We start from the raw sequence: 72,089 nt of genomic DNA on the forward strand, positions 1-72,089 counted from the left end.
CTATTGGTTGCTTATTTAAATTAATTTTTTAAAAAATTTGTTAACCAACTTTTTCTCCAACTATCTCACTAAAAGACAAATTGCCTATGCTAAATGGATAATGTGAGGATGGTTAACTAAGATAACAACAGGTAATAACAACAAGATATATAATATAAGCTAAATTAAGATACAAAACGAACCGCCAACACTTGCCTTCACAGTGAGGTCCGAGCTGGCGACTTCATGCAACCAACTCCTCGCTAGCTCATCCTGTCTGGTATAAGCTAAGTTGATGATGACTTCAATACTCCCTCTCAACATCGACTCCATCATCATCAAGCTAATATTTCTGTTAAAATCTAATTGAAGCAACGAATATCCCATGGCCATATGATGCGGTGCTTGCACCTACATATACCGGCATAGCTTCTTCTTCAGATATTTGCAATAATGCATGTGCTTCATTTTTTCTTTTTTTTCGGGTGGGTGGGGGGGGGGGGGGGGGGGTGGTTAAAACGCAATACGATAGCATTGCATAAAAAAAGATTGCAAAAATTGCTGTGCCCCACTTTCGAGATAACGCATGAAATTGAGGAGCGCACAGCAGATTACAACTAGTAACCCATATGAAAAAAGGTAATACGGAACTGAAGAGGTAAGTAATGCATAATGCACTCAACTGACTAACAACAGAAATAAAAATCCTACGGAAAAGATAGACAATATACAGCTATAATACATAATAAAAGGATCAACCTTCACAGTAAAGATCATCATAAGTTGGATATATCTTTATAATATATATTACCATAGACTCCTGATTTGAGTGTCAGAGAGATTAGAGTAGACTAAAGCTCGGCCAAGGCAACGACGGTCAAACTTACAAATGAAGTCTCTGATTGAGAGTAGTTCGGACAGAGATCTTCCGATGCTCAAGTTAGAAATCGAAAACAAACGGAAGAGAATTAGTGCTTTTTTATTATTCATATCTTTGGGATCTCTCATTTGCCTCTACTTATAGGTCAAAGTAAGGATCTCAGAAATATGGAGGTTGACATGGCCTGTGCGTAATCGAATACTCTCTCTTTATGGTTAGATTTGATCGGTGTGCAAGCGTCCTCGACTAACCTTTTTTAGTATGGTGGCCGAAACAAGAGTCGGCCAAGGTTTGAGATTGGTGACTAATGTCGGGGTTAAGAAGGATAAAGGCCGACAGTCGACGTACTGGTCGGCGGCTAGTATTTAGATTGGTAGTCAACCCTTATGTCAATCACTTCTGTAAACTGGGGCTCCACTCCTCTGTATGTCTGCTATCTAAGGGTAGGATTTCTGTCCATAACATATCCCCCCTGCACTTGAATCCAAACTAAAATTAGGTCAGGTGAAAGGAGTACATTAGTTTTTGGTAGTTGACGCTAACTTTTTAAATGATTTATCGAATATAGCACCTTCCACCCTGTCCTCGAGGTGGCCTTGAACATGTGGAATTAGTCTTTTGGTGGCTTTGACTTAGGTCGGCGTTGATGTTTTGAGCCTTCGAGAATTTTTTATTTTATCATTATTTAACTCAACTATTTTAACATTCCTTTTATCTGACTCTCAACAAAAGCACCAACTGATGCGAGGTCCGCCCAACTGATGTGGCCTTGAGACGCTCACCTCGCCCTTACAGAGGGGATAGCCAAGTCTCCCCCTGGCCTACAGGAGGCATTGCCCATTTTGGCCCTGCTTTTGGTAGTTGGGCCATACGGCTTTGTCCCTAGAAAAGGTGCCTCCTAAGTTAAGATGAGTGCTACCTCCTATAAGCGAGAGTATTCATAATCGACAGGGGATGGAGTGGGGGTTTCACCACAGCAGCCTAGAGGTATAGCTTGCCTCACCTAGGGGTGCAGTTTGCACCCGCAACTAAATTGAGGTGAGTTGAGATCGAGGGCGTAGCCTATGCTTGCTGCCAATTAGAGGTCAAGTTGAAGTCAAGATCATAGCTTATGCTTGCGGTCAAGTTAAAATCGAGATCGTAGCTTATGCTTGCAGCTGAATTGATGCGAAGGCTATAGCTTATGCTTGTGGTTGAGTTGAGATCAAAGCCGTAGCTATATGTTTGCGGCTGAATTGAAGTTATGATCGTAGCTTATGCTTGCAGCCATGTTGAAACTGAGGCCATAGCTTATACTTGCGGTCATATGTTATGGGCAGGAATCCTTCCTTTAGACAGCGGACGTATGGAGGAGCAGAGCTCCAGTCCATAGAAGTGACCAACCTAAGGGTCGACTATCAATCTGAATACTGGCCGCCAACCAACATATCGATTGTACGCCTTTGTCCTTCCTGACCACGGCATCAATCACCAATCTCAAACTTTGGCCGACCCTTGTTTCGGCCACCACATTGAAAAAAATTAGTCGGAGATGCCTGCACACTTAACAAATCTAACCATAAAGGAAAAGTATTCGGTTATGCATAGAGAGAGGCCATGTCAACCTTCATATTCCCGACAATCCTGCTCTTGGCCTATAAGTAGCGGCAAACGAGGGACCCCAAAGGTATGAATAACAAAAAAGTGCTTGCTCTCTTCCGTTTGTTTCCGATTTCTAACTTAAGCATTGGAGGGTTCTCGTTGGAGCTAATCCCAGTCAGGAACTTCATTTGTAGATCCAACCACTGTCGTCTTAGCCAAGCCTCGATCCACTCCACCCACTCCGACACTCAAGCTAGAAGTTTGTGGTAACAGATTGGTGCTAGAGAAAAGATCATTTTTAGTCCATTTCTTAGGAAAGTGCATTGTTTATCTCCATGCTGTCTAGAAAGACATCCTCGAGGAGATCAAGCGCCGTGGCTTTCCAGCTGGCCAAGAGCCCTGTCGAGAAACATGTGCCAATCCAGCAGTTAGGGTTGTCTATGCAGCCCCTCCACCGGTTGAACGAGGAAAAAATAATAGAAAAAGGGAATTGGATATGAATATACACCAAATCACAAATCAGATGGCTATAAGCCTATGGTTTGTGAGCAGACCATCAGTTTTTTCTTTTTTATTTGTCTATTCCCTTTGGCTAGCGCTGAAACCCACAGGCAGCAGAAAGGAACAAAGGGCAGTTTGTGATCTACTCGCCGACCCAGCCGTTCCCTTCGAAAAACCCCCACCAGGAGTTTGGTGAGGCGTGACAAGCCAATTGTCTTCTTTCCACTAAGAAACAGCCGTTTTGGCTTTTAGAGAAAAAATTATCTACACGTCAAGCACTATGTCACATATTATTTGTGCATACAATAAATCACAATCAATTATTTCTGTAGACTTCACTCATCATACGTTCATTTTATTGTACTACTATAGAACAAATGCCTATTATATATGATATGTACAGCTATATAGTACCTACAGCGTAGAAATAATTATTTTAGTTCTTATCCCAAAATTCTTATTTAAGTGTGTATCCGCGTGCACATTGTCATACATCATTTGTGTATGCAATCAATGGCTCCACTTATCGGACGCTTTTTTTTTTTTGTATTGCTACGGAAACAGACAGCTATATACTGTCAAATAATTGTTGCAGGGCAGGAAATATTTTTTTGTTTGGTTGTTATCGCAAAGCGATCTATTTAAGTTCGTGCCTGCCGGTGCCGCATGTCGGATGGCTTGCAAACGGCGGGTGCCGCCCCTCTGCCTCTGCCGACGCGATGTCTAATTCCACCTCCATCGCTGTCATAGTTCATCGAATGCTGACGTCCGGACAGACATAATAAGATTCCTTTAATTCTGTGTAAGAGAACGGTAGTGATGATTGGTACTTTATTCGGCCAGCCAGAGTCCACTAAGTGCGGGGACAAAACCACCAGAAGGGACAAAACCGTAGCACCCAGTTCCACCCATCTCAATCCTCAGATATCATGCGGGAGGGAAAAGACCAGCGCCTGTTCTTATGGCCACCGAAACAAATAAAAATAAAATAAAATTATTCATACTTTACGTTAAATCTGATCCAACCAATAATCTTCTCTTTCAAATCTTAAGATCGATAGAATATATATATATATATATATAGCGGGTTATTAAAGATTACCTAAAAAACATACTACATGTTACTTAAGGGTTACACTAAGATCACCTACGGATTAAGTTATTTGAGAGTTGCCTAAAGATCATATTTAAGATCATATCAAGGGTTACACTAAGATTACCTACAGGTTAAATTACTTAAGGATTGTCTAAAGATCACGCTATAGAATACCTAAAAGTTAAATTAAGGTTATTTATAGATTAAATTATTTATAAGTTATTTATTTTTTTTATTTTTTATTTATTTTTTAATATTTTTAGATCATTTCTTATCCTAAGGGTTATATTACTTAACCTATGTTAACTATTACCTATATGTAGGTTATCTATTTAACTATAATTTTTTATTGATTTTATCTTTTATTATGGTACTTAAATAGTATTTTGAAATAGTAAATGGCCAGGAGGATGATGACTTTTGAAAGAAGAAAATATGAAAACAAAATATCAACTATTTGAGAGGAAACAGTATTTTTGCGAAACAGTAATTCCGTAGGAACAGTAATAAATAGTAACTTTTGCAGGATGCATTCTCAGAGATGAGGAAGAACGAATTTAAATATTATTTTGAAAAGTAAATATTATTTAAAATATTTGAAACAATATTAAAACAGAATGTTATAGCCCAAGCCCAATCCAACAGACCCAAACCAAAAAAAAAAAAAACAGAAGAAAAACCGGGAAGAAGACTCCCGATAGGAATCTTCTTCTCCGGCGAGATCCGGGCGAGATCGGAATCCTAGGACCTCTCGGAGTCCTAGGGTTCTCTATAAAAGGACCTTTCCCTCTCTTGAAACCGATCATCGATTTTCTTTCCCTCTTTTCCTCTCCGATTTTTTCGAATTAGAGCCGCGGATCCTTGCTTTGTTCTCGCCGTGACTGCTCACCGACGAGGTCACCGGAGGTCGAGGTGAGTTTCCTTTCTCTTCCCCTCTTCCTTCTCCTTCCTCCCGTGCCCTTGTGCGCGGCTGCCGGCGACGGGAGTCGCCGATTTTCGGTCGGAAAAAGAGACCTCTGTTTTGGTCTCTTTTTTCCATGAATTTTCTGACGTCGGCGATCGCAATCGATCGCCGGCCATGCTCCTCCGTGACCGGAGGAGTGGCCCCCCTCTGCCGCCGGCCTCCACCGCGGCGGCCGTGGCCTGAATGGCCCGGCACAAGGAGGGGACCGTCGGTCCCCTGTTTGGCCTGGAAGGAGCCGAGAGAAGAAGAAGAGAAAGAAGAAAAAGAAGAAAAGAAAAAAAAAAGAAAAAGAAGAAAAAAAAGAAAAAAAAAAGAAAAGAAAAGAAGAAAAAGAAGAAAACGAAGAAAAAGAGAAAAGAAAAGAAAGAAGAAAAAAAGAAAAGAAAATAATAATAATAATAATAATAACAAAAAATATATATATATACTTATATATAAATAAATAAATAAATAAATAAATAAAAAATGATGAGAGAGAGAGTTTTTCTCTCTTCTTTCAGTCTGAACCCTGACTTTCTCTCTCTGAAATTGAACTTTCTCTCTCTAAAATTTTCTCTCTCTTGATGGATTTCTCTCTCTCTAAAATTATCCTTCTAAGATTAGCGTAGTGAGAGGCTTCATTTGATGATTTTGATCGAGTTTAGGGAAGAGTCTGATTTTAAGTGAGATTTTGATTTGGAATTTGTTTAGATTGAATTTTGAATTAAAATTAATATAAAAATATAATTTTGGATAATAGGCATGGAAGAATCTCCTAGAAGTTAGTCGATCTATTCATTCAGTGCTCCGTGAAAGGTAAGTAATGAATCATTTTCTCGAGATATTCCATATTTATTCTAAAAATAAATAATTATTCTCTGAAATTATACATGATTTATGAAATTATGTTTTGAAAGAAAAGTGCTTTTGAAATATTATGGTACGTCGATTTATGCACATGTTCAGTGAAAAATTATGATATATTATGGTACAAAGTATTTTGATACAGATCGGATTTATGCTCTCAGCCTAACTATATTTCAGTGGGCCCCGTCAATGGGGATTATACGTTGGTACTCAGTGGACCCTGCCAGTGGGGGTTGTGCGCTGGTGTTTGTGGACCCTGCCAGTGGGGGTTGTGCGCTGGTATTTGTGGACCCTGCTAGTGGGAGTTGTGCGCTGGTATTCTGTGGACCCCGCCAATGGGGGTTAAACGTTGGTCATAGTCGAGGCTGTTGAGTTACGAGTGTTTTGAATCGAATCGGATTTATGGTCATATTATATGTGAATATTTGAAAATATTGAATTTGTATTAAATCAGTATGAAATATATTTTGATATTTATTTGCAACATTGTTCTTGAAAATTATAAAATATCTAGTTGAGATATTTGTTACTTACTGGGCTGTCTAGCTCATTACCTTTCTTTCTATTTTTCAGATTCAGATAATTAATTACTAGTGTGGGAAGAAATATTGGGACAGAGCTTTTAGAGGCGAGATTTAGCATTGTCAACTTCAATAAACTTAGATCTATTATTTTATTTTTAGTAAAAATTTTATTGGATGTAAGACATTTGATTTAATTACTTGAATTAAAGTTGAATAATAATTATTTGAATTTATTCCGCTGTGATGCATTGATATCGTGATGAGATGCCTTGCATGCTTATGGAGAGAGTTCTTCATAAGTATGCGGCGGTTGCCGCGATCCTCGATTCACAATCTCGGGTCGGGGGTGTGACACAAAATAACTAGAACTAAAACTATATGATGAAAATTTACATGATATGAAAGAAGCAAGAACGAGATGAATATACAAGATAGAGATAGCTTCAGGAACTTGCTTCTCTCTGACTATGGCCTATTGGATACAGACTTCAAATTTAAAATAAAGCTTTGGATCCTAATCTATTTTTGGATACAAAGATACAAGATTTTAGATGGTATAAAGATATTTTTTTAACAAATTTAATATATATATATGGATAAATATTTTTCAGATAATATTTAAACAAAAAATTAAATTATTCATATTTTTTGGATAAATTATTAAAATCTATCCATATTTTGCATAACATTTTTACTATATAAATATAATATAATATAATATATATTATTATATTATTATTATTATAGTGATAGGAGTATTTTAAAAATAAAATCAAAAAATTATTTTTTGCCTAATGAAAAAAAATGACTTGTTTGTTTAACAGAAATATGAAAACATGAGCCAATTGGTCTATAGAAAAATTAAAAAATTATTTTCTAATGCTTATCCATCATAAAACAGATCCGAGTCCTAATGATTACCAAATCTTAAGCACTTGTCTCGTTCATCCCTCTAAGATGGATCATGAAAAAATGGTGATATAATAGATGTGGTGGGATGACTTTTATGATTAGAGGATCTGACTCTAGATTTGTTGTGGCCCAGAAAAATCTGATGTTTGATATTTTAGTTCCAGAGGTAGAAGTAAGAGCAGCATGGGAGGATATTAGGTATGCTCGATGGCTTCTCAAGATAGGATCCATTTTGTTGAAGAGGGAGTCAATGACTGTCGTTGGTTGAATGCAAAGTCAAATAATCTCAAACTAGAGTAAGGATACTGCATTCATAGCTAGACATATCTATTGGGATTGGGAGGCAAATGGAGTATCAAATTGGGTTGCCTACTTTATCACAGAGCATTCCATTGAAGCCTTATGAATTAATTGAATGTCAATCCCAAATTTATTGCAAAATATTTTATTTTCTGGTTTCCATGGGTGTCCTAAACATTGGTGACATAGGACAGCAGTGCGTGAAATATTTAATTGAATTATATAAAAGGTATCAAAATAATGACTTCATTCTCACGAAAATTCCAGTCTCACCACAAACCCTTAAAAAAAAAAAAAAAAAAAAAAAAAAAAAAACCTCCTTTACAAAAAGCTATTTATGATGTGTTTTTCAGTTGGGCCCCAGCAGCTCAAGAACATGACGGTCCGCAGCGACTCCTCAGCCCGCTTCCGCTTATCCTCACCGGCGGTGACAGCAGACTTGAGACCAGAAGAGGAGTCGAGGGCGCCGGAGAGCGGCCTCACCCGCCCGGACGAAGAGGAGGTAGCGGTGGCGGTCTCCTTAACCGACCTCGACGCGTGATCTCGCATCCCCTGCGCCGCTCTCGCGCCGCTCTGGGCCACGATCCTACCCATATACTGCAGGCTCATCGAACCGCCCAAACTCACTGCCAAGAAAAGCGTCTGTTCGAATCGAAACTCGGGAAGTGGAGCCACCAAAACTTCTCCAATGGAAGTAGATGGAGCAAAACTTTATGAGTTCTTTGAATCTTTAGGAAACGAGATTAAAAATAAGGGATCTTGGAACTTGGGAACTGGGATTTTGGATGGAAAGAGATTGAGGGGAGAGGAGTAGCGTCTTTATACGGAGAGAGAAGGGAAGGAAGTTGGGATTCTGGGGGGCGGATGCTGATGGTTTTGGAGAGGAAACGGTGGCTGGAGTTACGGAGGGAAGTGAAAACGGCGGGAACCAGCGAATGGATTTCGACGAGGACACTGGAATTTGGGATGGATTTGTTTGACGTGTGTCGATCGGTTCCCTGTTTCGTTGTTTGTTTGTACCGTCCGTTTTTACGGGTACGTTTGCACCCTATGGCTTTACCGGTGAAATTTGAGATTTGACGTGGTTGGTGCAATTCCTTGCATCAGCATCTGGACTTGATTTATTACCCGTCGCTGCGAGAGAAAAGATCGTTCTCTTATGATCCGGTTGGTTGGAATGCATCAAATTACGCAGTAATTTGATAATTTATAAAAATTATTTATTTGAAAAAATATTTATAAAAAAATAATTTTTAATATATTTAATTTGTAGAATAATTATTTCAGGAGATGATATTAAAAAAAATTATTATATTTAATCAGAGATAATTTTATATAAGAATATGATGAAATTTATAAATATATTTTTTTATATAAAATATTTTTTTAATACTACGACAGTATTATCATCTTCAATTAATTTTTATATAATGATTATAATCATATATCCTTTTGCGTAATACCATCTCTATCTTAATTTTTTTGTAAAAAAATTTTATTAAATGAATTTAAAAAAATAATCGATTAAATTCAATGATTACATATATACATTTTTATTAGGGATATTTTTATCAAGTATGGATTACCACCACTCAGAGATTTACTAAATACTAATCCTAATAATATTTATTTTATCTTCTTTTTTCAGAAAATAAACATGGGTCCACTAATTTTTTTATTATTACTTTCTTTTATTTTTCATACTAAATATAGTAATCTGATGTGGGATTTTTTTTCCATGCCAGATTATCTTCAACCAAACGGATCTTTAAGATAAAACCAAAAATGATGACTTTTTATAACATTGTAATAGTTAAAAAATTATTAAATAAAAATGATTTGGGCAACGTTATATTCTCTTAATTTCTTTTGTAATACTATTACAATGAACATCAAAACAGTTACCATTTTGTTATTAACTTATAATCATATGAGGTGAGGTACATACTTACAATGAGTTGTATAATTACTATAATGGTCGATAATATAATAAACGAATATAACTATAAAAAAAAATGCTACTTCATTTTCTTTTCATTTTTGCAAGAATTGTAAAATTACTCCCGGTAGAAACCTTGAAAGCCCTGCCTTGCTTTGTACCATCATTGGTAGGCAAGTCCTCTACTTTGGTACATGTTTCTTACTTAGCTGGCCAATTTTTATGTGCTTGATGCGCATCTTTTATGCGGTTGATGCACAGGTAGCGAGCACTCCACAGATCTTTTGGTTTTAGGGTCCCATTCCCATGCTTCCAACGTTGTTCGATTCAAAGGATTTGATGCCCAAATCTTGTAGGGTTGGTGAAAGGTTTAAAAAGCAACCAACAAGATTCTTAACAGTCAAGTCCAGTGTTTTATGCCCAATTTTTGTCAGATATGTGCACATTTTTTCACCATCCATTATGTGCCCATGGGGTCTCTACGCCAAGTTGTGAAGCAGTTATTTGGGTGGGGGAGGTCGGTTATGGACGTGTATCCAGTTCTCACAGCAATTACTCAATTAATAATGATTTCTTAAGTGTACTCTGCTAGTTTCAAATTGACAGCCCTTCACAGGAACTGTTATATCGCACGATGAAAAGTGGGCACCAAAACTTGGGCCATCCATAAAATTATAATGTACATGTTTCTACACAGGCAGTTCAAGTGAATCTTAGCTGAGATTAGCTATGTCTATTTCCTCGGGAAATTTAAATGTCTCTGCAGCACCAAACTTCCTCCTCTCACCTTCCCACTCGTCTTCAGACTCCCCACAGCTATCTTCATCATCATGTTGGCTGCTCGCCGACAAAGGTGTCGAAGGGTCGTGGATACTTTTGGATCTGCAGTGGTTGGTCGCGAGCATGTTGACCTGACCAAGATGGGAGATCTCCACAACAACAGTGTCATCATCCATGGGCAGAGGTTGCTTCCAGGGCTCCCCATCAATTCTCATGTATGTGTGGTCTGCTGCACCCCTGTGGAACTCGAAGCGAATTCGATGTGCCTATTAGCAGAAGAAGAGATTCAGGTTATGCATGAATTCTTCTCTCAAGTAGTGCATGGGTTTGGCCAATGATGACTTCCAGTACACTATAACAGCATTGAAAGGGATGTGCAATTTATAGATTGCAACAGTTAGTTGTCATGGCAATAGATTATTATTGATACAACAATTTGTTCACATGAGAGATGCCTAACGAGCAATTCTATAAATTTATGAGCGTGATATGCTCTTATAAGGTCGATAGGATACGAGCAAAATCATTTGTTGAAACAGAAGATTCATTATCCTTTTACCTGGGCAAGACGAGTTCCATGTCCATTAGGAGCAAGCAAAACAAGCCCATGCCAAGCATCTCGGAAGCCGACAACCTCAAGAAGGCCATCATCAACATATGGTGCAGTCAGATCCCTCTATAGCAGAGCACAAATGAAGTATTAAGGGACGTATTGATAAGATCCTATCCCGTATAAAATCATCTCATTATAAGAAGGGAGGTGTAGAATGGGAAAGCAAACTCACGTCTCGCACTTTACGCTGATTTGGTGTTCCCCAAGGATTTAATCCTCCAGAAAAGCTTGGCAAATTAAGACAAACAATTGATCTGATGCTGCAAAAAATTAAGCAGTTTAGTTAGTTGGATGACCCCCAGTGTTGCAAAATATATCTTGAAGAGAACTGAAGAATCTTCAGAATGAATCCAATCAGTATGGTGCATAGAATCAATCAATGTCTTTCAATTATCTTCCAATCTCACAACAACAGATGTGGCTTGTCTAGAGAAACATACAAGCCTAAAAGTATGGGGTACCTTTTTATTTTGTTTTTATTCCAATTTTCAACCGAATTAAGCCTGTACCAAAAGAGGTCCTGTTCTTTGGAAGTGTCTCAAACAACAAGAATTTGGCAGTTTCACAAATCATCAGTAGGATGTTCCTAAGCTACCAATTCTCAGAGGTTTACTATATAATTGTGTCAAGTAGAGGATGGCCAATTATAAGGGATAACAAGATTACAGTGAATCCCATCAAATTCTCTGGTAAAAATGCAATTCACAAAAAAATGAGACCTGCTAAATTGTGCAATATTGTTGTTTCATTATGAGAAAAATTTTAAACTAATACATTCTTTCAAAAACTTTCCACATCAAATAACCATGGATTTACCAAAAATCAGCGTGGCAGCACAAAACAAAATTAATGTACAAGGAGTGTCTGCGGAGAATGTGTTAAGGAAAACATGCACATTAAACCCCATCTATCTATTATATAATTGAAACACTTGCAGTTGGACATGCAAAACAGAACTCAAAGAATTCTCTGCAGAGGAGGTGCTTTGTTCTTGTTATTTTTTTCCCTCTTTTCCGGTCATTACTGGATCCCATGTTAGAACTAAGAGAAAGAATGGAGCAGCATAACGTGTGTGTGTGTGAGAGAGAGAGAGAGAGAGACTCCCCCTTTCTCAGCTCTCTCTCTTTCTTAGAATGGCTTGTGCAAAGAGATGCTAAGTACTAGCAAAGATAACGTGTACTAGTGAACTATGGGAACTTAGCTAGAAATCAAGGCATTCTCAGTCTATGCACAAATTTGTGAAATGATTATACCAGCAGAATCATACACGCTTGCAACTTGAAACTGAATGAAGGCAGATGTTAACCTATCAGTTTACCTGCGAGGAACACAGAGCTCTTCCCAATGGCCTGGTCTTTTCATGATCTTCAACTTTGCAACCTGAGCTATGTTCCTGTATAAACATTCTATTTAACTAAAATTAAAACTGCAAAGACCTGAGGCATTTTATCAGTGTATTGGTTTCCAATGCACTGTTAGCTGAAGGTGGATTTAGCATCAAGCATGAATTTAACAAAACGGTCTTGTCGATAGATTTAGCATCAAGCATGAACATAACCAAATAGTCTTGTCGAACTACATGCATAGTTTTTGTCCGCCCTTTCTTGTCATCCTCTGTGCAAGGCCAGATGCTTATGTAGGGGACAGAAATTCCATTTTAATAGTTAAGCATGGATAAGAATGGTATTTCAAAGATTTTCTTGACCAAAAAAAGGTGAAGATATTTGCTCAGGTAAAAGATCGAAATATTTCTTTTTATAATTATTCTGTAAAGCTGGAAATAAAGCAAATAAGAATACTGTCCTCCTGTTCAAGTGTAACACTGGATCCTTCAAAAAAGAAAAACTTTAGAATGTTGTCAGTGGTATTCTGAATTGCTATCATAGTCTAAATTGCAGGTGTACCAAATTATAATCCCCTAACCATTATGAATTTCAATGGGCTGAGTTACTAAAATCAGAGAATAGGACTAATATTTCAGTTATTATAGATTATATAAACCAGCAATGAATGTTTTACCTTGAAGAAGAATGAGAGAGAGAAGCAAAAAACCATCCCTGTGTCCATCCAAGCTTAGCATAGGTACCCTGCATTATAACAATTATGTTTAGTAACGTTCATTCGAAGGAGTTTGGTTTTGCATGATGCAACTCAGATCATTTATAATTGCAGCTAAAATTTTCGCTCTAATGCAGTGTTACCACAAAAACTTATCTGCATCTGTCAACAATGAAGTTTATTCAAAATATTATGAAGTCTTGATGAAAAAACTTAGGAAAAGCTATAATGAACAAGCATCTATACTTAAATGGTTATATTGTAAAAGAAAATAAACATAGATAAACCCACAGCATTCGATAGACCTCAAGGAAAGCTTGCAACAACACAAAATTGATTATGATATTGGGTTATTTTTTTTTTTTAAAAAAAGGGAATACAATTTCTCCTGATCAGAATATTCATCTTGTTGCATACAAGTTTTTCAATTTTCCATCGCACAATTTTTACGATACATATACTTGTTTCATATTCAAATCACAGATTTCATGCAACATATGCTTCTGTTATTAGCTCACATACAATCATCATAACTAGCTGATTGAGTACCCTATGTTATATAATGCTCTTGTGAACATCACTCATGTAATTATGTTGGCATTACAATTGCATGCTGCTATTATCACTCATATAAAAATTGAAGAGTTACATACATCTTTTGAGCAACAGCTCATAACAAAGAAATAAGAGAAAGCATCTTGTTTTCTGAACCCACACGAAGAAAATATGACCTGATTAACTAACTGGTTCTTGAACTTTTCCGGGTGCTGTTTCCTCTCAGTGTGAAATGCATATGATACTTGAGCATCCATTCCTGTAACATAAGAGAAAATTTATCAAGCACGTGACCATAAGATATAGATTTTAGCTAGCATAATCACCGAACAATGTTCTATCTGGTTGCAATATATTTTATTCCTACTCACGAATTCAGTAAATAATAAAATAAGGCATTGCATAGGTTTATTGAATGATACGCCATTTCATTTTCAGGTTTCAAGCTCAACCATGATAAGCTTGTATTTCAACAAGCAAACATATTTTTCAAAGTAGCAATGCTCAAGGCATTCTTAATACTGCTAATTTTGCTAAAGGCCCTGCAGTTCTAAAGTGTTTACAGGCTCAGATCTAGTTGTTGCACATTAAGGTAAATCTTTGATATCAACCCAAAATAGCCATTAACTAAAAGCTGCTTGTCACCACTACATTCAAATTCTTCCTACAGTAAGCTTTTAACATGAAAATGTACAATATGGTAACAGTTTAAATTTAAAGGTCAAGAGAAGGAATCATGGATGACTATGTGTGTTTTGCACTCTGTAAAAGCATCATCAGATAAGCTCAAGACAAGATGGCTTCATTTACCAAAAAGAATTAGTCATTAGATTTTTTTTATATAGAAAGATCAAATGGGTACCATGAGACCACACTCTGCTACGTTTTGACATAGCACTGGGACACAGAATACCCCTCGAGCTTTTTCTTTTATTTTTCCTTTTTTTTAGATGCACATTTGTGCAATGATTAACTAACTTGGCCTATATTGTGAGAATCAGACAAACAGGCAAAAACCCAAAGAGTCACCGGAATAATATGAAGGAAAATTATAAATTAAAAAAAAAAACACTCAGATTTTATATGCTGGTGAAAGCAAACACAGCTGATAAAAATGGTTCTTAAAATGATTTGAATAAGATACTACCAGCATTTGAATACACTTGATTATAAGGATAATTTAAATAAAAAGTAATCTGATATTTCCTTGCAATGAGAGAATAACTGCATATCAAAGAGAGATTCTTACCCATACTAAAATAGTTCCAAAATCCCCCACGAAATGTGTGATAACCTTCCTGAGAAGAGGCAAACAGGAATAAACTTAAATTATTTTCTTTCAAAAAAGAGACAGAGCACTGACCAATTTTATTTGAATCAAAAGTATGATGTTCAAAAAGACCTTGAATTACATATCACAGATTGTGAGATAATATGAATAATCAATAGAAAGGGTAAAAAGGAAAAAATCTGTAGTTAACCAGGTTGGCAAGCTACCATTACAGCTTGTTCATCAGTATTCCAATAATTGAATAGGTCACAAGGTAATTAACGTTTAGGATGGTTTCAAAATGGTAAAGCAGTTTATAAAGTTGTTACAAACAAACATACAAGCAGAGGAGGTTTCCTTACCACATTAAGTGAGTCTGAAGTTGAAACACGGTGAAATGCATGCAGAGCATGTGGAAGTTCTAAAGGAGCAACTGGATCACAGGTACCTTCCTTGGGAGCTCGCATCCTCATGATAATATGCCAACTGAGGTCAAGAAACAAAAGCAATTCAGACAAACATTGTGCTTCGGACATCTACATGTCATGCAGAAGCCTGCCTCTGTTCTTGCCAAATATTATTGTAAGATTACATAAAAGTCAATCTATGAAAAAGACAGAGCGAAGATCCTATGATAGGCAAAAAGAAAAGGACCAGATGCCTGAAATAGGTAAACTATAAAAGAATTGCAAATAGATCTAGTAATTAATCAAATGCCTATTATGGTATGCGGCATCTAAGGGGTGAAGCCTCTTTCATCAAGTCACCAATTAACTAAAAAAAATTAATATGTGCATGTGACCATATATATTTCATTATTGGGTCAAGTATGCTTGGACACATATATATAGTGCTAGCAAAATGGAATTTATACAGTATATTTTACATATTTAATAGCACCCATATGTTTTCAAAGTACACAAAGCATAATACAACAAAATCCACCATGTTATGAGTAAAAAAATAAAAGGGCGGCCTAGTGTATGAGACTCTTGCAATTGCAAGATCTAGGAGGGTCAAATATGTACAACCTTACCCCCATATGATGAGAAGTGGGAACTTGTTTTTGTGTTTCGAACTTGTGACCTCTAAGTCATAAAGGAGCAACCTTATCATTACACTAAGGCATAATAAGATCTACCCTAAGTTTGAAACATACAAAACAATCTCTTTGCATATGGGGTAAGGCTGCATACATCTAACCCTTCTCAGACCCCACAACAGTGAGAGCCTCATGCACTTGGACAACCTTTACATGAGCAAAAAATTAAAACAATATAGTCTCCTAAGAACATTTTCATCAACGCACCAGGTTAGATCTAAGTTTGGCATAAATAGAAACTCATAAATGTGTTGAATTTGAAATTGGACTCAAACTCTGAACTGGCAGGATTTTTCATCATGGCAGGTTGGGTTGGGCATGGTTTCATGGGTACCTGGGTTTGAATTGGAACTCTTATGGATTCCGGCATTTGGACCTGGAATTCAGTTAACTGATCTGGTTTTAAGTTTGGGATAGAAGGTCTATGCCTTCGTGGTGCATTTGCTACCCAGCTAGGGACTGCTGCATTTTTCCTAGATACAGGAAAGATATTATAACAATGATCTAGGAAAAATTTGGACAAGTTATGCACTTTTAATGAACAAAATCTAAATCACTTAAATAATGTAAAAATATTGATGACAGACAAGCAGATAATACAGGACTACTGCTAAATGCTGAACATTACATGCCAGCAGCATCATAATTTTAACAAAGCCATTAGCTGCAGAAAAAGAGCACTAATGCCTGCTGAGGAATGAAGGTTATCCACTATTGCATTCAAAGCAGATAAAAGTCTGTCATTGAGGCACAGTACCTATCAATTTGCATCTCTGTTGCCTTCATCACCTGATCAAGAAAATATTCCACGGATTGACGATCTGTGCCAGGATTCTTCTTTCCCTGCAGCGATAGTTGAATGCATGATACAGTATAAATCTTTATGTGAATCAAAGCAATCATTTATCTATGCTGCAATAAGCCAACCAATATATCCTGCAAGGCTCCAAATTCATATTTGTATTCATTAAAAATTAAGGAGAAGCCTTACTAGTTTGTGTACACACACAGGTACAAACACATTCAATCAATAAAAACATGTGTAGCAAGAAACATGAAGTAATTTGGTGAGCTTTCTCATATCCCACTCATTTGTATTTGTCCAGAATTCTTACTAATCTAGAGTTAATATATTAAATAACAGACAAAGATTAATGTGGTTTTTGCTTGTATCCTTGTAAAAGATCTTGGCTTTCACGTAGAAGCATGTATGGAAAAGTCCTCTTAAAGATTGAATCACAGAAGGACACATCCCTGCTTCCAGGCTTGCCCAAACTGCCAATCTTCATAAGCAGGGACATACTAATTATAGAATAACTTTTGAATCTTCAAAAAAGAAAATTTTACATGACTTACCCAACCAAATGAAAAGGGAAGGTTGTTCCCTGTTCCCAAAGGCACTGTGGCAACAGGTGGTGGCTGAGCAAGTTTAAGATCACTAACCACTCCAAGTAGCCAGCTTGCCGTGCCATCACCACCTGCAACCTAATGACATAATTGGATGTCTAAGATAAAATGTTGCATTTGATAAATTTGTAAAAAATTGTAAGGCTCTATATTTCTACTGAAGTCTGGAAAAGGAAGCTAAAAGAGCACCAGGATGGAATAAGCAAAAACAAAAAGATTAAAAAAATCTACCCTTTAGTGCCATTTCGGAGTCTTTCACTTACTATTAGTCTCAATCTCTTCTGAATTTCAGCAGCAAGAGTATCTCCATCGGACTTAAGTTTTTCAAAGTAGCCATAAAGTCTTTGCAGCACCTTGTCAGGAGCCTCCTCTCCCAAATCATAAACCTTAAACAAAAAATATAAATGATAAATAAATGTAGTGAACAGTTCCTTGACTATAACTATGAACAGCACAGATCCATGCAGTCTCCTTTTCCCCAAGTGATCAAGAAATACCTGAACTCTATTGAGGAGCTTGCGATATGTTTTAAGTAAATCACCTCCAAGCTGGCCACCACTTTTCGAGTTAATGAAGACTATTACAGGACAAGTGGGTGTATAACTAACTTCCTCGGGCTCTAAATCTGGTATTAATATGTGATCTGGGATATAGAAGTCCTTCAAGGGCTGACTCATCTGAGAAGAGCAGTCACCCATCCCTGAAATAAGCCTACATCAATTACATTATAACATGGATGAGGAATCATTATTTAACTCATCAATCTGTGGAAGCTGTCACTGGCATGTGATAAGTGCATAAGCAATATCAAAATTAAAGTTATGTGAAAAAAATGAACGATTGACTCAATCTAATAGTAGCTTACAGAACCAAAGTACTTGTTTAAACAATGGATTTGGGAATTATGCAATTTTTTCCAATTGGTAACAGGGGGACCAATGTGAAGGTAATGGGTGCTGGTTATTGTAGATTTAGAAAAACATCAGATGTACACTATATCATTTTGGGCATCCTAAGGAATATAATACATGATGTCCATGGTAGTTAAGAGCCTAAGACCTGGGACAGAACTGCAGCAATAACACCTCTAAATGCAAATGTAGTCCTCTCACTAAAAGGTTGTCATTGTCCTCACCAAGGAATATGCTGAATGTTGTAAAAGTCATCAACTCGCAACACAATTTCTCTGCTGAGTTGGCCGGTCGAGGGTCTTTATGTACCATTTTTTTTTCTAAAAAAGTATGCCAAGAGAGTTTAACACCAAAACCCAACTATCGTGAACGCAAGAGCTTAAATAAATAATTCTTGCATTATACCAATATGCTCAAGATATTCAAGAAACTTCCCATTCTCCAAAGATGTTAACAGAACTCAGCCAATATGATCCAAAAAAAAAAAAAGAGAAAAAAGATAACATAAAAAGAAAAACGCATTCAGTTCAGATACATTTCGAGTACCAGTAATCCAAACAAGACTCATTTTATCATGGAGATGTTATCAAATCAAGCTAAGAGTTTTCAGAAGTCCAAAGTTCGAAAAATTCTAAGAATTTTACAAAAGCTGTGCCAAATAATGTATGCGTTACTTAAAATTCCATACGAACATAAACATTTTGAAATATGAAGATCAACTAACCCACAACCAATATTTTATAGAATAACCAAGCTGTAAATGAATTTGGAGAAGATGGATCAGAGCATAGCTCCTAACCATTCGAAAGCTACAAAGTTTTAGATCGTGCATTTAGTAAATAACTCACAAGTGTGATGGATCACACTTCTCAAGGGATCTATTGGCGACGCGACAACCTGAGGCTACACCACCATTATAACCGCAGCTCGTTATAGTCCCCAACAGACACCATTTACGACGCACATACGCACTATCTCTACTCTTTATTAATCAATTCAAACAACAAAAAGCAATCAAAATACGGCTGGGTTTCAAGCTCCACGGAAGATCTCAATCCATCAAAAGAAACTAAAAATCACCGTCTTATTCCCTAATTCCATAAAATTCTCCAAAATTTTCAGCTCTAAACCCCAGGATTCTTGCATGAATTGGGAGCTCTAAAATTAAATTCGGTTGAGTTCGGATTGTAGAGACTTACCAGAGAAAGAATCAATTGGGGGATTCACGCGATCGCCGATTCTTTTTTCCGGTTTGAACCCACGACCCAATCACGAAGAGCAGGGGAGGAGAAAGTTTGACCGCTTCTGGCTTCCCAAAGCTAGATACGGGGCAATATGGGAATTGTGAGCCTTGCGAGATCCAGTGCTCGTTTCCTTAATAACTTCTAGAAGCGCGCGTATCGTACAAGCCCATTTGGCGGGCAAGATGTTCGATGGTAGGTTTCAATGCTGGATATAACATCCGCATATCAATTTTTATGGAATTTTGAGTTTCCTCGGCTTCCAGGAACCACATCTACCTCGCGGAACGCGTGTTTTTTTAAAAAAAAAATCCAAGTGCACTACGACTTGACGCCCAAGAACATGAGGAAACGGAAGTGTCCGACGTGGCACTTCTTTTAGCCTCAGGGAACTAGGTGGGCCCCGAAGGTCATCCAGGAAGTTGGGATTGGTGTCTCGATTCGGATTTCAATCAGGTTTTCTTGTGACGGCTGTGCAGAAACGGGAGCCAAACGTTCTCACCAGGCCTCTGTGACGCCTGAGTATTGAAAAGGCGAGATGAACATGATTGTAAGCTCCACGAAGGATTTGCTTGGTTCACAGAAAATAGTAGGAGGAGACAGTTACTGAGAAATAGAGTGGAGAATTTTTATTTAGTTAAAATTTTTAAATGAGGGAGAGTGAAATTTTTTTTTTTTTTATGTGAAGATGCACCTCATATTTTATAAAAAATAAAAATTCATAGATATGAATTTTGATATTTTTCATAAGATGAAAATTAGTAATACTTTTTCTTTTTAAAAATATTCTTTTAACATCCATGATTAAAATTTTATAAAATATTAAAAGATGTTTAAGATAAAATACTGAATAATGATAAATATTATATTAATATTATTTCAATATTTATATGAATATAATATAATACTTATATTAATATTAAAATTATAATATTTATATTAATATAATATTTATAGCCAATCAAACATATTAACATCTACTTTTTGAGAAGAAAAGTTATTCTTCCCGTGAACTAGACGAATCTAAAATTTTATGGTTGGCGCCCGACCTACGTGTCGAGAAATTATTGCCCACATTGTATGCACTAGTATGGCCATGCATGCAACTTATTCCTATGAATCTCATTTATCGAGTATATATTTTAATGCACCATTATATAAATCAGCGATCATAATCCACAGCATGCATGGCTGCACCGGTGCATACAGTTTAGGTAATAATTTCTCCTACGTGTTTGACCCCTCCATGAGTTCAAGTTTTTGCATGCTAAAACTAATTTTTCCAACTAATTTATCTTGCTCCTTTTTTTGGAAGGAAATTAAGGATGGGTTTCTTCATTGCTGTAATTCCTTCTATTGATCTTCAGCCCTTATTTGCTTCTACAATCATAGACCGGCAGGTTTTCTTATTATTGTGTTTACAGGCCATAATGAAGTTTGCGAGGAACTGTAACTACATAAAATGCATCAAGCTGGTTCTTTATCGTTCGAGTTGCTTTACTATTATCTACTGTATGGTTTTTCTTGCATCTTACACTGATTTCATAAGGTGGAAGTTGAAGCTGCTAGATGAATAGGTGGTTATATGGGTTCATATTCCAAGATTGATGACTTATCTGCAGCAACAAACCCAACTGGGATGGGAGAGGCCAGTTATTGGGAGATTAGAATATGGTTTTACTTTGACAACATAATTATACTTTTGCATCTCTCCACTGTTTTGCCTATCCATGCTCAATAGGGCCTATCCAAGTAATGGAAATATCTTCAACTCAAGTCATATTATGGAAACCTGATTGGACAGTCAATATGTTAGAGATGAGGTTGGTTATGTTTTAAAGGGGAGGATGAATGGCTATCTTATCCTGGAAACGTGTGATACACATATACATAGCATGCTAAGGCTTCACTTTGAGTGCTCAAAAAAAAATCCAGGCTAAATTAGTAAATACTGCTCTTTCAACAATATCTCCTTGGGCTATAATGTATTATTCTACTTTCCATGTCGAGGATTGTAGGTTGGGCCACTTCTGGGAGACTGTTTCAGGACCAAAATTAGCCAAATGGATTATTCAGACACTTGCTAAAGCTTGACATGCATCCAGCTACCTCGATTCCCTTTGACGGCTCATCTATTGATTATGATGTTGCTAGGCTATCGGTACGCTCAACGGGCATCAAAGAATGTTATTGGGTGGAAATCCTTTCATCCCAACTCTTATATTTTCTGCGATATCTGGATGGATATCTGCAACCTTTTAGAGTTCTGGTGTTCACTTTAGCAATATGTATGATGTATCTGTTGGAACTTCTAAGCCTGTATGTGGATACTCTACAGTAGGTGGGGTTTGTTCTATCATCAGGGAGAGCATATTATTAGCAAATAGTATATTTGTTGTATTCGTCTATGATTCAAAACCCAGGTTGAATGGAATGTGTTTTCGTGTAGTTGATCCAGCTACTATTCAATCTCACTTCCAACCTTTGGTCTGTATGTTTACTGGTAGACATCCACATGCAAGGGGCTGCGAGGGAGACGGGCCTTTGTTTCTGCACAATTGGGTTAAAATATTTGTGGAAGAAAAGAAAAAACAAGAGAGGAAGGATTTTATTATTTTTATTTCAATCTTATTCAACACATTTTAGAGATTATTTATATTAATATATGGACTCCATACAAGAAAAAAGATTATGAACTGATCTATAATCTCTAAAAAAATCATATAATCATACTAACAAAAAAAAAAAAAAAGTTGATGTCATTTCTAAAATCATGCTAATAAATTCACTTGCTCATCTATAGCTGGTGTTCTACAGACATCTACGTTTCCCAACTAGTCATATTTTTCGTATGGATCTTTTGGTTCACAAGTTTACTGTTTACATGACTGATGGCTATGTACTTGGTATTCTGCAGCATGGGTCTGTACCATATTTTCTGTGTGCTTTATCTAATTAATTAAAAAAAAATTATTTATAAAAATAATTTAATTTTTAATTTATTTATCAAAATGATACAAACAGGATAAAATATCATTCAAAATGATATTTTTTTGATGTCCACGTTACCACCCCATTCCACCTATTTTTCATGTGGATGAAAAAAAAAATTAAAATCATCAAATTAAATGACGTTTTCAAAAATATCATTTTAAATGATGTTTTAAAAAATACTATTTTATTTGATGATTTTAATTTTTTCTCCAAAAAAATAAGAGAAAAAATAAAAAAAAATAGAAAAAAATAAAAATTATAATTTTAAATTTATAAAAAAATAAAATTATAATTTTGATTAAAATAAAAATCATCATTTCAAATTAGTATCTCCATTTGAAATTATCTTTTTAAAAAAATATCTAAAAAAATTAGTGTAAAAAAATATAAAAATATCATTATAAAAAGAACTGAAAAAAATAGAAATTATAATTTTCAATTTTAAGAAAATAAAAATTTTAATTTTAATTCAAATAAAAATCATCATTTCAAATTACAATCTCCTTTTCAAATTAATTTTTTTAAAAAAAATATCATAAAAGAAGAAAAAAATGAGAAAAAATAAGAAAAAATAAAAATTATAATTTTGAATAAATTTTAAAAAAATAATAATTTTAATTTTAATTCAAAAAAAAATATCATTTTAAATTATTTTCTTCATTTAAAATTATTTTTAAAAAAAATATCTCAAAACAAATATTAAAAATTAAAAAAATAAAAAATACCATAAAAAAGAAAAAATGAGAAAAAAATAAAAATTATAATTTTGAATAAATTTTAAAAAATAATAATTTTAATTTTAATTCAAATAAAAAACATCATTTTAAATTATTTTCTCCATTTAAAAATAATTTTTTTAAAATAATATCTCAAAAATTTTTTAAAAATTTAAAAAAAATCATAAAAAAAGAAAAAATGAGAAAGAAATAAGAAAAAAATAAAAATTATAATTTTGAATTTTAAAAAAATAAAATTTAAATTTAATTAAAAAAAAAACATCATTTCAAATTACTTTTCCCATTTCAAATTAATTTTTTTAAAAAAATATGTCAAAAAAAATAAAAAATTAAAAAAAAGTGCCATAAAAAAGCAAAAAATTTAAAAAAAATGGGAAAAAAAATAAAAATTATAATTTTAAATTTAAAAAAATTAAAATTTTTTAATTTTAATTAAAATAAAAAATATCATTTCAAATTACTTTTCCCATTTTAAATTAATTTTTTTAAAAAATATTCCAAACAAAAAAGAAAAAAATGATAAAAAAATAAAAATTTTAATTTTAATTTTGAAAAATAAAAATTCAAATTTTAATTCAAATAAAAAATATAATTTCAAATTATTTTTCCCATTTAAAATTATTTTTTTAAAAAATATCCCAAAAAAATCTTAAAAAGTTAAAAAAATAAAAAATACCATAAAAAAAGGAAAAATGAGAAAGAAATGAGAAAAAATAAAAATTATAATTTTAAATTTAAAAATAAAAATTTTAATTTTAATTTAAATAAAAAATATCATTTCAAATTATTTTTTCTATTTCAAATTAATTAATTTTTTTTCATACCGTATCGTACGTAGCTGTTCGTGCTCATACCAGATCGAGATGTACCAGTGCGGTCCGATTCATCTCATATATCGACTTGAACTTTGATGGTTCTCTACCGACTTATTTGATTTAACTTATTTTTAGATATTTTAAAAAATATAATTAAATTATCTGATATATTATTATTATTTACGTTATAATTTTTATTGCCTTTTTAGTATAACTTTTTCTCTCCTAATGTTCTGAGACACATTAGAGTATGTACATCCATATCTATAAAGCATAATATTCGATCATTTAAAATTAAATAATATAAAATAAAATTAATAATTAATAATATTAAATAGAATAAAAATATCAAGTGTATAAAAAATAATATAATAAAAGTTTCAAAAATACTAAGTACAAATCTAAAAAAGACTAAGTTCTACAAGGACGTCGTGGTGCCCGTGGTCGCTTGGATCTTCTCAGAAAGGTCCTCAATGGCTGCTCCTGCTCCTGCTATGATGGCTCTTTCTCTATATCAGTGGAGGTCTGCTGGTCATACTGCTCAGGAATAACTGATGCTATCGGATCATCTACGGACTGAGCGACCCGCTCAACTCTCTCATTTGGATACACGGATGGGTCTGAAAAGAAAGTATCATACTCATGTGGGCAACTGGTACTCGGTGATGTCATCTGAGGGATGTAGGAAGAAGAAGGCGCTGCCATCTATGGATCAAAAGGCGGTGGCATCTGTGCAGCATCTAGTGATGATATCTGCGGAATATGCGGTGATGACATATGTGGAACATATGGTGACGGCATATATCTCATATCTGGCGCATCGACTGCTCCATACCAAGGTGCACAGCTATATGGATCAACACCAATCACCATCAATGTTTCGAAACTTGTTCTCTCTATCTCACGCAGTATCCGAATCCATTCGTCCTCATCAGTCGTAGATAAAGCACGACGAGCGTCCAATACAAGACCTGACATAGAATCAGTCTACAAAATAAAAATAAAACAGTCAATATACTGTAAAATATAAAATAAAAATACAACACAAATAACATAAATTAATTTTCATAGTCTTACCAAAACACGCACAGTAGAACTCTTGCCTTCGTATCCGAAAACTGCATATCGAAGTTGTCCAATGACTCGCACTGTAATGCTAAACAACCAAGCCATGTAGTCCTCGGTATATGAACGACCTCTCAAAATGAGATCACCATGAATAATGTGATCTCGACATGCATCCTAAATATCGATGTACTCTGCATGTCTGATACGTCAGTCAATACGAGCTCTTCCTCGTCGATCAATACGATGAAGTCCCTGGCTGGTATTAAACTGCTCTGGGATGTCCTGAATCTGACCAAATTGCCGCAGGACACGATCAAAAAGATGCCACTCTACCATATCAAAATAAATAAGTGGCATCCTAGTAGTCCATATGTCATGTCCAACTGTATACATCTGCGGCAATATAGCCAATATCTCATCTGTATATAGCTCCCACAAAAATTGATAGAGTTAAAATAAAAAAAATTAGTAAGTTAAAATTTTAATAGATTATGAATACTGTAAAATGATATTTGTAAAAAAATTAAATTTATCCATCTATATATATCAACTAATGTATCCAACTAGCACCTGTAAATTCGTGCCACTCTCGTCGATACGTGATGAACGTTGAATACAACGTTTCATCTATTTTACAATCTACTCATGTTAAATAAATTTTATCAGATTTAAAATAGTAAATTTCAAGTAAAAAAAGTAATATTTTTATACCTATATCTCAATGATCCGTCTAGTCTGAATGGAACATCAGGATCATGCTGCTCTGATGGCATCTCGAGCAATTATCGTCGTAATGGACTGATAGTCGGCATACGCTCTCATATCCAAGTCTGCAAATTTTAAAAAAATCATACATGATATACCCAATGTGAACTATAATTGAATATTACAAATTTAATTTTTTTTCTTTGTTTAGAATATTTTTTAAAAAATTAAATTTAAATTAATTTAGTAATTTGAAATGATATTTTTTATTTGAATTATAATTATAATTTTTATTTTTTTAAATTTAAAATTATAATTTTTATTTTTGAATTAAAATTAGAATTAGAATTTTTATTTTTTTCAATTCAATTCTTTTCCCTTTTTTTATGGTGTTTTATATTTCTTTTACACCAATTTTTTTCTTTTTTCAAATATTTTTTTAAAAAAATAATTTGAAATGAGAAAAGTAATTTGAAATGACATTTTTTATTTGAATTAAAGTTAAATTTTTATTTTTTTTAAATTTTAATTTAAAATTTTTATTTTTTTCCCATTTTTTCCATTTTTTCACTTTTTATGGCATTTTTTATTTCTTTTATTTTTTTGAATTCAAATTCAAAATTTAATTTTTTTATAATTTAAAATTATAATTATAATTTTTTTCTATTTTTATCATTTTTTTCTATTTTTATGACATTTTTTTTAGGTATTCTTTTCCTTTGTTTGAAATATTTTTTAAATAAATTAATTTGTAATGTGGAAAGTAATTTGAAATGATATTTTTTATTTTAATTAAAATTAAAAATTTATTTTTTTAATTAAAAATTATAATTTTTATTTTTTTCTCATTTTTTTCATTTTTTCCTTTTTTATGGCACTTTTTATTTTTTTAATTTTTAAAGATTTTTTTGGGATATTTTTAAAAAAAAATAAATTTTAAATGGAAAAAATTATTTGAAATGATGTTTTTTATTTGACTTAAAATTATATTTTTTATTTTTTAAATTTTATTCAAAATTATAATTTTTATTTTTTTTCATTTTTTTCTCATTTTTTTCTTCTTTTATGATATTTTTTTAAAAAAATTAATTTGAAAATGAGATTGTAATTTGAAATGATGATTTTTATTTAAATTAAAATTAAAATTATTATTTTTTTAAAATTTAGAATTATAATTTCTATTTTTTTCAATTCTTTTTTTATGGTATTTTTTTTTGCACCAACTTTTTTCAGATATTTTTTTTAAAATGATAATTTGAAATGGGGATACTAATTTGAAATGATGATTTTTATTTTAATTAAAATTATAATTTTTATTTTTTTATAAATTTAAAATTATAATTTTTATCTTTTTTCTATTTTTTTTTATTTTTTTTCTCTTTTTTTGAAAAAAATTAAAATCGTCAAATAAAATGATATTTTTTAAAACGACATTTGAAATGGCATTTTCAAAAACGCCATTTCAAATGGCATTTTAAGAAATACCATTTGATTTGGCGATTTTAATTTTTTTTTTCGTCCATGTGGAAAATAGGTGGAATGGGGTGGTGATGTGGACATCAAAAAATATTATTTTGAATGATATTTTATCTTATTTGTATCATTTTGATAAATAAATTAAAAATTAAATTATTTTTGTAAATAATTTTTTTTAAATTAATTAGGTAAAGCACTCTTATTACTCTATCCGGGGTTGGGAGGGTGGCTTTACTTTGCTCAATACTTGCTTGCATAACTCTCTTTTTTTAAAGCAAATGCTCCTCCTTCTACCCAAAAAAAAAAAAAAAATACTTTTACTAGAATTATTCATGTATTGGCACCTTATGTTTAGTCTTATCGTGGAGTTTTCTTTGGAAAGTTTCGTGGAGTTCTTTTTGACGAGTTGCATTGATATAATTAAAAAGAAGACATGCAACTTGTTGGGTGGATGTCTGGCCAGGACACCACCTCCCAAGATCTTTCCAGTACCACGCGATGCAGCAGGAAGAAAGAAGAAACAAAACAAAAGGAAAAATAATCAAAATACGTGGATCAGCCACAAAAGGGCTCGCCTCCACGGGATATGCAAACTTCACTATGAAAAGAAAATTTTACAAGAGGAGACCTCACCCTCAACCCTTGTACACCCAATTCTCTCTCATATAAAGTTCCCCTCACAAAAGCTCTCTCTCTTGGAGACCCCCCTGAACCCCTGAAGAGCCTGGCGACCGCTGTCCAGGAGCCTCCTGCTCCTCTCTCACAGCGCCTCACGCCTCTCTCTCTCTTCTGGTTCGTATGGCGGCGAGAAACCGAAAACCCGAGCCCCTCACCTCTTCTGTTCGTTCTCAGACTTTTTAAAGCCTTAAACATAGGTTAGAGAGTGATTAGGAATCCTAAACATAGCTAAAAAACCCTCCTGACCGTCGGATCAAGACCGGGAGCGTCCTTGACCCTTAGATCGTGTTCCGGTCCACGAAATAGGGCCGTGGACCGCGAGAAACGCGTGGGAAATGCCCACGCGGTCCACAGGCCGGGCCGTGGACCACCCGGTCCACGGTGGACCGGGGATGGGCTAGCAGGCCGCTGGGTCACGCGTCCCGCGCGGGCCTGGGTCCCGCGTCCCACGCGGGCCTGGGATGCGCGTTCCGCGCGCCGCCGCCTGCGGCCGCGCCGCTGCCGCCCGCCACCGGTCGCCGGCGGTCCTCCGCCGCCTCGATTCTCCTCCATCCGAGCTCCGTTTCAGGTGATCTTGGTCTCGTTGGACTCCATTTTTCGCCGCGAACCTCGCTGTGGGCTCAATGTGAGCTGAATCTCGAGGCATCAAATCCTAACAATCTCCACCTCGACTCGATATTCGACCTCCTCCAAACTCCGAGAGCTTCTGGATCTCCTCGCCCCCATGCCCTGGGGCAATCGCCTGCTGATCATGGATGGGCAAACATGGGAGTCGAGCCAGGCTGCTCGATCCCATCTCCGTCGTATGCTGTGCTCCTCCTGACCTGAGACCTGCTCGGGGCATCATCCTGCGGCAATAGAAATCTTACCTTGCGACGTCGCCTCTCGTCCTCCCGAGTCTCCTGTCTCGTGCCCGATCCGCCTCCTGGAGCTCCACCTCGCTCTGGGCTCCACCTGGCTCCCGATGCTCCACCTCGCATTGGGCTCCCTGCCAGGTAATAATGTCCTCTGCTCCCCTTCTTCCCCTCCAGCACAATCCTATCACCGCGTAGCACCCTCAGGATTCCTCCACCAGCTACCGTCCTGTAGCCTCTCGAATCCAGTCTGCTAAGTGAGATAAGATTCCGCCTGAAATCGGGTATGTATCGGACCTCCCCCAATCTCCTCACTGCACCGTCATGTGTCCTCCAGCTGACCGTCCCAATGCCTCTGATCGCACAGCTCGATCCATTCGGCAGATATACAGTGCTCTCACTGTTCTCCAGGAAGTCAAACTGCTCCTCTCTGCAACACACATGATAGGGGCATGCAGAATCTAATATCCACTGTTGGGAAGAAGTAGATACCTCGTCAGATATCTCGAAGACATCTCCATCTAAATCACTGCCGGCCGTCGCTACAGCAGCCACCGTCCGATTTTTCAGTTGAGGACAATCTCTGGCTAGATGCCCCAACTCCTCACACCGGTAACACCTGATTTTGCTCAAGTCCCTCCTGGACTTAGACCGCCCTCGATGCGATCTCCTGTCGCTCCGTCTACCACCTCCTGCACCTCCAGAAGTCATCAAAGCTGAGCTATCGACACCTGAGCTCGAAGCTGGGTTCTCCCTCCTGAGAACCTCATTCTGGAGTATCGCCGCGGTGACCTCGTCCATCTTGATAGTGCTCTTCCCCACTAGAAGAGCAGTCACCAAGGACTCGTACGAAGAAGGAAGCGACGCCAGCAAAACCAGCGCCCTGGTCTTCTCCTCAACGTTCTCGCCAACGCTGAGAAGGTCGGTGAGGATCTTCTGGAAGTAGCTCAGATGCTCCTGCACGCTCTGTCCCTCAGTCATCCGCAGTTGGTAAAACTGCCTCCAGAGGAAAAGAGTGTTGGTGAGAGACTTCGCCATGTACAACTCCTCGAGCTTCGACCACAGCACCGTCGGGGAAGTCTCGCTCAGCACATGGATCACCACCTCATCCGCCAGGTACATACGGATGGTACTCACCGCCTGCATCTGTAGCCGTTTCCAATCCCGCACCTCCATGGTGGTCGGTTTCTCATCGCACAAGAGAGCTTCGATCAACCCCTGTTGGATGAGCACGTCCTTCACCCTTGCCTGCCACAAGGAGAAATTGCTCTTACCATCAAACTTGTTGATCTCCATCCTGATTGTTCCTGTTTTCTCCATCTTCAGTCTTGCTCACCACCACTGCAATCTGCATCCTTGTACCGCCTTGCTCTGATACCACTTGTTGGGTGGATGTCTGGCCAGGACACCACCTCCCAAGATCTTTCCAGTACCATGCGATGCAGCAGGAAGAAAGAAGAAACAAAACAAAAGGAAAAACAATCAAAATATGTGGATCAGCCACAAAAGGGCTCGCCTCCACGGGGCATGCAAACTTCACTATGAAAAGAAAATTTTACAAGAGGAGACCTCACCCTCAACCCTTGTACACCCAATTCTCTCTCACATAAAGTTCCTCTCACAAAAGCTCTCTCTCTTGGAGACCCCCCTGAACCCCTGAAGAGCCTGGCGACCGCTGTCCAGGAGCCTCCTGCTCCTCTCTCACAGCGCCTCACGCCTCTCTCTCTCTTCTGGTTCGTACGGCGGCGAGAAACCGAAAACCCGAGCCCCTCACCTCTTCTGTTCGTTCTCAGGCTTTTTAAAACCTTAAACATAGGTTAGAGAGTGATTAGGAATCCTAAACATAGCCAAAAAACCCTCCTGACTGTCGGATCAAGACCGGGAGCGTCCTTGACCCTTAGATCGCGCTCCGGTCCACGAAATAAGGCCGTGGACCTCGAGAAACGCGTGGGAAACGCCCAAGCGGTCCACAGGCCGGGCCGTGGACCACCCGGTCCACGGTGGACCGGAGATGGGCCAGCAGGCCGCTGGGTCGCGCGTCCCGCGCGGGCCTGGGCCTGGGACGCGCGTCCCGCGCAGGCCTGGGTCGCGCGTCCCGCGCGGGCCTGGGTCCCGCATCCCGCGCGGGCCTGGGACGCGCGTCCCACGCGCCGCCGCCTGCGGCCGCGCCGCTGCCGCCCGCCGCCGGTCGCCGGCGGTCCTCCGCCGCCTCGATTCTCGTGCCAACTTCAAAAGCTCGTATCTCCTCCATCCGAGCTCCGTTTCAGGTGATCTTGGTCTCGTTGGACTCCGTTTTTTGCCGCGAACCTCGCTGTGGGCTCAATGTGGGCTGAATCTCGAGGCGTCAAATCCTAACACAACTACTGAAAGGGATGGATGAGTCACGCGAAGCATACTGCAACTACTGCAAGGGCCGTTACTATGTATGCATCATCATCCAACCTACCAACCTAGAAAAAAACCAAATAAATTAACGGATTATAGGTTTATTTAAATCGGATCAGTCATGGATCAAATTTAAACCAACCAACTAGAAATAAACAAATGAGCCAGCTAAGATGATCCGAGGAAGAACAAGCATTTTTTTTTTCTTTTTGGTTCTATATGATTTGGTAGAGGGAGGGGAGAGGTGTAGAGAATCACCGATAGACTACAAGATTTTGAGATATGCATTATATTTTAGATAATTATTTTTTTTTATCAGTATAAGACTACTGTCTATCTTAAATTTATAAATTTATTATGATTATCATAAAATATATATTTGAAATTAAATTTGATTTTATTATTTATAATTTTTAAACCATATTTTTGATAATATCTTTGGTTATAATAAAAACTAAAAATGGTTGGTGGGAGAATATGGATTTATGTAAAATAAATGGCTTGGGTATAGGTTTTATTTTTTCCAACCGGATTATAAATGGATTAGATATGAGTTGAAAATTTTTGATTCAAATCCAGTTCAACTCAAAATGACTATCCCTACTAAATCTCATGCACCTCACTTCCACTCCTTCAATTGTCCAAGAAAGATGGCACTAACTTGAGAATAACTATAACCATGTAACCTCTGGATATTTGATGAATGGTTTTATCCTAGATTTTCATATTGGCATAATATCTCAATTTTACTTAGGAATAGGCACTCACAAGTATGATTATTTATAGTTTTCTTCTTTTTGTTTTTAAGATGGAGGCAACGGAGGCCAAAGCTCCATTGGCCATCAAATTTTATTGATAAAGAGGATGCATGTTTACTTCGTCTCTTCTCTTTGAACTGAATCCGCATCCTCGTATATTCTCTTATTACATTTATATGTATGTATTTATGTATATATATGTATGGCTATATATATAATATTTAAAAAAAATTACATAAACAACTCCTAAATTTAGTTTAGTTTTACTTATACCTTCTTTATTTTAAAAAATGATAAACTAATTCTTCAAATTTTTAAAATATTTCAAAGTGATCCTGTCATCTCCGACTAGTAGACAACATTAGTCTGTCATTTCAATTAACAAAAATGCCCTCTCTCTCTTTTATCTTATTCCAACTTTAATGTTTATGCAGATGGATGAATAACCCAAATCATCCACATCACCACTTTGAGATCCATTCAAGCGAATGAATATTTAGGGCATTCATTGGCAGTTGCTTTAATATCTATGCAAGCAGATGAATAATTGGATCATCCATCGCATAGATCTCAAAGTGCCCCAAACTTTTTTATTGATCCACATGCACAAACCTTGATATTCTCTTTTTTAATCTCGATACGACAATCTCTTCTATAAAAAGGGCATCCTCTCTATCACCTCAAGCCTTCCCTCAATCCCTCAGCAATCTCCTCCAACCTCCATGCATCCGATCTTGCTTTATTTCTCCAAGATCATGGCCATGGCAATTCACATTACCATCTCCTACTCTAGCTGCTTGGCCCAATTCCTTGCCACTTGCACTAGCCTCTGTTGTGGCAATTGTTGACTCTTCTACAACTTCACTAGCTGTGAACACCTTGCCCTTTTAGCCGGCCACCACCGCTACTTATATGATCATCCCCCAGCACCAGCCTTGACCTCAACCCTGGCCTCGACCTTGGCTGTGGTTCTAATCGATCTAGGACTTTTGATTGGTCAAAGATCCTAGTTCTTCTCTTTATCATCCTTCTTCAAAGATCCATTGGTGAAGGATCATTGCATGCCAAATTTGACTCTTAGGTTGCTTTGTCCTGATTTTTGTCTCTGGCTCATCGATGTCTGATGTTGGAATTTTTGGGATCTCATTTTCCATGGCAATGGGGTTCAATCCCTCATCATCGCTCTCATTCTTGTAGGCAATGAAGTGGTTGCTTTGAGGTCTATATAGATGCATTAATGTTTAGATCATCCATGGTTTCTTTGAGATAGGTGTAGATGGATGAATAATCATGATTATCCACTAATCATTTTGAGATCTATGTAGAAAAATGAATAACCTAGATCATCCATGCGGTTGCTTTGATATTTGCATAGGTAGATCAATAATCTAGATCATTTATGATATGTGTCATAGTATACTAAAATTAATCATACTCACTACTATGTAGATAGGATAAGTCGAAATCGTATCCGCAGGGATCTTAATTGATTGTTTCAAAAATATAAAAAAAAAAAAATAATAGATTGTATGAAACTAAGAAAGAAGCATGAAAATTATAATAAAATTATTTTTTATTAATCAAATAAAGAAGCGTACATAAAGAAAAAGAAATAAAATTATGATATAAGACAACTAAAGCAAGTTGATCTTCTTGGTGCGTCCGATGGTGGATGTGTCTCCTTGAATATTTCGTCTTCCTCCGTGTAGACAGTGGCAGGATGGCTGGAAGGCTTGATCTAGGAACTTCAAAGAAGAAATATAGATGGAAGCAGATATGTAGAAGAGAAAGGATAGCGACACTAGGATTAGGACCTCTCCTAGATTTGATGGAATGTGAAAAAAGGATCTGTGAAGGAATATGGTGTTGTGCTAGGGTTAGTACCTCCTCTAGATTTATGGAGAAGAGGGAGAGAGAAAGAGAGAAGCTTGAAGAGAACTTAGAGTTGGCTTGCTTGGAGAAGATGGAGACCTTGAGGTTCTATTTATAGAGTGAGAAAACTAGAATTTCATGAAAAAAGAGGTGGGAGTATGAATAAGAACCCTTGGATCTTCATGAAGAGTGATCTTTTAATCTGAGCCATTGAGATTTAAGTCATGTTCACACTTGATTCTATTTATCTTCTAATCTGCATCCTTGATTGAAGAGGATGCTTCTTGATCCTTGATCTTTAAGTCCCGTTCACACTGAAATGGGAGCTGGTTGCCTAGTTCACTCAAATCTGATCCCATTTAAGTCCAATTTGAATCGTATGAATCCAAACTCTCCATCACCTGCAAAATAGATTAGAGAGCATCAAATTTTAATAAAATAATATCAATTATTATATTATTTAATACTCTAACAGCTTAAATTAAGTATTCATCATATTTTCTAACTTAAACTTTTACTCGTCCTCAAGTAAAATAGATACATTAGCATTATACACTAAATTATCTTTGAATCGAAAGTTATCCTAGACATTCCTAGCTATAGTAGATATCTGGCTAGACCATTAAAGAGGTACTTCATTGGATTATCAATTAGATCCAATTAGTGATTGAGTATTAGCCATAGAAATTTTTAGAAATCTTCTTTCATCGACTCTCTACTCTTTTCTTTAAATTCTCTAACTTAATATGGATTTGGTATAGCATCTTTTTGCAGTTTATTCTCCTTATTCTTTCTTTTCTTCTTTTTTTTTTCTTTAGAAGAATATTTACATGTACAATCGGTGCAATGTTCTAACCCTTTAAGCTTTCTAATTGACTTTTGTAGCGAGCTTTAAGCTAATGACTCTCAAACCAGTTGGCCTTAGGGCATTAGATGTAAAATACCTCTCAAACTTACTTACTCGAGTAAAAAAGGCTACGAATTAAAACTGACTATACAAGAGGTTTCTTCACATTCTCATCTTTTGATGTGAACAACAATGCTTACTTAGGCGAAGGGGCCCAGTTACTTAGTGAGAAATGCTAAACACTCTTTTTTTTTTAATCAATGATTAAGGTGAACTTGTTACAAACTTTGACATTTTTACCCATATCTGTATGAAGCAGATTCTTCATTGAGGTAGGTGGAAAGAGGATTCTAGAATCACTCCAAAATTGACTCTGGTCTAAATTTTACCATTAATTGGATGTTCTTAATAATTTTTTCTTTGATATCTCTAAAATTATATAGACCGTTAATCGCTTATTGATTAGGATGTCTAGTTAACTTCAAATCGAGACAAAATCTAGATACACAAAACTAATTATTTCTGACTATACTCGAGAACTTAATTAAATTAGTTATTCTCCCTCTCAATTTAATTTTCATTGTCCCTAATGGAAGAAAAGAAAAAAAAATGCAAAAAAGGGATACCTCCTGATTTGCTGTTGTTTGTAGGTTCTTTCATGTTTTCCAAGAGCTCTTGTCAGATGTTGATGATGTTCTCTCCTCAACTTAGCTAGTCATCCTTATTATATTCTTACAAAATAAAAAAATATCTAGATAACTGAAAAAAAATATTGGGTTGCCTCCTAACAAATGTTAAGTTTAAGATCTTCAGTCAGACCAAGTCAAAGTTCAATTGTAGATTGGATCTTGCAATTCAATTGAGTCAACTTGTTCGTCATCTTTGATTTCATCCACATAATATTTTAATCGTTGGTCATTTACTTTGAAGGTATTTTTCTTTTTAGGATCTTTGATTTCAATTGCTTCATGAGGGAATACCTGAGTTACGATATATGGTCCATCCCAACGTGAACGGAGTTTTCTAGAGAATGTCCCAACCTCAAATTATAAAGCCATACTTTTTGATTAGGTTCGAATATTTTTCGTGAAATATATTTATCATGATAAGCCTTAGTTTGAGCTTTATAAATTCATAAATTCTCGTATGCTTTATTGCATGGCTCTTCTAATTTGTTCAATTGTAGTCTCCTATTACTACTTGTATTTTTCATGTCAGAATTGAATTGCTTTATGGCTCAAAATGTGCGGTGTTCTAGTTCTACAGGTAGAAGACAGGCTTTTTCAAAAATGAGCCGGTAAGGAGACATTCCTATCAAAGTTTTGTATGCAGTGCGGTGGGCCCATAATGCTTCGTTTAATCGTCCAGACCAATCTTTTCGATCAGACTTAACCGTCTTCTCGAAAATTCATTTGATCTCCCTATTAGAGACTTCCACTTGGCCACTAGTTTGGGGGTGGTATGGTGTGGCAACTTTGTGAGTGATTTCATATTTCTTTATTAAACTTTCAAAATGCCTATTCGTGAAGTATGCACCTCCGTCGCTAATAATAGCTCTTGGACAACCAAATCGATTTAAGATGTTTTGTTGGATGAATTTGATTATCACTTTGTGATCATTCATTCTGGTTGCCATAGCCTCAACCCATTTAGATACGTAATCTACTGCAACCAAAATATATTCATATCTAGAGGATAGAGGAAAAGGGCTCATAAAATCGATTCCCCAAATATCAAAAACTTTCATGACCAAGATGGGGGATAGGGGCATCATATTTTTTTTAGAAATGTTCACCGTCTGCTGATAGTGCAAGCACCCAAGATAAAATTTATATACATCCTTAAACAATGTCGATCAGTAAAACCCATTTTGTAATACTTTCACGATCATTCTCTTCCCACGGAAATGTCCCCTGTATACATGAGAGTGACAAAAGATAAGTATACTTTGACACTCGCTCTCAGGGACACAGTGTTGAATTACTTGGTCAGGATAATGTTTGAACAATTCAAGTTTCTTCCAATAATAATGTTTGACCTATGAGAAGAATCGATCCTTCTTCTATTTTATCCAATGGAGAGGAACTTGTCCTGTTGCCAAATAGTTAATGATGTGGGCAAACTATGGGATTTGGTCAGAAGAGGTTGCAAAAAGTTATTCATCGAAAAATTTTTTCTTGACCTCATCTGTATCCATCATATGATCAACTAAAATTCTAGAAATATGATCAGCGACTATATTTTCAGAATCCTTCTTATCTCGGATTTTTAGGTCAAATTCTTAAAGCAGAAGGATCCATCTGATCAATCATGGTTTAGTATCTTTCTTTGAGAGTAGATATTTTAAAGCCGCATGATCAGAATACACTAGAACCTTAGACCCTAATAGATATGAATGAAATTTATCAAGGATGAATACCATCGCTAGTAGCTCTTTTTCTGTCATGATGTAGTTCAATTAGGCATCAGATAGAGTTTTGCTAGCGTAATAGATCATATGTGGCTCCTTGTTAATTCTTTGACCTAAGACGGCCCCTATTGCGAAATCAGAAGCATAACACATGATTTCAAATGGGATGGATCAATCAGGAGATTTTATTATGGATGCTATTGTTAGGACTGTTCATAATGTGTGAAAGGCTTGTAGACATTCTTCATTAAAGACAAATGGCATGTCCTTGACCAACAGATTGCATAAGGGTTTCGATATCTTGCTAAAATATTTGATGAAGTATCTGTAAAATCCAGTGTCATCTAAAAAAAATCATATTTATCGAATCAAAGTGAGGGATGGTAGTTTTGAAATGACTTCGATTTTGGCTTTGTCTATCTCAATCTTCCTTTCAGAAATAATATGTCTCAATACGATTCCTTTTCGAACCATGAAATATCTTTTTTTCCAACTTAAAATCAAATTTATCTCCGTACAGCATTTGAGGACTTTGAAGAGGTTATGGAGATAATTTTCAAAGATGGTTCCAAACATGAAAAAATCATCTATAAAAATTTCGAGATATTTGTCCACCATATCCGAGAAAATAGTCAAGATGCACTGTTGAAATGTAGCGAGTGCATTGCAGAGCCCGAACGGCATACGTCGAAAAGCGAAAGTGCTATCTGGGCAAGTGAAGGTGGTTCTCTTGGTTATCTGAGAATACAGGTATCTGATTGTACCCTGAATAACCATCTAAGAAACAAAAAAAAATATTGACCCGCTAGCCGTTCTAGGATTTGGTCGATGAAGGGTAATAGAAAATGATCCTTCCTAGTAATAGTGTTTAGTTTTCTATAGTCAATGCATACTCGCTAGCTAGATGGTGTGCGAGTAGGAAATAATTCACCTTCTTCATTCTCCACCACAGTAATACTTGATTTTTTAGGTACTATTTGGGTAGAGCTGACCCATTTACTGTCAGATATGGGGTAGATGATTCCAACATCTAATCATTTTACCACATCTTTCTTCACTACTTCTCGCATATTCGAGTTCAGTCTCCTCTGTATGTCTCCATGGGGTTTGGCATCTGCCTCGTAATGAATGTGGTGCATACAGATGGAGGGGTCAATTCTTTTTAGATTGACAATGAACTAGCCGATAGCCTCTTTGTTTTCCTTCAGAACACCAACCAATTGTGCTTCTTGATCCAGGATCAAATCTGATGCAATGATCATCGGGAGGGTGTCATTAGGTCCTAGGAATGCATACTTGAGTGCAGTCGGAAGTGGCTTTAATTCTAGTGCAGGTAGTGATTCTAATGATGGGGCTGTGGGTGTATTGGCTAATACAATCAATGGCTCGTATTTGATTGTCTAAGATAGAGTAGTTTCAGTATTTGATGTATTAATTAGAATATTTATTTCTTCGCTATCTCCCTTCATATTACAGTCATCCACTCCAAAGTACGTCAAGTGGGTGTCTCAAAAATCATATGCAAAAATCATTGATGTTGCTTCCTTTATGATGTCCTTGAATATATCTATCTCGAAGCAACTATCAGTTGATGGTCCCTGGGATGCACTGAACACATTTAGTCTCAATTTTTTATTCCCAAATGATACGTCTATGTCTCCTGTCCTACAATTGATGCATGCATTTGCCGTAGCTAGGAAGGATCTGCCTAAGATAATGAGAATTTACTTTGGATTGCCACTCAATTCTATGTTAAGGACTAAAAAATCAACTGAAAAATAGAACTCATCTATCTTGACCAAAACATCTTCGATCATCCCACGTGGTGTCTTAATTGATCTATCATCTAACTGTAAAGTGACTGATGTGGGTTTCAGTTCTTCGAATCCAAAAACTTCATAAATCGAGCTAGATAAAAGGTTCACACTGGCTCCTAGGTTCAGGAGAGCTTGTTCGATGTGAAAGTCTCCTATAATACAAAAAATGATAGGGGTACCTGAATCTTTAAGCTTTAGAGGGGTAGCGTGCTGGAATACAGAGCTAGCGTGTTCGATGAGGCATACTTTTTTTGGGAGTTGTGATTGAGATTTATGTTTCTAGGTGCATAATTTCTTCAAAAATTTTGCGTAAGCTGGGATCTGTTTGATTGCGTCTAGAAGGAGGAGATTAATTTAGACTTGCTTAAATAATTCTAACATCTCATTGAGTCTTCCTCCCTTCTTATTAGTAGGAGTAGGAATTTTTAGGGTACTCAAAAATGAGGCTTTAGGCAAGTAATGTGCTTCCGGTGCAATAGGTCCATTCTCTACTTTTGGGTCCTCTTTGTTCTTGGGTGATTCGGACTTGGTCAGAGGTCTAGGGTCAGTTCCATTGGTTTTACTCGTGTGTTCAATGATCTTCCCATTTTTGAGAGTCATGATTGATTTGGCGTGTTCAGAAAAGATTTCTGGAGCATTGGAGCTCTCAACCATGAATTGCCCTCTCAGATTGCTCTCAGATTGGCTAGGTAATTTTTCTCCTTCCCTCTTACTGAATGCGGTTGCTAGTTAACCTATTTGGATCTCTAGCTTAGCAATAGATTATGTGTGGGAGTTAAGAGTCTAGGTGTTGACTTCTAATCGTTCTAGCACTTTTAAAATCTTATCCTCAAAAGCTGAGCTATGACTAGTGGTAAACGGTTGAGGAGCATTTTGAAACTAGTGGTATGGTCTAAGCTTATATGTCGAGTCTTGATAGTTGGGTTTAGGTACAGTAGGACCAACCACTGACTGTGGTCTCTAGAAAAAATTTGGGTGGTTTCTCCAGTCGGGGTTATAAGTATTCGAGTATGGATCATTTCCTGATCTACGAGCTTGTTGGGTTTGAACTTGTTGGACCTGCTCATATACAAACTCAGAAAATTGAGGTGTGGTTGGGCATTCACTAACAAAATGGATCGGACTTGCACACAATGCACAAACATCTTGGACTGGGTTAGGTAGAATCGGAGAGTGTCCAGTATTCACAAAATGGTCTAATTTTTGAGACAACTCACCTACCTTATTGTGGATATCCATAACGTTTTCAATCTGATAAATTCTACCTATTTTCTGTTGAGACATGGGTTGTTCTCTAGAGATGGCAGACATGTGATGCAGGAAGTTCTCACTAAGTATTTCAAAGAGCTGCCAAGCCTCATCCTCACTCTTTAGCATAACTATCCCACCATATGATGCATCGATCATTTATCGATGTTTCTCTGATAGACCATCGTAGAAATACTGAACAAGTTGCCATTTGGGGACAGCATGATGGGGGCATTTACAAATAAGGTCCCTTAACCTTTCTCATATCTCATAAAAAAGTTTACCATCCAATTGAAAAAAATTAGTAATGGCTTTTCTAATTTAATTTTTTTTTTCAATTGAAAAGTATTTCTTGAGGAACTCTCTCTGAAGATGGTCCCAAGTTGAAATGGTTATGGAATCTAGGGAGTTTAACCAATGCTTAGCTTTGTCCTTAAGTGAAAAAAGAAATAGTTTCAACCTAAGGGCATCATCGGAGAAGTTTTGGATTTTTACTGTGGAGCATATCTCAAAAAATTCATCCAAATATTTGTACGGATTCACATTCGTCGGTCCATAGAATGATGGTAGCATTTGAATAATGCTGAACTTGATTTTGTATTGTGCCACCTCCATAAGAGAAGGCTGGATATATGGCGAGTAGGTGTAAGATGAGGGAGTAAAATACTCCCTCAATTATTGTGGTGGGTTAGTCTCCTATTTTGGATCCATAGTTTTGATTTAGTTTGTTCGAATCATTCTTTCTAGCTTTAGGTCTAATGGATGTAAATCAGGTTGTAATGATCGGCATCCTAGCATGCACCCAAAAGATCTCACTGAGTTTTAATTTCAGTAATTTTTTTTTTGAAAAAGAAGATGAGAAAAGGAGGGCGAGAGAAAAAAGTTCTGAAGAAAAGAACCTAAGGAGTTTTAAGGCTAAGAAGAGAGAGAAGAATTAATTAGGTTTGATATTTTTAGTTAACAAACAAGTGGTTCAATCAATCCTGACTATGGATTATCTTAGATCTAGACAGCTCCTAACTGCCAAGGTTATATTCAAGCACTCCAAGTAGCAGACTAGCCGTTCAACTGGTCAGGTAAGTGTAAGGTTGGTGGAGATCCTTCTGTTGCTTTTCTTAAACACCAACTGCGTTGGTCAGATAAGCGAACGAAATCAATTAATGAACCACTTTTCTTCGGGACGTAATCTCTGAACCACTTTTCTAGACATCAATTAGACTGACTAACCTGAACTCGATCCAATTTTTAGGATTCCTTATCTTACTGAGCTCGAGGATCCTTAGAAATCAATGTCCAATTGATTTTAAATGAGAGGATTAGGTCAATGCAATTGCAAGATGATAGTTTGTGGGCCAAAGAAGGGTGATGAAATCTTTACTTTATGTTGATTAGGATTTTGCCCCTAAGATTTTTTATGAAAATATGCAATGCAAAAAGAAAAAGTGTCCAAACATGTTAAGTAGCTCTTAAGATTTAATTAGTTTATTTATATTAGTCAGGTGTTATGTGGTGTCTTTATATTTTTTTTATATTATGTTATCTTTAAGCAAGAAGGAATAAGAGGTAAGTTTTAAATTAGGTTAATTAGGTATGAGAAGATCTAGTGAATCTAACTAAATGGAAAGTAAATAATGCTAAGATTAAAAAGTAAGTAGATAACTTACAAATAAAGTAATAAATAAAATCTACTTTTAGGATAATAAATTATTTTAAGCTATGGAAAGCAATAAATTACTAGGTTATAGAAAGTAAAAAATTTTTCTATGCATGCAAATAAAGTAATCTAGCTAGAGAGTAGCAAATCTACCATATATGAAAAGCAATATAAGATAAAATTTTTAAAAAAATAAATAGAAGATAATTAAGTAATTAAAGTAAATTAATAATAACAAGTAAGTTATCAATTAGCAAAATAAAGTATGAAAGCAAGAGTGCAAGAGAAGAAAATAATCAACTAGAAATATAAAGCAGTAGAGCATATAAGACAATCAAGCAATCTAAAATAAGAAATAAAAATTTAGAAAGCAGTAAAATATTTTTTTTATTATTTTATAGATTTTTTTTGATTTTTTTTTTCAAAACAATCACGCCAAGATCCCAAGCAACGACGTCAAAATTTAATGCATGTCGTAGTATACTAAAATTAATTCTACTCACCATTATGTAGATAGGGTTAGTCAAGATTGTATCCACAGAGATCTTAGTTAATTATTTTAAAAATATAAAAAAAAATAATAGATTATAAGAAACTAAGAAAGAAGTATGAAAATTATAATAAAATTATTTTTTATTAATCAAATAAAGAAGTGTATATAAAGAAAAAAAATAAAATTACGATACAAGATAACTAAATCAAGTTAATCTTCTTGCTACGCCTGATGGTGGATGTGTCTCTTTGAATCTTTCACCTTCCTCCGTGCAAACAGCGACAAGATGGCTGGAAGGCTTGGTCTAAGAACTCCAAGAAAGAAAGATAGATGGAAGCAGATATATGAAGAGAAAGAGTAGCGACACTAGGATTAGGACCTCTCCTAGATTTGATGAGATATGAAAAAGAGATCTGTGGAGGAATATGGTGTCATGCTAGGGTTAGTACCTCCTCTAGACTTATGGTGAAGAGGAAGAGGGAGAGAAAAAGAGAAAAGCTTGAAGAAAATTTAGGGTTGGCTTAATTGGAGAAGATGGAGGCCTTAGGGTTCTATTTATAGAGTGGGGAGGCTAGGGTTTCATAAAAATAGAGATGGGAGCGTGAATAAGAACCTTGGATCTTCATGAAGAGTGATCTTTTAATCTGAGCATTTGAGATTTAAGTCGTGTTCATACTTGGTTACATTTATCTTCTAATCTAGGCCCTTGATTGGAGAGACTGCTTCTTGATCCTTGATCTTTAAGTCTCATTCACACTAGAATGGACGTTGGTTGCTTGGTTCACTCAAATCTGATCCGATTTAAGTTCAATTTGAATCGCATGAATTCAAACTCTCCATCACCTGCAAAATAGACTAGAGAGCATCAAATTTCAATAAAATAACATCAATTATTATAATATTTAATGCTTCTAACGGCTTAAATTAAGTATTCATCAATTTACTAGTTGCTTTGAAATCTCCATAGGTGGATGGATAATCTAGTTATACTGTGGTTGCTTTGAGATTTGTGTAGATGGATGAAAAAGGAGTTTGGAGGAGTTTGAGATCTATACAATGGATGATCCTACAATGGATTTGCATAAAGGAAGGTTCACCACAGTAAACCAAAGCTTTGCTAATTCTTTTAAAGTCTCTTGCCGATGCTTATAAGCAATGCAGAAATTGACCACAACGCTTTAAAGAGCATCGAAAATGTGTTGGAAAAGTAAGAGTGGAAAAATATTTCCCAACTCTTTCATCTTGCATCGTATTGTTGAGCATGGCGACACTTTTATGCATTGCAAATTAATTGATGATGCGACTACAAAATATCATTAAGTGGTGCACTAGATAAAGAACTTTGACAATGCTTTAAAGCATCACTAAGTAATGACTCAACAAAGTGTCACTAAGTAACAATGCATGTAAAAAGCTTTGACAAGTTTGATCATTAATATTGGCACTATATAGAGTCATTAATATTTATATTAATGATGCATTAAAGCATCACCATATTGAATATTATTTATACAAATATAGACAACTAATTAATAAAATCTATACAAAAATTAAGAACACACAAACTTGTACAAAACTTGAACACAAACCAAACACATCAAGAAAATATCACATAATAACTTGTACACAATGCATCAGATACACACACACACATTATCTATCATATCCATTACAAATCTAACAAGTCAAAAGACATAAAAGTATACACATAAAACTTGAGAAAAAAAAAGAAGTCATTGAGCTATCAATGGTCCATGGAAGCATGATTGTTATCATGTCTATAACTGCTAGAATTATCGAGAATCTATAAAAAAATATAGAATCTTTAGGAGTTGAGAATACAAAAATCACAATGTATTCTAAATCATTAAGCTTATGCATCTTGTGCAAAAAATACTTGTTCAGCTTAAGATAAAAAAATGAATAGATTATCCTTCAATAACAACCAATATGTGTCAATATTGAAAAATTTACAAATATGAATCCATCTATGTCTTGCTTTAAATCTCTTAACGAGCTTATATCAACTCAATCACATTAAAATAATATTTTCTTTGTTTTTTTATAATAATCTAACTCATAAGTATCTGTAAGTACATCATAATAAGTTTTTTCATCCGCTTCTACCACAACTCCACTATTCTAGATTTTTCTAAATTTCTCACACTTTTAGTATGGAACCATTATCTCTATCGATAATATTATTAAGACCCTAAGCAATGGATACTAACTCATCGAAATAATTTCTATCCATCATCATTGGTACCTAAAAATAATGATAAAATTATTAATATATTATTCAGCATTAATAAATGTACTCAAAATCAATGTATCTTTTAGATATATGGCTAACATATTTGAAAATTCATTTAAGGACTAACTTAATCAACCATCATTGCTCAATACTTGGATCAGGAAGAATGATATGGTTAGCTCGTCGCTTAGCAACCAAAAATTCTCTACAAAAAAATTAAATCTTTGATTAAGAATATTGTATGTGATATGACATTTAACTTTATTATCATATAACTATACTAATCTACGATATTTAGATATTATGTCACTATGGAGTAATATATAATGATGTACTTATGCCAAAATTTTTTTATTAAAAATAATATTTTCAATCTTTTCCAAAACTCTTCCAACAAATGAAAACTTATAAAATTCTATATTCTCTACAAAATTACAATTTCTTTGAGGTTGATAAAAAGCACTTTCGAAATCTCTTGAGCAAAATATCAAATATTTTTCAACGATATATTTTTTGGCAATCAAGCCCTTGGGATGAGCTCTGTTTTGTATGTAATACTTTAAGCACATAAGATACCTTCAAAATTAAAAATTTATTGGGACATCAATATGAGTATGATACCACTTCTACTATAGATTTCTAAATAACACATCAATATGAGTATCATCTTGCTTCCCCTATAGATTTCTAAATTATAAATATATAACTTAGCAACATCATCTCTCAATAAGATACATCCATCTATAATATACCGGTCCATCAAGTTTAATCCAAACCTAAGTGAATGACTAGATGAACCAAAATAGTGAAAAATCTAGAAGAAAATTTTTTTCTATATGGCAAAGTATAACTACAACACTAAACTCCAATTGATCAAGCTCTCGTGAATCAAAGATATAGAAATACAATGCCTTAAAAATAATGACAATTGAGCAACAATGACAACTACTTATTTTGGCATTAACGACCTTCAAGCTAGTGAAAAAATATCTTACATGACCATCATAAGTTTCAAAATTTGAAAGTTTTCGCTCTTTGAGATCTATACATTTTAAAATATTTGATGCATAGAATGGAATGTTGTACCGGACCGAACCGTCCGATATGAGGCGTGCCGAACCATCCCGGCAGGGAACCGAGATAGTTCCGACATGCAAAACGGCACATGTTGGTATCGGAGAAGAAAAAGAGAGAAAGAGAGAGAAATAGAGAGAGAGAGGGAGGGAGGAAGAAAAAGAGGGAGGAGAATCCGCCGAAGGGCAGTCGTGGCCGTCAAGCGGCGGAAAGGGCTCCCGCGGCTCCGCACGGGGAACAGGGGCGATCCATCCATGTTTCTCGGAGCTTGTTTTAAAAAAAATCAGTGAAGCCGGCAAACCCCATGCCGACTTCAATTTGAAAAGATTTTTTAAAAAAAAAATCCCGAGAAACAGGGGCGGATCACCCCTGTTCTCTGTGCGGAGCCATGGGAGCTCTTTCCACCGTCCGACGGCCACAGCTGCCCTCCGACGACCCCTTCGGCAGATTTTCCTCCCTCTCTCTCTCTATTTCTCTCTTTTTCTTCTCTGGTTCGTCCGTGTTTTTCTTCGTCGGTTCGTCTCGGTTCGGAACGGAATGGAAGCGTGCCGTACTATACCGTCGGTCGACCGATCCGACCACCGGTACCAGTTCCGCCGACCTTGATGCATACTCATTTGGAATCGTCATATTTTGTAGAACTATCAAGAAAAGATCTTTCTCTCGAGTGAGTATTTTATAACATGCAGGAGATATATAAATTTTATCATTCACAAACTCTATCCATCTACATGGATAAATTGTACAACTCCATCCATCTAATTGTACAACTTTGTTGGAAAGCGTTTTGTACGTCTATATCGGTGACAGTCATAAGGTTGCTATTGAAAGCATGGTAGAAGTTTATCACCCTTTCACTGGATGTAGAAGAAAATGGTGAGATTAACAAAGTGTAAATAATGAACTTTTACAGATAAAAAACTGCAGCAACGGAGCATAGAGATTCATGTAGCATTCTGTCAAGATGGCAAAATCACGCAAGAAATATAAAAGAAGGTAGCTTAAAAGTAGATAAAACAAAAAGAGGCAAACAATACGTTTGATAGGGAAATAGGATTGTGAAGCAAAAGAACAGTTGTATGATTTTGAAGTAGTAACTCAGAAGCTCAGAGCAATGCTTCAATCAGCAGATACCCAGCTCAGAAGCTTAAACAAACAGAGCACTTTCCTAAGCCAATTGGCAGCAAAACAATTCCCATTGGGATCCACTGTAGCTATGCGCTTGAGCATAGCCTACCATCTCCTTCCTTCAGACAAAAGAAAGTTCCCAAGAATTGAGAAATTTCATCCACTGACAATGTTTTAGCTGCATCAGTCGTCGTGAACTCAACAATTAATCATGAATACCAAGGTATTGGGTTCCTTTCCCTTTCTCATCTCCTTTTCTTTTCTCTCCTCCTTTTGGTTTTCGTAATTTCTCTCCTCCTTTCCTTTCTTTTTTCTTTTGTATTGTTTTCAGCAGCCAGAGAAACATGTCTTCCATCTGGTTACTGATAAAATGAACTTTGGAGTCATGAACACGTGGTTTCTATCGAATCCACCTAGAAAAGCAACCATTCATGTTGAAATATGGATGGATTCAAATGGCTGAACTCATTTTATTGTCCAGTTTTGCAGCAGCTTAATTGAGTCTGCTGCGATGAAAGAATACGATTAAAGCTGGTCATCATACAACTCTCTCTGCAGGTTCTTCAAATTTAAAATACCGGAACCCAAAATATCTTTCAATGCTAAATCATCCGAGGTTCTATCCACCACAGGCTTATCTCAAATTGAATAAAATCTTGTTTCTGGATGATGATGACATTGTTGTTCAGAAGACTTGAAAGTGTTGTGGTCGTAGAGACTTGTGGCCAGAGTTTTCATCGGTTCGACAGATACCTCAATTTATCAAACCCTCACATTTCCAGGAACTTGGATCCAAAATGCATGTGTGGCTGGGCCTATGGAATGAATATGTTTAATATTAATGAATGGAAGAAGGAAGATAATACTAGGATTTATCACAAGTGGCAGTCAATGGTAAGTTAGACTTAAAAGCCTCACTTCAATGCTATTCTTCTTGGGGTATTGGTATTTCATATGGAACAGTGATGCTGTATTTGGGCCGGTTTGTGAGATAATATCTAAGACCTCTTAATCAATCAATTGAGCAGTAGCTGTCTTTACGCATTTTGTTATGTCTTTGTATTTTCTCAAAGCAGTATCCATTAGTGGAACCTATTTAGGCATTTATTAGATTTCTTTCCTATGCTAGAATGAGACACGGCTCCATGGAAACTTGGTACACTCCCTTCTGGGCTTCTGACATTCTACAATTTTGACACATCCACTGAACAAGACATGGCATGTTCTTGGCTTGGGGTATTAACCTATTTATTATAAATTTGTCATCTAGATTCGTCGGCCTTTTTTGACTCACGTAAATAAGGTCTTTCAGGCCTTCTTATGCATAGCTTCTGAAGTAACAACTCATTAACCTGGAGTCTCAACATGAATGCATATTTCCAAATAGATTAGTATGGTTTACTGACAATATGTGAAACAAGGAATAACTTCCATTTAAAATAGGAGATGGAAGTGCTTTAAATAAATGATTTATCTGTAAATGTTTTATAAACTACGGTAGCTGATTTCCTAAGCAAGACATTCCAGGGTGATATGGTTATGATTTGAATTCTAAGTTGGTGTCATATCCAATAGGGAGGAAAAGGATATGGGAGGAAAAGACAAGGAATCAGTTGTAAAAGAGGTATGACCTTGTTTCAGATAGACGCTATAGAATCTATATGACGCATATATTGCTACTTTAACTGTAGGCACTGAGAAGATTAGATTAGTAGTTTAGTGTTACAGATTGCTGTTAACAGGTTGGACTTTAAGCATATTATGATACATAATTGCTGGCAACAAGTACTAATTTTAAAATTAATTGCAGAATAGTTAAAAGGTGTTACCCACTTGTGACCGTTTCTACGGAAATCTTTTTTTTTTTTATTTATTTCTAAATACTGAATGCTAATAAACTAATTCGAGGTGCAATGGTAAAGTGTTACTAGGACAAACTTCCCAGAACAACGACACTTATTATTTTTGAATTGCCGGTGTTGTATGCATGCTCTTCAAAACTGCTACATTTTTAGTGACTATAGTTAACAATGCTAGTTCCTCCATAAAATATGTTAACAATCACCTAGAACTTGATGAAATGTGCTTGTAACTATAAGATTAAATAAAGATGAGAATAATCAAACAATGATTGCAGAGTGCTCCCATTCCTTTCATTGGATTATTTTCCAGCTAACACAAACTCCAACACGGCATTACTTCATTATTTTTTTTCATGACCAAGTGTGCAGGCCAGCCCATTGGAAGAGGGTAGGAATGGCAACAGGTTAGGTTGGCCCAGACCCGTACCCACTTCGGATTAGGTCGGATTGGGTTGGGTCAGATAGATAAGAAGAAGGTTGAGTCGAGTGGGTGCATATGAACAATATAAAATCATTATAATTTTGAAAGAAAGATATATATTAAGATTTTATTAGGTCGGATTCAAGATGGAGGATATTATTATCCGTATTCGATCCGAATCTACTTCGAATATTTTTTTTTTATAACCTGTATCCATTCTGAGTTCTAATTGAGTCAGATAAAACCTGCCTCATTTGGGTCGGGTCAGATCGAGTTGGATACCCAATGAGTATACTAAAATTACCATTCCTAGAAGAGAGATAGAAGAACCAACCGATTATCTATCAAACCCACCTAAGTTATACCTATGATACCTTGGGATATTCTAGAAGAACGAGTGAATCAAATATTAGGAAAGTTTTTTCCCACTACGAAGTAAATAGTTTTCTAATCACTTAGATCACTCAGATCGTGCCAAGACCCGAATTGAACATTGAAATCCTATTAAGTATCATGTGTCTAGATTTGTATCAAAAAAAAAAAAAAAAAGCCTACAAAATGCTTCCATGAAATAGAAATATGAGAGAGATACTGCAAGTTCGTTTTTCAATGTAGAAAAAATAGAGTTAATTAATAGTACAGTGGGCTTCCCAAGATCCCTTCCAAGCCGAACAACTCTATGATTTTTGGGTGATCTTCCCTAAATCATGCTCAAAAGAAAATTATAAGCAAAACAATTATCACTGGATCAAGCTCAGGAGATGCAATGGGTGATGGAAACATACCTCTTTGGAGGAGTGCAAGAGGGGAAGCCAAATGAGCTGGGATCGTCGGAGATCTAGGATCAAAGGAGTGGGGGATGCATAGAACAACAAGAGCTTGGATTAGGGTTTAGGAGAAGGAGGTGGAGTGGGGATGATATGAGGATGAGGAGTTTGGTTGGCAAAGAAAAAGATCGATGAGAGTGAGGAGGACTGTCCATCGTCAAAGAGTTGGGATCGATGAAGAGGGTTTTGTATTAGGACTGTTGATCACTTTTGGGGGTGGAATAGGGTGAGGGTTGAGGTTATTTGGCTCCCAATGATGCAAGTTAGCATCGCACATTAACAATGCTACCTTGCATCGTCTATGCTTTTAGATTCTGAATGCTTCGATGAATAGTATCGTAAAAAGTCCGATGAAAATATTCCAACACTTTTAAACATCATTAATTGGCGATGTTTATTAAAAGCATCATCGGTAAGTTTTAGCGTGCTACTCGTGTTATTGATTTTTTCTCCTCACATCGGCAAACCTAAGTTGGAATTTTCAATTTTCATGTAATAGTTAGTCCTAACACCACTATCCAATAGGATCCTTTTATGATATGAAGTGTAGTTTGGACATAATATAATTTTATAATACAATGTAATGGTCACATGACATCACTCTGTTAATTGAGATTAATGGCCAGATTAGTTTTGCAAACTTAAGGGATCTATTTGAAACTTTTAGGACCTGTGGAAATGATAACATTGGCCCATATCTTATAGGATTTGAAAATTCGATAGATTAAAATCCTATTTTCTTTCCTAGCCATAGTTTAGGGGATGGGATAAAAAATCAACAAGATACAGCTAATCCTATAGGAAAAAGATGATGATCTCCAAAGGACATTATTTTTTTTCTATGATTATTGGGCTTCCCACATCCATCATATCGATGTGCAATTTCCTCCTCCCCCACCCTCCCCCTCTTCTGCCTCCTCCTGTTTTCTAGCTGCCCCTCGGCTCCTTCCTTACCCTCTTCCATCTCTTCCTCTCCCTCCCCTACACCATTCGCCTCCTCACTGCTTTTGTTAGCCACTAGGAGTCCCTCTCAGTGCCCTTGCCCTTAACCTCCTCGTCACCATCCTCTATCGTTTAGACCACCATAACTCGCATAGAGTCCCATATGCTTGAGAAAAAAATCCCAATCAGAACCTAGGAAACCCTCCGATCTCCCTCATGTACTCTCCTTCCCCATGGATCTCAGGCAAACAGAATGAAATGAAAAGAAAAAGGATGTGAAAAGAAAAAAAATGATCAATCTTTGTGAGGAAAGGTCTTACCTTTTAATTTTTTTCTTTTTTTTGTTGATTTTTCCTATGATTTTTTCTTTATTTTTGTTGGATTTTTCAATGATTTCTCCTAGTTTTTCCTTTGTTTTTTACATCCTTAGAACTCTCGATCAAGCTTGGAGCAGTTGAATAGGGAAGTTTAGATGACAAATGTAAGAGTTTAAAGAATATAGTGTGTAGTGCTTCCAAGCCTTGGGAACAAATGAAGAAAGGCCAAGGGGTGAAGGAAGCATCAGGAGCATCAGTCAGTAGTCAAGCTGGCTCGAGCTCTGAGAGAGCTAGCTCGGACAGCAGACAGAGAGCTATATTTTTTGCACTAGTGGATGACACAGCTGTCAAGCTAGCTTGACTATAGATCGAGCTGGCTCAGATCCAAATCAAATCGACTGGAACCCTGATAGAGCCAGCTTGAACAGCAGAACAGAAGACAGCATTACTGGCGTACCATGCAAGAGCCGGCCCGGACCCCTGATAGAGCTAGCTCAAGTGCACGTACAGAGAGCTATTCAGAATTCTATTTTGGACTAGAATTGGGTTTAATTTTAGAGACTTAGAGCCTTGGTTTGGCTCGGACCCCTCTCTCATATTTTTTCTTGCCTCTTCCTCATGCCTAGGATTCTTCTAGACCGGATCTGATCTGCCATCAAAGTTTTTCTCCAATCTTTGCTGCTGATTCCATGATCTACGATCGACAAAAAAAGATTCGATCCTGGCAACAATTGGTATCAGAGCTCTGGAGCTAGATCTGGAAGAGGAAAGATCTTTGGACGTCTAATTTGGATAAGGATCTATCTTGATCTTAAGTAATCTGTCCTATTTTTTCTAGAATTGCATAGATTTGTAAGTATTCATGTTGAAATTGAAATCTGTGTGGAATGATGTCGAGTAACCTTAAAGCAGACTTTGAAAAGTTTGATGGTAAGAAAAATTTTATCCTTTGACAGTAAAGGATGAAGGATCTGTTAGTTCAGAATAAAATTTATAAGATCTTGATTAGGGATAGGCTTGAAAAGATTTCTGTTGAAGATTGAAAGGAATTGGAGGAAATAGCTTTTAACACAATTAGAATGTGCCTTGCTGATGAGGTTTTGTTTGAGATTAGCACAGAGACCACACCAAAAGAACTCTGAAAGAAGCTTGAAAATACATACATGGGCAAGAACATGACAAACAAGTTATAGTTAAAGAAGCAACTGTATAGTTTGAGGATATTCAAAGGAGAAAATCTGATTGCCTATATCCAGAAATTCAATGAAGTTTGCTCAGATGTCATAAGTCTTGATGTGAAGATTGATGAGGAGGATAGAGCTCTCCTATTGTTGTGTTGGTTGTCAGATTCTTATGATGGTCTCATCACTACTTTGGCATATAGGAAAAAGACTCTGAATTTTGAGGAAGTGATTGGAGTTCTTAGGTCAAATGAGCTGCGAGAGAAGCTATGTAAAGATAGCCCTAACTCAAAGGTGCTTACTGTGAATGAGAGGCAAAAAAAATCTAAGGAGAGAACTCGAGATAAGTTTAAAGGTAGATCAAAGTCTCAAAAAAATTAGAAGGCAGTGAAATGCTACGAGTATCATCAGCCTGGTCATCTAAGAAGGAATTGCCTACTTTTGAAGAATGAGAAGAGGAAGGGCGAGGTTGGATCGACCAGTGAGAATGATGCTCTATAATATGAAGACAGTGGAGATAATGTACTGATAGTTTCAAATAGAGCAGTAGAGTTTGATAGCTATTGGATACTTGATTCAGCATGTTTCCATCACTACACTGCACATCATGATTGGTTTGCCTCCTATGAGAAATTAGATGGTGGTAGTGTGAATCTTGGAGATGATCATCCAGAGTGGCTGGTGTTGGTTCTATTAGGATGAGGATGTATGATGGAATCATACGAATACTTACCAATGTAAAGCATGTGCCGGAATTGAAGAAAAATTTGATATCTTTGGGTTATTTGGAGAAGTACGAATATGCTTTCAGTTGTCAGTCGGGGAATGAGTGTTTGAAGATCTCCAAAGATACTTTGGTGGTGATGAATAGGAGAAGACTGAGCAATAACCTGTATAGGATGGAAGGCTCAATGGTTACCGATAGTGTGGAGGCTTCTGCAGCAGCACAGGAGGAGCAGCTCGCCTACCAGCTGTGGCACTATCATACGGATCATATGAGTGACCAGGAGCTCATGAAATTGAGTAGGAGAGGATTGATTCTAGCACTCAAGAAAGAGGGTGATGACTTTTGTGAGTCTTGTATCTACAGAAAATAGCACAGGATGAAGTTTGCTAGTAGTTTCAAGCAGAGTGAAGTTGTTTTAGAGCTTGTTCACTCGAACGTATGGAGACCGGCACCTGTTGTAGCTCGGAGTGGAGCTAGATACTTTATCATCTTTATAAATGACTTCTCCAGGAGAGTTTGGATGTATCTGATCAGAAAAAAATTAGAGGTGTTTGCTCGATTTAAGACTTGGAGAGCTGAGATGGAAAAGAAGACAGGACAGCCAATAAAATGTTTAAGGTCTGATAATAGAGGAGAGTACATAAGTCTGAAGTTCAAGAGGTACTGTGAGGAAAATGGCATCAAGCACCATTACATAGTGAAGATGATCCCTCAGCAGAATGGTATCATGGAGAGGATGAATCGGACACTGACTAAGAAGGCCAAAAGCTTGAGGCTGCAAGCATCACTATCCAAATTTTTTTGGGGTGATGCTTTAATATTTACTTATTTTCTTGTTAACAGGTCATCCCATAGATCACTCAATTGAAAAATTTTTGAGGTAGTCTGGAGTGGAAAGAATGTAGAGCTTGGCCATCTGAAAGTATTCGACTGTCCGATTTATACTTTGATGGAGAAAATTGAACAGAGCAAGCTGGAGCCGAAGTCACAGAAGATGATCTTTATGGGATATCTTGCAAGTGTGAAGGGTTACTTGCTGAGGGATCCATATTGTTAGAAGTGTGTCATCAGCAAGAATGTAATCTTTGATGAAAAGAGCATCTTGAGAAAGTCAAAAAGTATGAATAGAGTTGGAAAGACAGTTCAGGGCAACAGTGAATAGCACTCGCAGCCAGATGATTTGCCATCAACTTCAAGTTCGAAATGTTAGAAAATGTAGGCGATTTCATGCATGTATTTCAAAATTTTTTGAAATAAAATATAACGAAAGATAATTAAATTAATCATATTAATCTAACATGCATATGATCTAATCATCAAATCAACCTACTCTAGAATCTATGACATGATATGTTACATATAAAATCTAAAATAATCACATGATAAAATCTGTATGTATAGATGTAAGCAGTAAATCAAATCTATACCTATCTGAATTCAGAACTCGATACCTGAGCATGGGTTGACGATCGTCACTACTGAGAGATATGGTAAAAATGATCTTTACTAGTTGTTCGCAGCTGCACACGCGTCCGACCTCTACGGAAAGTCTACTTGAAGTCCCGATCTGATCAATCTTCTCGAAAATGTTAGTTCACGCGAAGACCTTCTTCTTGACTGATCTGAATCTTTTCTTCAAATCTTTGAAATCTTTCTAGAGTTTGAAGATGGACTTCTAGAGGAGATGATAATTTAGAAGAAAAATGGAGAAGAAACTATTTTCTCTTTTGTTTTTTTCTCTTCCCAAAATCCTAGAATTCTAGGTTTTGCACACACTCAAAGAGAGAGGACTCTCCTCTCCTTTTTCTCATGCCAAGAATCATGCCCCAAAGCCCCAAATGTGAAGAGCACTCTCTTTACTCTATTACATGCACAAAACAAAAAATAAAAACTTTTTATTTTGGTGTGTAAGAGGTGGGGTGAAGAGTCCAAAGGATCTTAGACTCTATCAAGATGTGTCGTCCTTCTCACCAATTCATGCCCAAAAGGAAACATGGGACACTCCCACATATTTTTTCATGGTAAAATAGATTTCTTTCTAATTTCCCATGTCCCATATCACTTTATTTATTGCACAAAATCAAGAGGATAAAAGGTGTGATGTGTGGACTTGTAGATAAGGTCAAACCTTATCTAATATGATATCCAACTTCAAATCAGATTTGAACATACCATAAAACCAAATTTTTATCCATTCTTGAATGTGAGAAAGGGAAGGGAAAGAGCTCTTTTGCATGGGGAAAAGTTCATGCAAAAAATCTTTTGGCGTGATGAAGAATGGCATCAAAAATTATGGCGCATGGGAGAAGGAGAGTCCAATCCTATATGGACTCTAGGTTTCCTTATTTGAATCCAAACTAAATCATATCTGGTTTAGCCCAAATAAATAGATAAAATTTTATCTAATTAGATTCATAATTTTTTAATCAAATTTTAATCAAATTAAGAATTGATTGAACTAAAGTTCTGATTAAATTAGGGATAATTCTTCCTTAACGATTAGGTCATTTCATAGCGTAATCGGGTCAAACCTAATTGAATCTAATTCAATTAGATTTTATTTAATCCTCTTTGCTCAATCAAATTAAGTTAATCAATAATCTAATTACTAATTAATTTTTCATTAATTTACTAACACTTGGTGAATAAATTTATTATAATTTTTGTATAAAATTAATCATTAATCGAATTGACAATTAAGCCCTTGAATGATTCTCAATCGTTGATCAGCCACATGATCAATCAGAAATTTCTTTTGAGTATGACCCTATAGGTTCGAACCTAAACTGATAGCATAGAAATAAATTTCTGAACCAATCGATGTAACCATCTAGTTATGGTGACCCGATGTCTGGATAGATCGAATGATGGTGAAGCAACATTCAAGAACCTACTGGCGTATGGTTACCATATAATTCATCCCTTTGATCCTAATGCTCAAGGAGATCTAGGGTTTAACTGTCAAACCCAGATATGTTATCCACATTGTATTTCAATCTTTCAAATCCATCACATGGATTATCCGAGTTCAGATTTTGCTAAATTAAAATATATTGATACATTAACTCTTACTAATTCAGAGAGGTCAATCCCATCTTGACTCACACACTGACTTGACAAGTATTTGACTACACCCAGCAACCTTTTGTCACTGAATTAAAAACTCAGATAGTTTGGTACTAAAGTACAGTGAGTTACTTGTAAGTCATCGTGGTGATCTTAGATTGGAGGGACACTTATATCCATACCTTTCGCGAGCTACTTTTGACAGTAGAATACTCTGTAATTGGTCACGTTCAGTGATGATGTACTCCTACATCTCAATTGCATACTATACTAGTGTCTCTACATCATTTGGTTACGAGAACAATCAACACATATGGTGCACAATGACCTACACTTGATATTGCTATCGTCCTAGTAATAGCGTATCATTTGGTTGCGAACCAATTTAAGGACTACGTGATAAATCCTCTTTTATCGATTAAAGTAATCCTAAGAACTTCATCACAACATAGGAGTTTGTTAAAAGATATAATCTTGTGATGAAAAAGGTCAAATAACTTTTATTATTGATCTATTCATATATATTTATAATTAGCACAATCATCAAACGATTGACTTTAGGATACAATTTTCAACAACTCCCACTTGGACTAAAGTCAATCAGTATAGTATCATATATCCATCTTCAATTTATTATTTCAGAACTCCTAGATATCGAGGCTTTAGTAAATGGGTTGGTCATATTCCTTTTTTCATTGATCTTCTAAAGTTCGACGTCACCTCAATAGTTTTTTCCGAATAAGGTGGTAGTGATGCAAAATACTTGTAAGCTAATGGGACTTTGGCTCCTTGGCATAAGCTATAGCTTCGATGCTGTACAATACAGTAAGACCATTATTAGAAGGTGCCATTCCTAGCTTGTCAATGAACCTGTACAATCACATAGCTTCCTTGCAAGCATTGAATGCTGCAATATATTCTGTTTCACAATTTAAATTTGGCTATATCTTTCTACTTGAAATTTTTCCAACAGATTGCTCCATTGTTTAGGGTAATGATGTATTCCGACACATTCTTGCTATTATTTTCAACTAAAAACTATAGTCATACTCTATAAGTTTTAAGTCAGATTCTCCATGATCAAGTCATCGATCTTTAGTATTTCTTAAATACTTAAGGATGACCTTCCAGTGATTGTCATCCAGATCTTGCAAGTATCCACTCACTATCCCTAGTGAGTATACCATATCTGATCTCGTATATGATGTACATGACAGAATAAATTTTACTCATAAACACTCTATATACGTTGGACTGGATAACCCAAGCAGCCTCTTAGATCTATCTCTATAGATCTTCATCCCTAGGATGAGGGATGTTTTTTCCAAGTTCTTTATGGAGAACAATGATAATAGTGAAATCTTTATTCACTGTAATGTAAAGAATATTATTCTGAATTAAGAAAATTTTATTCATATACAAAATAAGAAATACACTAACAGAACTATTAACCCATTTGTATTTACAGAATTTTTCTTCATTCTCAACAAAGCCATATATTTTGATCACTTATCAAAATACATGTTCCAACTCCGAAATATTTAGCATTGCCAAAGAAGAAAATATCTCATTATGGTCAATACCATAATGTTAACGATATCCTTAGATAACCAAATGAGCTTTGTAGGTCTCTACCTTCTCGTCTGCACCACTTTGATCTTATTGAAGATCCATTTACACTCTATGGGCTTTATCCTTTCGAGTGGATTAACAAGTGTCTATACACCGTTGACCTTTATGGACTCAATTTCAGACTATATGGCTCCAAGCCACTAATCAAAGTTGGACCTCTACATGGCATCCATGTAGGTGATCAGATCTTTATTATTCTCATCAAGTTCAACAAGATCACGTCTCAGAACTAGAAACCAAAGTATCTATCCAACGGATACGGTACTCTACTGGATCTCCTTAATGGTACCTTTACAATGTGTTTTGAATTTGATCTAATCAAATCTAGTTCTATGGGTTCACTAGATTGTGTTGGTTCTTCTATCTGTTGAACTTCACAAGTTTTACATTAAAGGCATCAGTTCCTTCACAAAGGTACTTCTTTTCTAAAAGAAATACCGAACAACTTTTATTCTTCAACAAGATAGAAGTAATATCCTTTAGATTTTTTAGGATTATCCTTTAAAATAATATATATAGGATCGAGATTCAAGCTAATCGGTCTACAAATGCTTGATATAAAATAAACACTCCCAACCCCAAGGTAAGAAAGTATCGACTTATGCCTAGTCCATATCTCATATGGAGTTATTGCGACTGATTAATTCAAAATTCAGTAAAGAATATGATAAATAATCTCAAGAGCATAATCCTAAAAAGAGATTGGCAGACTTGAAAACCTCATCATGGATTGAATTATGTCTAACAAAGTTGATTCCAATAAGAGAGAATCCTATTCTCTTATAGATATGTCGAAAAATTCATAAAAAAAATATTCTCCTCCCTGATCTGATCGAAGAGTTTCAATGCTCTTCCCAATTTATTTCTCTACCTTATTAAAAAATTATTTAAATATTTTAAATAATCTAAATTTATGATAAACATGTTCGTTGATCTAATACATCAGTATGTATCAGACTCAGAACATCATTGGCTTGTTCATCTTTTTCTAGTAAAAAGTGATTTGGTCATCTTACTAAAAAGATAGGATTGACAGATTAACAATGATTCACAATTATTAACTTCAAAAATTATCTTCTGTTGATCCTATTCTTGTTAAATGATCGAGCCTAAATTATCAAAAGTAGGAATCTATGATATAGTCTACTTTAGGATGTTTAATTTGGTGTGTACATTACACTTACAGGCTGTGACTATTTGTAAATGCCATTTCTTTAGTTGTCCATTATGATTTTGACATCATTCATAATGATATCATAAAAAATTATTAGACAATAGTAACAATCACTAAAATGATATTATTAGAATTAAAAATAGACTCGACGATTTCTAAAACCAAAATTGGAACATAACTTCCACTCCAACATTCAGAAATATCTTGTTGTTTTCAAACTTTGTACTAATCTAAAGTTATTGCTACAATTTGCATGGACTTCTGATTCCAATACCCAAGTAGTAGTATTATAGATAGAGAAATCATAAGGTGTTATCATATAAGTACCTTGTCCAGCAATCTTTTGTTGATTTCTCTTTCTTAGCCTATTCGGATCAATGGACTCTGCCAGACTAGGTTAATCTTCAACTCTTTTGTCAGTTCGGGCTCATCAGCCCAAGCACAACTCTCTTGTATTTTTTTTTCTCAAAGAATTATTACCCCACTGAAGACACATCTTAAGAGGTGCAAAAAGAATTCCTTCAATATTTGAAAAATTTTCTCCCACTGAGCATCATCGAATTTATAACTAAATTCATATTCTTTATTGCTCTCAAAAAAAAAAAACACAATGATATGATCATTTGGTCACTTCTGATAAGTGCCTTTGATCGCATCATGTGTGTTGGATGTGAAAACTTCAGGTGTTGGATCCATAATCATATATAGGATCCATTCATGCTCTAGAACTATTTACAACTTTTGATACCATCTATCAAAGTTGGGTTCTATAAACAAATCACTGTCAAACAGTGAATGGAGCAACGAATATCTAGCCATAACTGAAAGAAAAACACGACCTCTATGTTTATGAATTGATTAAGCCTAAAGATCTGAACTTTAGTCTAAAGATTCTCTCACTATTTTATATGAATTAGTAACCTCTACCTTCAATTTGAAGAATTATTTTAATTTTTTAGCAGGTACTAGAATCTTCACAAACTGCATACGACCCGAGGATGGCTCGATCAATCCATATGCACTTATGGATAAGTTCTCAATCAATTATTTTTTTAAATAATTTTTAATAGTTAATTTAGTCTCAGATTTTATTTCAGTAGGCGATGGGCCTCCACTGAAAGTTTCTGTTAGGTCAAATCATTAACATGAACTGACTTAATGATTCTAGTTAAAGAATGATCAAGCCCGAGGATGGTTCGATCAATCCAACTATTCATCAGATAGTACAACAGAGTCATCATACGATGAATGATATTTTCATTATTCAGAGAGAACACCAGATAGATGATGCCTGCAAAGTCAATCAGAAATAATGGACCCACTATCATTCACCTTAATAGGAGGCTATGATCTAGTTATCACCATAACCAGCTTATTTTAGGGACCTAATAATTTAGAGAATTTAATCAATTTAGAGAAGAGAGAAGAAAAAATTGATCAGTAGACCATAATCCTTCCACTGACTTCACCAAGTCACTTAATCGGATTAAGATGCTGATCAAACTGGCACCTGGATCAGTCACACTGATCAATCTTAATAGCATGGGTCAACTCGAATCACTTAGCGGTCTAATCAAGACATAATCCATTAAATTGACTAGGTAAGTAATATCGGTAGGAGAATTTGCTAAGCTTGCCTTAGACACCATCAAAATGGCCAGATAAGCCACTCCTAATTAAAAATTTCCAGTCGAAATGTCGAACTTATCTTAGACACCAATTGGTTAACTAGTTTTAATTTGACCAGTCTAATGATTCGGGTTCAACCACTGAGCCACAATCAAGGTCTATTTGATATAATCAAAGACATAAACTTGACCATCTATAACTATTGTATTAAAAAAATTTTAATTAATCTAATTCAATATTTGAAGACTTAATCAATTTCTCTACATGGTTAATAAATTCTTTGATTCTAACCTTAGATCTAACCCAATTAAGAGGATCTGAGTTGAGCTAACTTATGCCCCCATATTTTGTGCTATGTCATTAGATCTTAATTCATAATTCTAGATCTAATCGATTCTATACTTAATTTTTAATTAAGTTCAGCATCAACATAGATTTAGGTTTAGGTTTGAAGTAATTTTAATTTTTTATTTTATAAATAATTTATAATAAATTTTATGTAAAGATTTTTTATTCTGAAACTAGATCGACTCAATCAACATTGAGCTGGCTTCACAAAGGGACTGGGTCAACTCAATTCAAAATTGGGTTGGCATAGTAATTGTGCGAGCATGATTCAAGAAGTTTCAGATCTAAAAAATTTTATATAATTTTAAAATAAAATCAATCATAAATATACTTTTTAGATCATGTCTAAAATTTTTTATGATTTAAAATTTTATTTTTTCATGATTAAAATAATTTAAATCATATAGATTAGATATTTTATTTTTTATATAATTTTGTATCACATACAACAAACCTAGGATTTCAAGATCTAGAATTTTACAGAAAAATAAGTTTTTTTTTTCACGCTTTTCTTCATGGGATCTAATCACATGACACCCCTACATACCATAAGAGTACCCCATTGAATGAAAAGAGAGAGCCTTTAAATCCTTCTTACTCTTATGATCGGACAGCCTGATGATCAACCCAATCCAAGTACTTGCTAATCGGATCATCTAATCTAATCACATATCATATATATTTAAATTTAAATCTAATCTAAATTACATCAGATCTGATCACAATCTTAGATCATATCTAAATTAGATCATAAACATCACATGCAATATATAAAATCAAATTTTATTAAGGATCAACACAAACTAGGACAACTTGTGTACTGTAAGAGGTAAACCCTATCACAGGATAATCTTATATCAGTTTGTGCGATCAATCATTAATTAAATTTAGATTAAAATATCACATATCAGATTTAAATAAAATTAAAATTCAGATTTAATATGCACATATAATATATCATAACGAATCTAAGCTCTGATACCACTGTTGAAAAATGTAGAAGATTTCATGCATGTATTTCAAAATTTTTTGAAATAAAATACAGCAGAAGATAATTAGATTAATTATATTAACCTAACATGCATATGATCTAATCATCAAATCAACTACTCTAAGATCTATGACTTGATATGTTGCATATAAAATCTGAAATAATCATATGATAAAATCTGCATGCATGGATGTAAGCAATAGATCAAATCTACACCTATCTGAGTTTAGAACTCGATACTTGAGCATGGATCGACGATCGTCACTGCTGAGAGACATGGTAGAGATGATCCTTACTAGTTGCTCATAGTCATACACACATCCGATCTCTACGAAAAATCCACTCGAAGCTCTGATCTGATCGGTCTTCTCGAGGATGCTAGTTCATGCGAAGACCTTCTTCTTGACTGATTTGGATTCTTTCTTCAAATCTTTAAAATATTTTTAGAGATTAAAGATGGACTTCTAGAGGAGATGAGGATTTGAAAGAAAAATGAAGAAGAAACTATTTTCTCTCTTATTTTTCTCTCTTCCCAAAATCCTAGGACCAAACATTAGAATTCTAGATTTTGTGCACACCCAAAGAGAGAGGACTCTCCTCTCCTTTTTCTCATACCAAGAACCACACCCCAAAGCCCCAAATGTGAAGAGCACTCTCTCTACTCTATTACACATACAAAATAAAAAATAAAAACCTTTTATTTTGGTGTGTAAGAGGTGGGGTGAAGAGTCCAAAGGATCTTGGACTCTATCAAGATGTGTCACCCTTCTCACCAATTCATGCCCAAAATGAAACATGGGATGCTCTCACATGTTTTTTCATGGTAAAACTAATTTCTTTCTGATTTCCCATGCCCCATATCACTTTATTTGTTGCACAAAATCAAGAGGATAAAGGGTGTAACGTGTGGACATGTAGATAAGGTCAAACCTTATCTAATATGGTATCCAATTTTAAATCAAATTTGAACATACCATAAAATTAGATTTTTATCCATTCTTAGATGTGAGAAAGGGAAGGAAAAGAGCTCTTTTGCATGGAGAAAAGTTCACATAAAAAATATTTTGGCATGATAAAGAATGGCATAAAAAATTATGGCGCATGGGAGAAGGAGAGTCCAATCCTATATGGACTCTAGGTTTCCTTATTTGAATCCAAACCAAATCACTCTGGTTTAGCCCAAATAATAGATAAAACCCAATCTAATTAGGTTCATAATTTTTTAATCAAATCTTAATCAAATTAAAAATTGATTAAATCAAAGTCCTGATCAAATCAGGAATAATTCTCTCTTAGCGATTAAGTCATCTCATAGTCTAATCAGGTCAAACCTAATTGAATCTAATTTAATTAGATTTTATTTAATCCTTTTTGTTCAATTAAATTAAATTAATTAGTAATATAATTATTAATTAATCTTTCATTAATTCACTAACACTTGATGAATAAATTTATTACAACTTTTACATAAGGTTAATCATCAATCGAATTGATGATTAAGCCCTTGAACGATTCTCAATCATTGATCAGCTACATGATCAATTAAAATTTTTTTTTGAGTGTCACTCCATAGATTCGAACCTAAGCTAGTAGCACAAGAATAAATTTCTAACCAATCGATGTAACCATCTAGCAATGGTGACCCGACATCTAGATAGGTCAAATGATGGTGAAGCAACATTCAAGAACCTACTGATGTATGGTTACCGTATAATTCATTCTTTTGACCCTAATGCTCAAGAAGACTTATGATTTAACTATCAAATCTAGATAAGTCATCCACATTATATTTCAATCTTTCAAATCTATCACATGGATTACTCGGACTCAGATTTTACTAAATTGAAATACATTGATATATTAACTTCTACTAATTCAGAGGGGTCAATTCCATCTTGACTCACACACCGACTTGACAAATATTTGATTGCATCCAGCAACCTTCCATCACTGAATTAAAAACTTAGATAGTCTGATATCAAAGTACAGTGAGTTGCTTGCAAGTCGCCATAGTGATCTGAGGTTGGAGGAATACTTATACCCATACCCTTCGCGAGCTACTCTTGATAGTAGAGTACTCCACAGTTGGTCACGTTCAGTGATAAAGTACTCCTACATCTCACCTATATGCCATACCAGTGTCTCCATACCATTTGATTACGAGAACAACTAACGCATATAGCACATAACAACTTACACTTGATATCACTATCGTCCTAGTAATAGCGTATCATTTGGTCGCGAATTAGTTTAAAAACTATACGATAAATCTTTTTTTATCGATTAAAATAATTCTAAGAACTTTATCACAATATAAGAGGTCGTTAAAAGATGTAATCTTGTGATGAAAAAGATCAAATAATTTTTATTATTGATCAATTCATATACATTTATAATTAGCACCATCATCAAATGATTAGCTTAAGGACATAATTTCCAACACAAAATATGTTTAGTTTGAGGTGAAATTTGGAAGGCATGGTCATACGCCTGTGGAGGATCAGCAAGTAAAGAATATTGTCTGGGAGAAAGTGCAAAGGCAATCACAGGCAGCAGACTTGCAGGATACAGCAAGAGAAGTGGCACTGCACAAGCCGAAGCGCACTGTCATAAATCAGTCAGGTATGGCATTGATGAGACGATCTCCTATGCTCTCATCACTGCTAATAATGATCCAAAGATCTTTGAGGAGGCCATGGAAAGTCCAGATTGGGAGTCATGGATGCAGGCCATGGTAGAGGAGATGGAGTCCCCTAAGAAGAACTGGACATAGCAGTTGGTGGATTTACTAGAGGATGCTTGACCCATTGGCTCCAAATAGGTTTATACCAGAAAAGAGACACTTTCAGAGCAAGATGGAGTGAGATACAAGGCTAGGCTTGTCACCAAAAGATACTCACAGAGAGGAGTTGATTATACAAAGGTATTCTCTTCAATCGTCAAGCATATATCTATTAAGATGCTGTTGAGCATTGTAGCAGCACAGGATCTAAAATTGAAGTAGATGGATGTGAAGACAGTATTCCTTCATGATTATTTGGAGGAGAGTATTTATATGGAGTAGCCAAAAGAGTTTAGAGAATCTGGGTCAAATGGAATGGTTTGTTTACCGAAAAAACTGTTGTACAGATTGAAGCAGTTTCCTAGATAGTGGTACAAGTGATGTGAGGAGCATTGGCCTTTTCAGGTGTGATTATGATCCATGTGTGTATGTTAAATCTTTAGATGATAGATCTAGAATATATTTACTTTTGTATGTAGATGATATGTTGATTGTATGAAGAGTAAAGAAGATGTGCAGGAGTTGAAAGAAGCTTTATCTTGAAAGTTTGAGATGAAAGACTTGAGGCTTACATGAAAGATCCTAGGCATGGAGATTAGTAGAGATAGATCCAAAAGGCTATTGCACTTATCTCAGAGAGGCTACATAAGGAAGATCATCAAGAGATATAGGATGAAGGATGCGAAACTGACAGAACTATCACTTACCGGGCACTTTAGACTCTCGAGGACTATGTCGCCAAAGACTAAGATGGAGGCTCAAGAGACGGAGAGAGTACCATATGCCTCTGGTGTGGGAAGCATTATGTACTCTATGGTGTGTTGTAGGTCGGATATAGCCCATGTAGTGAGTCAGATAAGTAGATTCATGGCGTAGCCTGACAGGGAGTACTGGAGAGCACTGAAAGTTATTTTCAGATACTTAACTGGTACAGTTGGAGTCGGTATTTGCTATGGTTAGCAAGGAGGTGCTGATGGACACTCCAACATATCTAAGGAGGCTCAAGAGGTTATAGAAGGATTTGTAGATGCAGACTTTGGTGGAGATGTGGACACTCGGTGCTCAACGATAGATTTTATGTTCAACCTGTATGGAGGTCCAATCTCATGGAGATTTTGCTTGAAACCCATAACAGCCTTGTCTACTATAGAAATGGAGTACATTGGCATCACAGAGGCAGCGAAGAAAGTCTTATGGCTGAAGGGCTTGACTTTAGAGATGGGCTTCCCACAGGAGGCTGTCAGAGTGTATTCTGACAATCACAGTACTTTGTTGCTTGCACAGAACTTCATTTATCATACAAGAATGAAGCACATTGACATCAGGTAGCACCGGATTAGAGAGCTTGTAGAAGATGGTGAAGTAGACCTAGTAAAAGTTCACACTAAGAAGAATCTAGCTGATGTACTCACGAAGGTACTTTCACATACAGGACAGCTTTTGCTATTATGTGGCATTGATGGGGTTGGTAGATAAGACTGAGTTCACAAGTATTGAAATGCGTAGATAATTTTATGCATGTATTTTGAAATTTTTTTGAATAAATTACAGTGAAAGATAATTAGATTAATCAAATTAATCTAACATGCATATAATCTAATCATCAAATCAACCTACTCTAGGATCGATGACATGTTATATTGCATATAAAATCTAAAAAATATAGAAGATAAAATCAGTATGCATGCATGTGAGCAGTAGATCACATCTACTTCTAATCTGAGTTTAGAACTTGATACCTGAGTGTGGATCGATGATCTCCACTACTAAGAGATATTGTAAAGAGGATCTTTATTGGTTGCTTGCAGTTGCACACGCATCTGATCTCCATGAAAAATCTACTCGAAGTCCCAATCTGATCGATCTTCTTGAGAGTACTAGCTTGCGTGAAAACCTTCTTCCTGACCAATCTAGATCTTTTCTTCAAATCTTTAAAAAAATTTTAGAGATTGAAGATGGAGTTATGGAGGAGATGAAAAGATAGAAGAAAGATGGAGAAGAAAATAATTTTTTTTAATTTATTCTCTTTTCTCAAATCCTTAAAATCAAAAATTTGAAATTCAGATTTTTGCACACACCCCAAGAGAGAGGATCCTCCTCTCTATTTTTCACGTCATGAACTATGCCCAAACTTCTATCACGTGAAGAGCTCTCTCCTGGTATCTTACACACATAAAAAAAACTACAAAAGCCCCTTTTATAGATGTGTAAAGAGGTGGGGTAAAGAGTCCTAGTGATCCGGGACTCCTACAGGATTCCACCTCCATTTATAATTTCATATCTCAAAACATACAAAAAAATATGCGATGCCCCTTTTCATATTTTTTTTATGATAAATAATTCCCCAACTGATCTTCCATAAAAAATTTCCTTAAAATGTTGCATATATAAGGAGAAAAAATTTTATTGGAATGGAAGGTTGATCTGGATGAAAACAGATTCTCCTGATAAGGAATATTTTGAAATCTAATTTTAGAACCTTTCTTTTATCAAAACTAATTTAGATTTGGATGTGAGATAGATAGGGGAAAAGACTCTTTGGTGTAAAAAAAATTTCACACAAAATAATTTTATGTGTGGAGATATATAGCATGCAAACTAGGTTGGCGCAGGGAGAAGAGTCCTATTCTAATAAGGACTCCTAATTTTCTTATTTGAATCCAAACCAAATCATATCTGATTTAGCCCAAATAAAATATATGAAATCCAATCTAATTAGGTTCATAAATTTTTAATCAAATTTTAATCAAATTAAAAATTAATTGAATCAAAGTTTTGATCAAATCAGGGATAATTCTTCCTTAGCGATTAGGTCATCTCATAACCTAATCGGATCAAACCTAACTGAATCTAATTCAATTAGATTTTATTTAATTCTCTTTGCTCAATCAAATTAAACTAATTAATAATCTAATTACTAATTAATCTTTCATTAATTCACTAATACTTGATGAATTAATTTATTATAACTTTTGCATAAGGTTAATATCAATCGAATTGACAATTAAGCCCTTGAATGATTCTCAATCGTTGATCAGCCACATGATCAGTCAGAAATTTTTTTTGAGTGTGACTCCATAGTTTTAAACCTAAGTTGGTAGCACAAAAATATCTTTTTGAACCAATCGATATAACCATCTAACAATGGTGACCCAACGTCTGAATAGATCGAATGAAGGCGAAGCAATATTCAAGAACTTATTGGTGTATAGTTACTGTATAATTCATTCCTTTGATCCTAATGCTCGAGGATGACCTAGAATTTAACTGTCAACCCTAAATAAGTTATCCATATTGTATTTCAATCTTTTTCAAATCTATCACATGGATTATCCGGACTCAGATTTTGCTAAATTGAAATACACTGATGCATATCTCCTACAAATTCAGAGGGATCAATCCTATCTTGACTCACATACCGACTTGATAAGTACTTGACTGTACCCAGAAACCTTCCATCATTGAATTAGAAACTCAGTTAGTCCGACATCAAAGTACAGTGAGTTGTTTGCAAGTCACCATAGTGATATCAAGTTGGAAGGACACTTATATCCATACCCTTCGTGAGCTACTCTTGACAGCAGAGTACTCCGCAGTTGGTCACGTTCAGTGATAATGTACTCATATATCTCACCTGTATGCTATACCAATATCTTCATACCATTTGATTATGAGGACAACCAATGCATATGGCACACAACGACCTATATTTGATATCATTATCATAATAATAGCATATCATTTGGTCGTGAACTAATTTAAGAACTACGTAATAAATCTTCCTTTATCGATCAAAGTAGTCTGAAGGACTTCATCACAATATAAGGGTTTGTTAAAAGATGTATCCTTGTGATGAAGAATAATAAATAACTTTTATTATTTATTAATTCATATACAATTATAGTTAGCACAATCGTCACACGATTAGCTTTAGGACACATTTTTCAAAAACTCCCACTTGAACTAAAGCTAATCAATATAGTATCATATATCCATCTTCGATTTATCGTCTCAGAACTCCTAGATATTGAGACTTTAGTAAATGGGTTGGTCAAGTTCTCCTTTCCGTCAATCTTCTAAAGATTGACGTCATCTTAACAAATTTTTCGAATAAGATGGTAGTGATGCAAAATGCTTGATAAGCTAATGAAACTTCGGTACCTTAGTATGAGCTATGGCTCCAATGCTGTACAATACGGCAGGACCATCATCAGAGGGTACCACTCCTAGCTTGTCAATGAACCTGTACAATCGTATAGCTTTTTTGCAAGCATCGAATGCTGCAATGCATTCTACCTCACAATTTGAATTTGGCTATATTTTTCTGCTTGGAACCTTTCCAGTAGATTGCTCCATTATTTAAGGTAAGGATGTATTCCAACACGTTCTTGCTATTATTATGTTCAACTGAAAATTGAAGTCATACTCTACAAGTTTTAAATCGAATTTTTTATAACTGAGTCACCGATCCTTAGTATTTCTCAAATACTTAAGGATAACCTTTCAGTGATTCTCACTCAGATCTTACAAGTATCCACTCACTACCTTAGTGAGTATACCATATCCAGTCTCATACATGATATACATGATAGAACAAATTCTATTCATAAACATCCTATATATATTAGACTGAAAAAACTCAAGTAGCCTCTTAAATCTATCTCTATAGATCTTCATTCCTAGGATGAGAGATATATTTCTCAAGTTCTTTATGGATAACAATGATAATAGCAAAACTTTTATTCTCTGTAATGTAAAGAATGTCATTCTCGATTAAGAAAATTTTATTTACATACAAAATAAGAAATATATTTATAAAACTATTAATCTATTTGTATTTGCAGGATTCTTCTTCGTTCTCAACGAAGCCATGCGTTTTGATCATTTATCAAAATGCACGTTCCAACTTCAAAATATTTAGCATTGTCTCAGGAGAAAATATCTTGTTATGATCAATATCATAATGTTGACAATATTCTTAGGCAACCAGATGAGCTTTGTAGGTCTCCATCTTCTCGTCTGTGCTCTCTGATCCTATTAGAGATCCATTTACACCCATAGATTTTATCCCTTCGAGTGGATCAACGAGTGTCTATACACTGTTGATCATTATGGACTTCATTTCAGACTCTATGACTCCAAGCCATTAATCAAAGTCAGACCTCTGCATGGCATTCATGTAGATAATTAAATTCATGTTGTTCTTATCGAGTTCAACAGGATCACGTCTCAGATCTAGAAATTGAAGTCTCTATCCGATGGACGTGGTACTCTATCGGATCTCCTTCATAGTGCCTTTATAATGGGTTCTGAATTTGATCTAATTAAATCGATTCTATAGGTTCACTAGATTGTGTCAGTTCTTCTATCAGTCAAACTTCATAAGTTTCACATTAAAGGCATCAATACTTTCACCAAGATACTCTTTTTCTAAAAAGAACATCAAACAACTTTTATTCTTTAACAAGATAAAAATTATATCCCCTAGATTCTTTGGGGTTATCCTACAAAATAATATATATAGAACCAAGATCCAAGCTAATCTATCTGCAAATGCTTGATATAAAATAAATACTCCTAAAATCCAAGGTAAGAAAGTATTGGCTTATGCCTAGTCTGTATCTCATATGAAGTCTTTGAAACTGATTAATTTAGAATCTAGTTAAGAACATAACAAGCAGTCTTAAGAGCATAACCCTAAAAGGAGACTGGCAGACTTTTAAACTCCATCATGGATCGAACTATATCTAACAAAGTTGATTTCAATAAGAGAGAATCTTTATTTTCTTCTAGATATATTAAAAAACTCATCGAAAGGACATTCACCTCTTTGGTCTGACCGAAAAGTTTCAATGCTCTTTCCAGTTCATTTCTCTATCTTACTATGAAATTGTTTGAATATTTTAAATAATCCAGATTTATGGTAAACATGTTCGTAGATCCAATACATCAGTATGTATCAGATTCAGAATATCATTGGCTCATTCATCTTTTCCAGCAAAAAGTGACTTGATCATCTTATTAAGAAGATAGGATTAATAGGTTGACAATGATTCACAATCATTAACTTCAAGAATTATCTCCTGTTGATCCTAGTTTTATTTATATAACCAAGCTTAAATTGTCAAAGGTAGGTTTTCATGATATTGTCTAGTCTAAGGAGTTTGTTTGTTGTGTACAGTACACTAACAGGCTGTGACTATTCATAAATATCATTTCTTTAGTTATCCACATGATTTTGACATCATTCATAATGAAATCATAAAATCATTAGACAATAGTAACAATCACTAAAATGACATTATTAGAATTGAAAATAAGCTCGACGATTCTTAAAATCATGATTAGAATATGACTTCCAACTCCAACATTCAGAAACTTCTTGCTGTTTTCAAACTTTCTACAAACCTGAAATCGTTGCAACAATTTGCATAGAGTTTCGATATCCAGTATCTAGATAGTAGTGTCACAAATAGAGAAATCACAAGGTGTTATCATATAAATATCTTATTCCGCAATCTTTTACTGATTTCTCTTTCTTAGTCTGTTCGGATCAAGAGACTCTGCCAGATTAGGTTAACCTTAGACTCTTTTGTCAGTTCGAACTTATGAGCCCAAGCATGACTCTTTTGCACCTTCTTTTTCTTTCTTTCTTAAAGAATTATTGCCTCACTGAAGACATATCTTCAGAGGTGCGAAAGAACTCCTTCAATATTTGAAGATTTTTTTTTTCACTGAGCATCAATGAATTTACAACTAAATTCGTGTTCTTTGTGCTTTCAAAAGTACCACACGGTGATACGATCATATGGCCACTTCTGATAAGTACTTTTGATCACATCACATATTTTGGATGTAGAAACTTCAGATGCTGGATCCATAATCATATTTAGAATCTATTCATGCTCTAAAACTATTTACAACATCTAATACTATCTATCAAAGTTGGATCCTATAAATAAGTCACTATCAAACAATGAATGGAGCAATAGACATTTAGCCATAACTGAAAGAAAAACACAAGACCTTTATGTTTATGAATTGATTAAATCTAAAGACTTGAACTTTAGTCTAAAGGTTCTCTCACTATTTTATTCAAATTGGTAGTCTCTACCTCCAATTCGAAAAATTATCCTAATTTCTTAGTGGGTACTAAAATCCACACAGACTACACACGAGTCCGACTTTGACCGACTCACCCACATACATCTATAGGTAGGTTCTTAATCAATTATTTTACCAAATAATTTTTAGTAATTGATTTAGCCTCAGATAACTTTTCAATTGACTTTGATCTTCTCTGCAAGCCCTGGTTAGGTCCAACCATTAACATGATCATACTTACGAATTCAACTGCCAAATAATCAAGTCCGATTTTGATCGACTAATCTGACCACTTGACAAAGAGACTCGACTAAGTCATCATATTATTGAATGATAATTTCAATAGCAGATGAACATCGG

The 72,089-nt window shown here is 35.4% G+C and overlaps 1 protein-coding gene, 1 non-coding gene and 1 pseudogene across 4 annotated transcripts; 2 read left to right on the forward strand and 1 right to left on the reverse strand.

Annotated features, from left to right (window-relative positions):
* Positions 1 to 10,157: 10,157 nt before the first annotated feature.
* Positions 10,158 to 19,576, reverse strand: LOC105052685 (diacylglycerol kinase 1). Of its 3 annotated transcripts, none has more exons than XM_029266855.2 (13): positions 19,418 to 19,576; positions 17,805 to 18,007; positions 17,571 to 17,693; positions 17,257 to 17,385; positions 16,658 to 16,743; positions 15,161 to 15,284; positions 14,778 to 14,826; positions 13,705 to 13,787; positions 12,935 to 13,002; positions 12,234 to 12,308; positions 11,097 to 11,175; positions 10,862 to 10,978; positions 10,158 to 10,568 (listed from the first exon to the last, which is right to left on the reverse strand). In XM_029266855.2, exons 2-13 carry the CDS (start codon positions 18,003 to 18,005, stop codon positions 10,236 to 10,238), a joined length of 1,467 nt encoding a protein of 488 aa, XP_029122688.1. In that variant the 5' UTR covers positions 18,006 to 18,007; positions 19,418 to 19,576; the 3' UTR covers positions 10,158 to 10,235. The 3 variants fall into 3 exon arrangements, with proteins under 3 accessions (XP_029122688.1, XP_010931893.1, XP_010931894.1); XM_010933591.4 differs by having other exon boundaries at positions 11,088 to 11,175; XM_010933592.4 differs by having other exon boundaries at positions 11,088 to 11,175; positions 17,805 to 18,018; positions 19,418 to 19,573.
* A 1,978-nt stretch (positions 19,577 to 21,554) lies between these two features.
* Positions 21,555 to 47,969, forward strand: LOC105052786 (polygalacturonate 4-alpha-galacturonosyltransferase-like; annotated as a pseudogene).
* Positions 40,341 to 40,446, forward strand: LOC114914590 (small nucleolar RNA R71). Its single transcript, XR_003802072.1, has one exon. It is a non-coding gene; the product is annotated as a small nucleolar RNA R71 (small nucleolar RNA).
* Positions 47,970 to 72,089: the final 24,120 nt, after the last annotated feature.

Source organism: Elaeis guineensis, chromosome 10, assembly GCF_000442705.2.
Source record: "Elaeis guineensis isolate ETL-2024a chromosome 10, EG11, whole genome shotgun sequence".
Taxonomy (NCBI): Eukaryota; Viridiplantae; Streptophyta; class Magnoliopsida; order Arecales; family Arecaceae; genus Elaeis; species Elaeis guineensis.

Excerpts from the sequence above, each read along its gene's own strand:
- LOC105052685 (XM_010933591.4), bottom strand. The coding sequence starts at position 18,005 with ATGGGTGACTGCTCTTCTCAGATGAGTCAGCCCTTGAAGGACTTCTAT. Across the intron at positions 15,285-16,657 it reads ACAGAGATGCAAATTGATAG|TTGGCATATTATCATGAGGA; the intron begins GTACTGTGCCTC and ends TCTTGACCTCAG. Across the intron at positions 12,309-12,934 it reads CTCTCTCATTCTTCTTCAAG|GAACATAGCTCAGGTTGCAA; the intron begins GTAAAACATTCA and ends ATGTTTATACAG.